At 45.4% G+C, this 71611-nt stretch overlaps 6 protein-coding genes across 6 annotated transcripts; 1 reads left to right on the top strand and 5 right to left on the bottom strand.

The window, feature by feature from the left end:
* Positions 1-386: 386 nt before the first annotated feature.
* PtA15_18A76 (uncharacterized protein) lies at positions 387-3370 on the bottom strand (the record flags this gene model as incomplete). The annotated part of the gene is made up of 2 exons (XM_053165033.1): positions 387-820; positions 889-3370. 2 exons carry the CDS (start codon positions 3368-3370, stop codon positions 387-389), a joined length of 2916 nt encoding a protein of 971 aa, XP_053028575.1.
* A 3035-nt stretch (positions 3371-6405) lies between these two features.
* On the bottom strand, positions 6406-7380 carry PtA15_18A75 (uncharacterized protein; the record flags this gene model as incomplete). Its single annotated transcript, XM_053165032.1, has 1 exon — positions 6406-7380. One exon carries the CDS (start codon positions 7378-7380, stop codon positions 6406-6408), a length of 975 nt encoding a protein of 324 aa, XP_053028574.1.
* Positions 7381-16031: 8651 nt separating this feature from the next.
* PtA15_18A74 (uncharacterized protein) lies at positions 16032-16804 on the bottom strand (the record flags this gene model as incomplete). The annotated part of the gene is made up of 2 exons (XM_053165031.1): positions 16032-16401; positions 16503-16804. The coding sequence occupies 2 exons, from the start codon at positions 16802-16804 to the stop codon at positions 16032-16034; spliced, it is 672 nt and encodes a 223-aa protein (XP_053028573.1).
* Positions 16805-21700: 4896 nt separating this feature from the next.
* Positions 21701-44594, top strand: PtA15_18A73 (uncharacterized protein; the record flags this gene model as incomplete). Its single annotated transcript, XM_053165030.1, has 2 exons — positions 21701-21861; positions 44240-44594. 2 exons carry the CDS (start codon positions 21701-21703, stop codon positions 44592-44594), a joined length of 516 nt encoding a protein of 171 aa, XP_053028572.1.
* Positions 44595-50692: 6098 nt separating this feature from the next.
* PtA15_18A72 (uncharacterized protein) lies at positions 50693-51136 on the bottom strand (the record flags this gene model as incomplete). Its single annotated transcript, XM_053165029.1, has 1 exon — positions 50693-51136. One exon carries the CDS (start codon positions 51134-51136, stop codon positions 50693-50695), a length of 444 nt encoding a protein of 147 aa, XP_053028571.1.
* Positions 51137-61005: 9869 nt separating this feature from the next.
* On the bottom strand, positions 61006-62103 carry PtA15_18A71 (uncharacterized protein; the record flags this gene model as incomplete). The annotated part of the gene is made up of 5 exons (XM_053165028.1): positions 61006-61207; positions 61303-61400; positions 61466-61569; positions 61652-62002; positions 62091-62103. 5 exons carry the CDS (start codon positions 62101-62103, stop codon positions 61006-61008), a joined length of 768 nt encoding a protein of 255 aa, XP_053028570.1.
* Positions 62104-71611: the final 9508 nt, after the last annotated feature.

Here is a 71611-nt window from a genome sequence, read left to right as displayed (position 1 = left end):
GATGAATAAGACAAAAAGAACCTAGAAATTGGAAAAAATCTAGTAAAATGAATAGAAAGAGAACAAGAAATATCCCTCACGTCCCTCTCTTGCCCCCCCCCCCTTCGTCTTCCAATCGTCCCCAAGAAAGAACAAGCATAAGAAATGAATGTTTGCTTTCAAGAGTAAACAGGCAGCAGTAAAGCTCAGTTAACACGACAAAAGCGTTTGTGATGCGGGACAGCAAAGGTTTTCGGTGTCTAAAAGTAGAAACGGGATGGGAGGTGGAAGGAGGGAGAAAATGGAACACACAGAATGCAGCTGAGAGAAGAAAGAAAGAACGAAATGAAAACAATAATCCAAAAAAAAAAGTTGAATGATAGTCGGGGGAAGGCAGGGGGAGACGGTTAGTATCCATAGGAAGATGCGATAGTTCCACATGAGGTGTGGTGGGTTTGGGCCATAGGGGCATTAGAAGGAGCAAGAGTGCCAGCGACATGGGTTGAGGGAAGAATAGAGTTCTGGGCTTGGGGAAGACGGAGGGCAGCACGGGGGCCGTTTTGCTGTTGCTGTTGCTGAGCAAGGATGGCAGCGGCACTGGCAGCGACCAGGCCAGGCTCACGGCCGACGAGCTCGCCAATCGTCGTCGACGCCCCTCGGCCACCGCCAACGGTGATCGGACAATCCTTGTGCGAAACGAGGATGCTCCGGAACGAGTCGATCTCTTCTCGCAGCTGGTTGATCGTCAGTTGGAGACTCTCGTTCTCCGTGCTCAGGTATTCTACCTTGGTCTGTAGGTTGGCAAGCCACGCTTTCTTCCTTTGTCGACATTTCAAAGCGGCTATAAATAAATAAATAAAAACACGTCAATTGACTATAACGTATAATCATGCAAGATGTTCAACTAACCCTGTCGGTTCCGTTCCAAAAAGTTTTTCCGCTTCTCCTCCTCAGTCTCGGGCTTTCCACTTGCGGAGGATTGGCCTGCTGCAGGTGGATGGTCGGGGTCATAGTTCGAGGGCATTTGTGCATGACCAGAGTAGCCCCCGAATTCACCATCCTCTGCGCCTTGCTGCTTCATGTATGTTTTATCTTCCTCCGTTCCCCAGTAGCCGTCCCGGGAGTCGGAATCATCCCCACTCATGTCATCCATCTTGGCCTTCTTGGATTTTTTGGCCTTCTGGTTCGGTCGTCCGGTTCGAGGAACTTTACTGGAACCGCGTGGGACGGACGAGTCCCCTATTGAGGGCGATGATTGCAGCTCGCCCTTCTGAGAATCTTCGAAAGCAGCTTCTTTTCGCTTCTTGCCCTTCTTCTTGCTAGCTGACATTCCGAGAGGCGAAAAGGATTGCTGGTTGGGATTACTGTTAGGGATATTCATGGTAACAATCGGACCTAGGCTGTGGTTTGAATAGCTTGGTTGGAATTGCATGTGTGAGGCAGAACCAGCTCCTGAGGAGCCTGCTTGGGGTAGTAAGCCATTAAGATTGTGCACGCCTGCTGCTTCGGTTGCAAAAGGGCCGTCATGATGAGCCGATAGTAGATTGACCGCATTATCTGGACAAAGGATCACACCGGGAGGGAGCGAAGATGAGTCGGACAATGTGCTGAGTCGTTGGGAGGATAACCTGGGACTTGTGGCGGATGATCCGACCTCGGCATGCTTCAAGATTGCCGATTGAGTATGATGAATGTTGTTAATCAGATGTGAATTGATGGTTCCGTTCTGATTGATAGCAGGACCAGGTGAGGAGTACCTACTGCCACCGCTGCTTCCGAGGCCTGTGAGTGCGGCGGCAGCGGTAGCCGTGGCGTCATCCATAGAGTCGTGATGGTGAGAGTCTCGAGGATTGGACAGTTGCGACATTCGTGAGGAAGCTTCATGAGCAACGGTCAGTAGATAAAGCGGATTCGTGTTGTACTGGTCATTGATGCGGTCAACCGATCCTGACGGAAGTGAATTCATTGGGTTTCTGGAGGTCGAGCTGGGGGATAGGGGTGTGACGATTTCTGCTGATTGAAGGGGTGGAGCTGGGGGTATAGTGAGAGGCATCGGAGGCTGAGGGAAGGGTGACCTTGAATTTGCGACAGGGCAGGGATATGAACCGATGGAAGAATTCGAGGATTGCGTCAAACCGAGAGAAGATACAGAATGGAGGCCTGTCACACCCGCACGGCCGACGGATGTAGCCATGAACGATTGAATGCAAGAACTTGAAGGTGCCTCTCTTTGGGGATGAGCAGAACTTGAGGGAGGCGAGGTGCTTGAGTCATTGACTGGAGCCACTGAAACGGGGGCCAATCTGGAACAAGCTGGTACTTGGACAATTTGGTTTTGATCCTGCGTTTTGGGGGAGGATGAAGACGGCGAATGGTTGATCGACGTCGATGATTGGCAATCATCTTGCAGGGTCGATGATGATGCTTTAGAAGTTGAATCGACCGAACTAAATGTGGGACCTGCCGACCTGTGGCTAGCGGAGCCAAGCGACTGGCGATTAGACGAAGACTTGATGGTTGAGGTGGATCGATTGGATGGATCTAGGTTAATGGGGTGGTTGAGCTGAGTGAGAGAACTAGGATCTGTAGGATTGGTAGGGCCAACTTCGATGGAGGACAAGGACGGTTGACCAACCGCATTTCGGATATCATTTGTGTTTTGGTCGTTACCGGATAGTATGGCAATCAATGCCTGAGTACCAGGGGTGATGGTTCCATTACCATTGCTGTTGTTATTATTATTATTATTATTATTATCGATATCCATCAAAGGGGCAAGGCCGGTGTGAGAGACCGAGTGATCAGCTCGTACATGAGCAGGGCCATTGAGCAGCGCAGGCGAAAGCGGACCAGTCCTCAAGGAGTCGCCCAATCCGCCAAAGTTCCAGCTGTAGGGCGGCATCGAAGCTAGGGAGGATTGAGCGGGTTGGGAGGCGGAGAGACTTGGTGGGCTGAGAGACTTGGGAGTGCTCGTGCCGGTATGATGGACAAGGATGGCGGGCGAGGCAATGGAGTTGATACCTGGAAGAGATACTTTGACGGTACTGCCACCTGGAGTGTGGCGGATGACGGGGGGGCTGAGCCTGTTTTCGGACGAAAAGTGGGGTGGGGAGGTTGAGCGTGATTTGCGGGATCGGGATCCGTTGAGAAGATGGTCTAGCGAAGGTGAGTTGGTATTGGGCTGATGAGGGTTTTGATCAGGGTCAGTAGGGTTGTCCTTGAAGGACTGTTCAAACGGATTGGGCTCGAGGTCGAACTTGGACTGGATCTGGGGCAGACTGGTCCGGGTATTGGACAAGGGTGGTCCACCGCGGATGGACATCATGGAGCGGGTTTCTGATTGGATGGCAGCGAAGGCAAAAGGACCGATAGGAAGTTGGTCAGTAATCATCCACGGAAGGATATGTCAGACGAGAGGTAGATAAGGACTGGGCAGGATGACTGGGCGAAGATGTTGGGGATGGGTAGAAGCAGGCAGGAGAAGAAACACGGAGGGAGGGGGATCGGAGGATGGTGAGGATGGTTGACCAACTATGCAAGGATTCAAGTGAGCTTAGCGGTGTCAGAGGATGGTCGGATTGAGCAGCAGACTCCAAATGAAGAACCAAGCAGATCAAGTGCTCGGAGGTCGAGGCTGGCCTTCTCAGCGAGCCGTGCTGGTCTGGGGGATATTGTAGTGTTAAGCTGGTTCTGCTGTTGGCGGTGTCGGGCAGCGAAGAAGAGCGAGTCAGGGTGCGGGTGACGTCATGTGCTGAGTGCATGCGCGACTGGGAGGCAGCCTCAGTCAACGGCGGGAGGAGTGGGAGGATGGAGACTGTCAGGATTAGGGTGTGCGGTCTCGGGCCCAGCCCTATGTAAGGCTACACTGTTTACATAAACAGTATCACACTCCAGGCTGTAGCGAGGGTTTGGAAGACATATTGAAGGTGCTTTGAACTGGGCCTCGACGGATTCGTCGGATTAAACTGGAGATGTATCGGACTTGGATACAGTTTCCACTCATCATACATACAGCCAACCAGCAGGCTGGCAGGCCATCCCAGCTCTGCCAATCAAGGACGACAGCAGTCACCACGGCCATGGCGGCTGGGCACCCAACTGGGATGATCCCGAACAGCTCGCGAGAGACTCGGTGGAAGATGGATGGAGCAGAGATCGACGGACAGGCTCAAGCAGAGCAACGTGGCCACCACGGCTCGAGTGCACTCCACCAGGATGGGGCCCTGAGTGCTCAGCTGGCAAGGATACGCCCTGTAGGGAGCAGAGGGTTTGATGGATGAGCCGCGGAGGATCCCGCCAGTCTGTTGGCTGTATGGAGTCGATCAAGTCCACAGATTCGCTGTGGGGATGGTGATCTGATCAGGGAGGATATATGCGCCGACTGGACCTCCATCTCCACATACACATTCTGGTTGATGTATGCACCAGATAATTAAGGATCCAATCCCCGTCGGGACATGGTTTCCACCGCAGGGACTAACTCGATCGGTAGGGGGCAGTGACAGAGAGTGAGATGGATGCATAGAGCGACTAACCCTTATTATTTTGATGGTTGACTGGGTGATAGTGGTGGCCATCGGGGATCGATTTCCTATAGACAGCGACCGAGTGATCGGTCATCGTTGAGGGAGGATAGCTTCGAACTTGACTCATACGCCCTTCGTGATTTTTGGTTGATACTGTTTTTTTTTCACACAAAAAGGGGAAGAGGGTCTGCTAGAGTTGTATGGCCGATTGCTTTTCCTAATGGTAGTTTCAAGTCGTTACTGTTCAGAGCTACTATTGGCGATCGAGGGTGGACTGTCGAATTGGCGAGCCGAGTCAAGGAGAGTTGGGGCGAGGAGCAGTCGAAGGTAGCTCGGGGAGGACTTGCGATGGTTTTTGAAGGCACCCACTATCGCCCGCTGGATGAATCCGATGAGATCGGATCTATCGCCGTCGCCACAGGCCGCTGATCTGACCAAAAACTGTTTATTTTTTATTTCCAAAAAACCAGAAACGAACTAGAGCAGCAGGGGAAAGAAAGATCAGCATCATCATCAACAACAACAACAAGAACAGATTCATCAGCCTTGGGGATTGTCCACTGCCACTTGAGTTTACTTGACCTGGCAACGATCGTAGATAGCCCCAGAAAAAAAAAGAGGGAGGAGACACCCGAATTCATTACCTTATATGGGAAGTCGATGACGATGGTACATGAATCGACAACCACGACAACGCAGGTTGAGTGTGTGGTCCAGGGCTGATGACGATTTTAATCAAGCTGAATAAATTGTGTCGAGGTACTCCCGATCTAGTATCGATACACAAAGAAACTACAACAAGGCTGTTTATATTTGAAAAAATAAATAGGATGAAGAGTTCGGTCGTATAAGAACCGGCGGGCGAGCACTTTTCAAGTGTTTGTTTTCTTTCGGTCGGGTTCCGTTCAACTTTCTTTCTTCTTGGCAAACTTTCAATTGACATGCATTCGGAGTCGGTATCGCAGTCCATACACCGCTCTATGTATGATAAAGAAGTCCAGGACATGTCACAAGTCCGTTGACTTCAGCAACGGCCTCTAAGCACAAACTTCAGAGTGGGCCAAACCCTGCACAACATATTCTTTTTTGCAGACAAAAAAAACTGTGGATGTATTTAGATTTACCGGCCTTTTTGAGAGGCTGTTTATAAATCCAGCTGTCAAGATCCATACATGCACCGAAGAACCAAGCTGTCCGGCTAGTAGATGCCCATCAATCAACCCAAGCACATCAAAGTTCTTGATACCCAATAAACAAAACCTGTTCTTGGCATTGTGGCAAGCCCTGATGATGGAAGAGAAAGAAGGCTTAGGCACTCTTCTGCAGCCAGGTACACATCCCCAACAACACTGCTCATGAGCTCCACCATTCATTCACCCCAACCAAGCCTTGAAGGTGTGTGGGGATACCCAAATCCTCAAGACTCAAATTGACTGGGCACCAAATCAGGCACCTTACTTGTGAATAAGACCATACAATTGCAAACAAGGAAGTACCACTGTATCTCTGTTTGAAGATATTCCAAAGCAAGTATCCTCAGATGGATGGCCAGGCATAGAAATCATTTTGGCATATGAAGCCTTGACAGGAGGATAAAGCCTAACATTGTAGAATTGGTAATGATAGTTTTGATGGGTCCCAGTCAATCAATTAGTTTGAAGGTCCGTGTTGGGGAATCAGTATACCAATAGATTGTGAACAATTCTTTGGAATTGATCAAAGCATGATACAACATGGAAAACCAAAGAATTGCATCACTGAATGAAATAGAAAATAAAATATTAAGTGTTGACCATTGGAAATGTGCTTGATCTTCCGATGTTGCTGATGACGCGATCGATAACGAATTCTAATGGGAACCCCTTCGGTCCGGTTTAAGATGATATTGTCCACGAAAATTTCATTCTATTAGGGAAAGTTCAGGGATGTCCTCATTCTCTGAAGTGAGAGAACTAGCGAGAGCTGGGTTAGTAGATTGAGAAGCTAGAGATGCTTCCCGAGCGGCCAACCCCTCCGATCTCATCCGTTCACGTCTATCTTCGGCTGACTCCCATTGGCTGACTGATTTCAAGGATGGAGGATGAAATGAGGTCGTTAAGGCCTCCAATAGCCTCCGTAACTTTGCCTCATTCTGTTTCATCAGGCGATGACCTTCAAGGAGCAGTTTGGATAGATAATCGACCGAGACCAATAACTGCAGTGTGCTCTTGACTTCTGGGGCTTGATCAGTGGGATGAGGTGCAGGCTTCTTGATGGCAATCGGAACATCCAAACCACCAGTACTTGCACGGATCGCGAGGATGACTCGTCCACGATGTCCGACAGTAATTCCAGAGTTTCGGTAACCAGCTCCAATGGCTGCTGTTAAAATCGGGACCGCAACCGCAACGGATCTGGCCAGTAGATGGAATACTGGTGGTTGATAGACGAAATGAACGACCACCGATGAGCTATCACAAGCCCAGCTATCGGGATTAGGTGAGGATTCGACTCGATAGATGTCGCCGAAGAGGGTCCCGATCGGATCCGCCAGTTGATCTGTCTCCAGAGTTGAATGGGACACAAAGAGCCAAGCTCCGCCACCTTTTCCATTGACCGCCGAACGAACGGGTTGGGAAGATGGTTGAGAGGGATCGGATCGATCGGATGAAGTCGCCTCGGCCGACACGCCGGGAAGGTAGCTCGCCAATCTTCCGCTACAGGTGCTTGTGGAGATCCAATCGGGCTGGGCGTTGATCAGGTCTAGAAAAGGCCGGATGGGTTCGTCGATTGTTCCTTTCGTCGACTTGTCCTTCAAATCGGCCAAGTTCTGTGCAATCTGTTCACGTTCCACATCGAAGTTCTTGTATTCTGCGACTGTCTCCTCTTCCACCATCTCCGTTCGTTGGTTGGTTTAACTTTTAAACACCGCCAACCCGACCCCGCCCACCCGAGCCGGATCGAACGGCTGCGCCCGCAGCCCAAGACTACATGCTTGAACAAAGCCTCGCGAGCGCTTGCTCTAACTTAACCCAAGTCCCCCACCTCAGAGGGCCCTGGTACAGCCTGGGCTGGCGCAAAGCGCTACCTCCAAAGGAGGGCCTTGGGACTACATAATTGCCACATTTTGGCCTGAGATATTGCCATCTTCCAATGAGGTTTGGCCGGTGGGTTTTTGGCTTTCCAATTTTGACCCGGTTCCCAAAGGGCCCTGCACATGCCCCTTAGACCATGAGAATTGTTTCATCCTTCCCTATCTTTTCCCACTACACACGTTCCTGGAATTCAAACTGTTGTTGCTTGATGACCCTTTTAATTTATGGATTTTTGTAGTTCCTTGAGCTGTATGACCTGTGTGTATTGAACTGACCACGGAAAACAGTATGGGTTTTCAATTCAATTACACAGGAACCATGTCAGTGGGCTGCTAGTCCAGACGGCACAGCAACTGACAAACCCGCTCCAGAGAGTGGTTCCTTGAGACTCTCCTCGAAGGAGCGCGCTGGCGAGTTGCTTCATTGCCACAAAAGCAGGATGAATGGAAACTCTGGGCAAAGAGGCTGGGATACACTGGGTGTGGGGTAATCAGGGGTTGTGGAATCCAATGGAACATTGTTTATGAAAGTCAACAACAGGCCTATGAGGGCAGGAGAGTAGGTGGATTCAATTTCATTCGCTCAGTTGCTGCATTGTTTATTTTTTCTTCTCATTGGTGTACTGTCTGTAACACACAGGTGATTGCACAACTCCTCAGTAACAATTCTGATAAGTATGCAGGAGCATGCGCTAAAGATCATTTCTTCAAGCAACATGAGCTGGTTGCAGAAAAATGGGAGGACATTAATAGCTTGAAAATTATCTTAAAAGTCAGTATATCTTCACCACTAAATGATACCTGGATTGATCAAACTGACAGATCATAAAACATGATTTTCTTGAAATGACAAAGAGGATGGAAGGCGATTGGCCAGTATTACCAATGGTATTGTATGAGTATGTGCGGCTGATTGAGTCTCTTGAGAAGAAGAAGGAGGCCAGTGTTTAAAATGGGCTTGGACCAATGTCTGATCCAATGATTAAGATCACTCAAAAGTACCTCAACCACAACATCAAATGTGATACCGTTGTCTTAGCAACATTCCTCCACCCAGCCTGGCGGATGATGCTTTTCAAGAAACAATTTGAAAGCCACTTGCCCCACATCAAACTGCTGATTGAGACAAAATTTGAAAGCCAAGCAGCCTTAATCAAAATTCTTGAGCCAATTAATCCTCCCAAGGACAGCCAATCTGAACCCTCTGGAAATCCCAACAGAAGCAATTCTGATGAGCGTGAATTCAACTTCTATCCATAACAAATCAAAGCCAAGGAGAAAATCACAGAACTCCATCACTACAATCAGGGGAATTTCCCCATGAACAGAAAGGGGAAAGTTTTGGATTGGTGGAAAGTAAGCAGCTCTCCTAACTTTGAACTACTAATTGGCTTGCAATGACCACACAACCTTCACCATGTAGGTCCATTGTAAGGCTTTCCTATCATGGCTTCTTTGTCTTCTTGCTTGTCCAGAAAGCTCAGTCACAGTGGAACGGATCTTCTCAGCTGCGGCTGATTTTTGTGCAACCGGGACATCCAAATGATTGAATGGTGTATCAGTAGCCACATGTGGCTACACAACCGGGTTAAGTTGGGAGGAATGTTTGCTGATTGTCAAGCGGTCATTGACCTTGCCAGAGAGAATCCAAAGTTCATGCAAAAACATAAGCAAAAGAAAGCAAAAGCCACCACCTCGAAGTAATTTCATGGTAAAATTCTTGCATAATTTTCTGTTTCCTTGTCTAACCCACCCTCCCCCCTCCCAATATATGCTTGTTTCACCTTTTTTATGTTTCCTTTCATATCACCCCCCACCACCCCCTAAACTATGCCCAAATATCATTTTTTACTAGTTTTTTATCTATATTTTATTTCCCCCCCCTGCCCGCAATTCATGTCTGCTGTTCTCCGCTTTTTCAGCGGCCACCCTTGATCAAGAAGCGGGAAAATTCCAGTTTTCTGCTTTGCTGCCCGCTTTTGCAGCGGGATCCCGCTTCACTTTGCTTAAAAAAAGCGGAAACACGCTTCTCAGCCGCTACTAGCAGGCGCTTTTTGTGTTTAAAAAAAATTCCTCCCTTCAAAAAGCGGCAGCGGCAGCGGAAACCCGCTGTGAAAAAGCGCAGCAAAGCTTGCTCAATTCCGCTGCATTTTTTGCTGCGCTGCCGCTACCTGCAGCAAAGCAGTTTCACCCTTGATGCCAGTAATTCAATCCTTTCATAATAATTTCTGAAAGAAACATTGAGAATAGAACCAAGATAAATACATAGACCACATTGAATAAAGGATATGAAACAGACAGAGAAAGTAAGGTAGGTGGAAAAAAGGCCACCTCCACATCCCCCCAACCCCAAGATGAACAAGATTCCAGAAACATGAGATGATATCTGTGTTTCAAAATTTGATAAAATCAAACCTGACAGGATATTGAATTCAATCATCCAAACATAAATCCATGAGAACAAATTTTAATTCCTATCTAGTAAATCTTTCATAGTAATTGCTCAATTCAACCAATTTTGATTTCAAATGTTTAATCCTCTCATTGATTATTTGATTTTGACAGTATTTGTAAAGGGTATTTTTGCAGAGAAAATTTGGAGTTTGATGAGAATGCTCTTCTACAATGATCATGAGATAATTTGCTAACATCTCCAGGTAATTCATCATTTCAATTGCTATATCTTTATTCTTATCTGTATTTCCAAAAGTTAAAGGTTTCCATTCAAGTGTCTTGAATTCTTTTCCCAGATAAATTTGCAATTTTTCTAACTTTGCAAGAAACTGACTGCTCAAGGACATCAAATCATAGCATTCTTGAAAGCCTTTGTTCCCTTTTTCATTTGCTTCAGTTTCTATTGGGTAGTATTCTTTCCAATATTCTAAGAGCTGGAATAAGAGGGCCAATGCCAAAGCAGAGTTTTTCTCTCCACCAAAATGGTGAATGTTGGTGAAATCAGACATCAATTTTTCATAATTTCCAAATTTTGGATTCCACCAGACTTTTCCAAGCTCTGGATAATGTGGTTTTGCTTTCTTTGTGCTTGAAGTATCCCCAAATGCTAACTCTGCAATTTCTGACATTTTGATTGTTAATATTGGATTAGATCTACTTTCTTCAGAATTTTCATAGTCTCCAAATGAAAGTCTGGTGTATTCATGTGAAAAGATGTTCTTGTATTCACCTCCAAGGTCTATGAGGTTTTTTCATGAAATTGAAGAGAATTTTAGTAATGATTGAATTCTCCACACGGAGCATAGCACCTAGCTCACCTTCCAACATGTTCCAAAAAGGGGAGATGTAATACCATTTGTTGAGAGCATTCTTGCTACTTTGGGGGAAGCTGTTCTCTGCAAGGCTTTGGTCATATTTGCAAGAATCAAATACATGTTTTGAAAGATCCAATATGGTATTGTGTTTGTTAAATAGATTACTAAAAAGCTCTGGTTGGGTGATCTTATGCTTATGGAAGTAGTACATTGTTTCAAAAAAAGTCCTTTGGAGCTTTAAGGACCTCAAGCAATGAAATCTAGTTTCAAAACCAGAACTCATTCAAAATAAATAACCAAGGATTTTATCATCTAACTGAGACAATCTAGACATCCTCACGTAAATTCTGTGTCAAAGTTATTTTTAGGCAAGAATTGGTTAGTTGAAACATTTCAAACTTAAGCCTCTCATTTTAACAATAGACCTGTGACATACATCTTTTTGAAATCATCCAAGCACAACAACCTCTTCATAGTTTCATGTATGCCTTCCAAATTATTCATATTATCATTCAGAATTTCATATATATCCATTGTATTCTCAGTTGGAAAGTCTCTAATACGTGCAGAAAAGCTGTCAATCTCATGAATAGATTTTTTCAGTGAATTGAATTCCTCTTGAAGTACTTCCATCAGATATAAATAATAAACATGTACTGATAAGTCAAGGCTTTTGTGATATAATATGTTGTGTAAAACAAACCAGAAAACATACTTTGATTGCTATAATAATGTACTGAGGTTTTGGAACCTAAAACTATCAGGAAGGGTGAAAATGAATATGAATTAATTTGCTTCAGCTGTTTCATGAAATCATCAGAAAATCTTTCTTATTTCTTTACTAACCTATTTGATTCCTAAGCTGTGGGATTCCATCAATTTGTTGCTTGACAATATCTTGTTTGCTTGAGCTTAGAGTGTACCCTTGGCTTTGAAGTATGTGGGATACTTACAACTTGCTAGACACATCTTCTATTGAATCAGTGAGAAATATGGGTTTTGCTGAAGAATTGATATCTTCTGCTTTCATCACATCTGTTAGATTTTCATTCAATCATTTTGGATGTGTAATAGAGCATAAGTCTTCAGGCAAAAGCATACTTGTCAAGATGATGAGAAAAGGGAAATTCTGAATACTTTTTTGGATTACAGGCTGGGCTGAATCTTCTGATCTGCTTGCAATGCTCCCAAATATTGATTTTTCATATCTTCCTCAAGCTGCTTTTAAGCAGCACACAGCACCAGGAAAAAAAAATAGTCCCTTGATGACAAGTGACATCATGCCAGTTCCAGCAGGCTACCCACCATCTACCCACCATCTACCCACCATCTACCCATCATCTAACCACCATCTACCCACCATCTAACCACTTTCAGAATTTCCACAGGAGATCCTCAGTTTTCACTGGGCACCACTGATCCCCATTTCTGGTCAGCTGATACTCAGCTTTAGCTTCAAGCTTATGCTCAGCTTTGTTGCCCAGATCAGAACCAGTCCTGGCCCAGCTGCGTTTCAGCTTTATTCCACTCATGGCTCATCTTAGACTCATACTAGGACTATCATTGGCCCACCCAATGCTCAGCTTTGGACCAGTATTGGCTCAGCTGATTTTCAGCTTTGGATAAATCTTGCCCCAGCCAATGCTCAGATTCTGAGTCTGACCACTCCTGTAACAGCTTATGCTCATCTGTGGACCAGCCTTGGCTCAGCTGATGCTGAGCTGTGGACCAACCTTGGCTAAGCCAATGCTCAGCTGTGGACCAGCCTTGGCTCAGCTGATGCTCAGCTGTGGACCAGCCTTGGCTCAGCTGATGCTGAGCTGTGGACCAACCTTGGCTAAGCCAATGCTCAGCTGTGGACCAGCCTTGGCTCAGCTGATGCTCAGCTGTGGACCAGCCTTGGCTCAGCTGATGCTCAGCTGTGGACCAGCCTTGGCTCAGCTGATGCTCAGCTGTGGACCAGCCTTGGCTCAGCTGATGCTCAGCTGTGGACCAGCCTTGGCTCAGCTGATGCTCAGCTGTGGACCAGCCTTGGCTCAGCTGATGCTCAGCTGTGGAACAGCCTTGGCTCAGGTGATATTAATCTTTTTAATTGTCTCAAAACATCTGATACTCAGCTTTAGAGCAGCCTTGGCTCAGCCAATGCTCAGCTTTGTACCAGCATTGGCTCAGCTGATGCTCAGCTTTGCAATATTTTTGGGCCAGCTGGTGTAAATCTTTGGAACAGTATTGTCCCAGCTGATCCTAAGCTCTGCACAAGCCTTTTCCAAGATGATGCTCAGCTTTGGACCATTGTTGGCTAAGCTGATGCTCAGATTTGGAATATTCTTGGTCCAGCTGACACTTGGATTTGTTTCAAGCTTGGAATATCCAATGCTCAGCTGTGGCCCAGGATCAGCCAATTCTCAGCTTTGGCCCAGGCTCAGTCAATGCCTACTGCTTAGCTTATGATGAGCATCAGCTGTTCCTGGGAAAAAATTAGGATCAGCTGACTGTGCCACATTGAGTGCTCTGGTGCAGTCCTGCAAGCTCTGCAAGTGCTGGTGGAGCAGAATTGGAGCAGCGCTGGAGTAGCTCTGGAGCAGAAACCAAAGCTGCATCATGTCACTTGCCATCAAGTGACTATTTTTTTTCCTGGTGCAGCCACCAAAAAAGCTGGAAAATTGAAGTACTTTGGAAAAACTCCCATCATGAGTGGTAAACTAGTTGAAAAAGGTGGATTGATAAGATTCCCTGCGGCCAATTTTGTGAAAGTGTGATATGTCTTTATAGTGGATTTTGCCGCCAGGAATACATATACTCTTTCAAACCAAATCCTGCATTCATTTGTTGAAACTTCCTGAACATAATTGAGAGTGTGTCCAAACTACAGATGATGAAACTGTTGAGCTATTGGTTCTGTAATAAGCCCAATTGCACATAATCACACTTGATTTAGCCTGAAACACACAGAAAAAATAAGACATTACAAATAATTAGGAGCACAGCTTACTTACCTTGTAACACACCACATCAGAGAGTACTTTGACAATTGAAACATTCCACATTTTCTTGCTGCATACTGAGAGGCTGTGATGTTGTTACAATTACAACTCAATCTGAGACATGCAGTGAGGCAGAGATGAGATGAGCTTTGAGGCTTTGAGAGATGAGGGGAGTGAGGATGAGTCTCTCACCAGTTGCAGCTCAGTTGGGGTGCAAAAAAAGATGGAAGAGAAGAATTTGTTAATTGCTTAGGTCTAGGCTATGTAATATATAGACTAGATACAATGAATCAACTTGTGGTTTTTGAACCAATATGAATATGAATCAAAATGAATATAAAATAAAAGAAGCTCATAGAAAATAAATCAAAAGTCATTCAATCTACCAGTAAAATTGACAGAAAGCAAACCCATCAGAGGATAAGAGGTATTCAAAGGCATACTATCTAAACTAACCAGTGCTCAAAGGCTACAAGGTGCATAAATGACCACTCATAACATACAGATAGGATGTAGAGAAACCAAGTGAGACCAGATTGGGTCTGAAGAAATCTTGGGTTGAGGTGAGCAAGGTAATGAGGCAGAAGACAAGAAAGGAAAGTGGACAGAGGCCAAGCTTCAATAGATGTCCCCCACATCTTGCTGTTTTCACAAAAACATACATTTCAGATTACATGATTGTCACTCTTATCAACAATCCTTTGTCACCATTGATCATTCCCATATTCATTTTTTTCTTTCTTTCTTTTGCTCTATCATCATGCAGTTGTACCTGAATAATTTTGTGGTTTTATCGCCAGTTCTGTGAGAAAAGGGTGCCTGGCTCTGGGTTTCTGTATATTCTTTACAGTTAAGATTACAAGTTATGGATCAGAGTTGGGTATTCATATCCTCTCACTCTATAGTGGGGTGGCTGTGACCTGCATGTGACAAAGTAAATACATACACATGAAACCTGCCAAGAAGAGAGCTTTCAGGCTGATCTCTCTCTACCAGTGTTACTGCAACACTCCAACAAATACAATACATGAAGCATAAGGGAAACATATTTCATTGAAGATGCATACCTACATGTCCATTTTTTTTGTTTCTAGCTAACATCATACAGGTAATGGCTAGCCACAAAAAATTGGACATGTAGGTATGCATCTTCAATGAAAAACAAATACCCTATATATTTCATGTCATGTATTTGCTTCAGTCTTGAATTGGCAGATAGATGCAATGAAGCAAGTTGACTGATGGACAGATGTGGATATGTTTTTGAGGTGTTCAAAGTTGAAATCATAAAATTTTCAATACATAAAATCATAAAATCATAAAACTTTCAAGTGATGATTTGATATGTACCATTCTAGAAATATTGCTCTATTTTGAGTGCTTGGGTGGAACATATTTTTTTCAGCTTAGAATTTTATGATTTTGTGGTGTTATGATTTTATGCAAGACAACTTTGAACACCCTATTTGTTTACCACCAACTTCAAGGTTTAAACTACACAAGCCAAGCCAAGCAAACCTCAAATCTGGATCTTCAATCAATCAACTGTCATATTCCACCTCCCCCATACATTCAACCCTTGAGCTTCCCAGTGATCTCTGCATCTTTGATTCTCATCTCTCATGGTGCAGAAGCAGATCTAGTGCAGCCTCTGGGACTACATATGGCTCAATTCCCCCCAAAAATCTGGCTCATAGGTTCTTGTAACCAACATCTACAAGTGCTACAGGAGACCCTGTATTCTCTTGGCATTGTTAATTTGATTTGCATTTGATTCATCTTCAAACTGGCTCTTGTGTAAGAGCTGGAAGCTCTTCACTGGGCTAGGCGCTGGCACTCAGGAGAGACAACAGTTTTGAGGGTTTCTGATGCCAACATGGGGTCTTTATTGCATCTAGCTCAGGAGAGAGAGAGGTCAGGGTCAAGTCTCTGCTACGTACAACTGGGGAAAGGAGGAGATAAGGAAAAGGAGGGAGAAAGAGAAAGGAGGAACATACCTAGCTCAGGAGAGAGAGAGGTCGGGGTCAAGTCTCTGCTGAGCTAGGAAAGAAGAATGGAGGAACTAAGTAGACTGGATTTGAGTCTTGTGACATGTTTGTGAAGTGCGCGTGTGGGCGGGCTTTACATCTTGTTCCTTCCAGACAATTGTAGTACTTGAGATTGACTGCCTTCCAAAGGTTGATCTTCGGTATAAGTTGACTCAGGCGGAGCTCGGTTTTTTCTTTTTGCGGTTTCTGCGGCGTTTTGATGGTGGGTTTTGAGCCTCGTGGAGAGAGGAGGAAGGATTCAAGGAGGCGGCGAGTTTGCAGGCTTTCTTGGGGGGCTGTTGGAGAAGGGAGAACGACGAAGAAGGGTTGTTCGATGGAGGAGCGGGGCGTTTCTTGCTCAAGGTCGACGTCCGACTGTCTTCCTCTTCGTCGCTAACCTCCTTGTGGTTGATTGCGGAGCTCTGTCCTACCGGCTTACCAGCCTCGCCCTCGTTCTTCGCCTTCTTCGTCAGCTGACTATAGAGTTTGGAAGTCGTTAATCGTGAGGGGGGTTGTTTCGGTGCGCTGGATCCTAGACCCAATCTAAGCTAAGTGGAATGACCATGATGAGTTACAAGACAGCATATCGGCAACTATTTTTTTCTGGTTTTAGCAATGAAAAATATACATAGGGTTGAGCTTACTTGGAGTTCCTAGGCCTCGAAAAATTGAGATCGAGAGGAGCAGCAGATTCCGAAGGCAGGGCACTCTTAGTTTGCAGTTCCTTGGGCAGCCAAGAGTCGACCATAGCCTGGATGTTTCCGATAGATGTTTCCAATCTCGCCTGAAAATCTTGCAGGTCCAGTGCTTCTCCGTCTTGGGTTTGAGTGGCAGACGACTCGAGATCATTGGTGAAGGAATCGTTGGCCATCGTTGTTTCCAAATCCAAGAGCATAGGTTCGTTTGTTGGTAGATTCTTGGAGTTGTGTGTATGAAGAACAGTCATGTTGGGTCGTTGGGTGCCGCAGTCGGTAGTCCAGATGGTCCACGGGGTGCAACAAAAATAGCATTGCTCAAAGACACTCCCCGCGGGGCTCGAACCCGCAGTCTTTGGATCGCGGAGCCAGAAGGTGCTAGAAGTCCAACGCGTTACCATTACGCCAGGGGAGCATGTATGGCTGACCACAACTGCAAACATATACCACTCACTTTTGCTTGAAACAATTTACTGAAGCAACATTTCTGTGGCAACTTCTCATGTCCATTCTCATTCAATGCCCCTCATGAATATAAGGGCTACAGCTGCATGTACTAAAAACAATATTAGTCACAGGCTAATTACTCGTTGGGGGCATCTGATCCAAAATACTTTGTGAAAAAAGACATGTAAAAAAGTACATAAAATTGTAATTGGATTAAATCAATGGAGATGAGAAACTAAAACTTGTAAAATGTTTTCAAACATATTTTTTTTTCAAAGCCCGGTCACCTTTGATAGGCAATGGCAGTTGGTGATTGATTGCTGAACCAGAAAAAATAACCAATGAATGTTTGTTTGTGCATTCCTTGAGCAGCCAAGGAAGAGAGAATTGAAGCCAGATATAATCAAACTCCTTACATACACCAGTCTTGTACTTGGTGCAATTTTTGGGCAGCAGTTCCACCTCTATTGGGTTCACTGGCACAGCCCAAAATTGAAGCAAGTGCAGGCCTGGTGAATTTAAGCAACAAAGGGTAGTTACATTACGTTGCGTTATCCGCGCAATTTTGGTAACATAACTACCCCTGTTACTTTACAGCTAGTAACAGGGTCATTTTAGGCCCCGCACATAACGTAACGGGCCTCATTTTTGAGGCCCATTATCGCGTTATCCCCCGGATAACGCGATAACAGACCATTTAAGGCTTTTTTAGCCTCATTTTTTGCCCGTTCTCAGGGGCTCCGCGCGCCCGGATAACGCAATGAGCATAATAAAACGGCTTAATGTGGTGTGATAATTTAATTGCACCGCCGTTACACGTAACGCGTAGATAACAACAAAAATTCTGTTACATTACCGTTATCTACGCGTTACACGTAGCGTAACTACCCTTTGTTGATTTAAGAAGTTTGATGCTGACACAGGTAGGATGATAATTAGGCCCAGCCATCAACACCTCCCCACATGGTATATTGTCACAATGGCTCATAATGCTCCTCCTTTTATATTCTTCATGTCTTTTGTTCTCAGGAACCACCACCGCTTTTGTGTTTGGGCACCCACCACTGAGCAAATGCCTGTAACTTGTGACCCAACCTCTGCCTTCTTTGCTCCTGTTTACTTTTCATAATTACTTTTCCTGGCCAAAAATGTGGCCCTTGTTGCTTGTGTGTACATTTCATAAATTACTCTGCCCAGCGGACAGTCTGACTGTCTAGCAATCTTCAAATGTGTTCCTGCTTAATGCTCCAAAAAGCGGTAAGCTGTGAAGCCCTTGGCTTCCGGTTAAGGCAATAGCCTTGGGTCATCCTGTATAGGTAAAAGCTCTGGCTATCTGGTGTACATACTCCTCTGACAGACCCGTTTGTCCATTGCCCCGCCCAGCCTTGCTCAGCCTTGCGTTCCTCCTTCCGGCCAAGTTCACACTCTCCCTTTTCTTGCTCTCTTAAAACCGGGAAACATTCTTGCCTTGCTCAGCCCAAGCTTCCCCGCCATCTGCTCAGTCAGACATACCAACCCCTCCGTCCTCTTCCTGCTCACCACCATCCCCTCCTGCTTTGTCAACTTTGCCAGCAAATTCTTTCCTGATGAATTTAGGGGTGCACAAAATTGTCTCCACTGACTTGAAGCTGAATGTTCAGCATTCAAACGTAAAACAGAAGTTGGGAACAGGATTTCCCCCATATTGATAGAATTATGTAGAGTCATGTTGTGTTTGGCTATTTAAATATGTAATAATGATACAGGAGTTGAGGGTGAGTCAGGGAACACAAGTAAAACAAAAGAGGAAGGCTGGATGGTCTGCAGTATTGTATACCACATTCAACTCAAGGAGAGTGCAAAGGGCAGTAATACACCCCCAGGGGCAAGGTTGGGCCCCCTGCCTCATTGACATAAAGAATGAAGGAATGTGTCTACTTTTGGGCTGTACTGTGCTTGTTCACGGGTGTCAGCTGGCCGCTAGTGCAGACCGTGCCGCAACTGACACGCCCGCACAGGAGAGCGGGCTATGAGGCTGCGCCTCTGAGAAATAGCGTAGCCGCAGCTGAATATGACAGACGAATGACATGTTTCAAGTAAGCTAGTCACAGATCGACATGGTATAAGTACAGGAATTCCCCCGGCCCAGAGGAATTCCGCAGTTCAGATTTTACCAAGCCCGCCTACCTTGTAGCATTCAACTTCATCAAATACTACGACCGGGGATTTTCTGGATTCCTTTCTTTCTATCTATCACCTTCACCTCCTCGCTTGACCTCGCCGATACCGGTTAAGTTCAGGCTCTCATCCTTTCTTCATCAAGAACTTTCCTCGTAGGAGTCTATAGACTTCGGTTGCTGTGTACAACCTGCCCCTCTGGAATAGAGGCGTGGTATATATCCTCTAGTTGTATCAGCAGAGTAGATTAGAGCTCCGCTCCGACTATCCTGTTGTATCTACCGGCTTTAGCCGTGATTCTCATTCAGAGCGCAGTCACCGAAGAGACGCGCCCTGACAACGGGGCAATCTGATCAGGAATACATATGAATCTTAGGAGAAGATTGAAGAAATCCATGCTCCTAGATGGAAGCCAATTCATCACTGTCAAGGGGAAGGAGGAGAAACAAAGTAAGCTAGCATTTTTATTGAATCTCTCCTAACCTTGGACCAGTCAGTGTCTTCCTGCAGAAAGGGGGATTGGTCAAATCTGGGCAAGATTAAAGCGCAGTAGCCTCTTTGCCCTGGAAACCACAAGTCTTGCCCCAAGGCGCATCTTCTAACAATTTACCTTGGGTAATACAAGCTTTTCCAAACTGATGAAGAAATTGTTGCATTTGGACCTTCAAACCCCCTATTGCATACAAAATATGCATTTAACTAGTTTGAAAAAGGGACTGGAACAGAGCCGCCAGCCACAGCAAACCTCACACCAGCTGGAATGGTGTTAATTTATTGAAACCACAGACTGTTTTTTGCTTCTTTAAATTGTATACAATGATATCAACAATGGCAAAGAGCTATAAGCTCTTTTTCCTTTGACTCTCTACTCTTGGCCATATCTCTATGTAAGCGTTGTTTGCGGTCATTACATGATGTGTGCTCCAGAACTCCTGTTCATGATCTTGAGTTCCAAACTGCGGCCCCGCTGCGGCTTTTCCCTAGTACCAGGACCCTGGAAACCCCCTATAAATTATGGTTTTCAAAGTTGGAATTCATGCATGCATAAATGTGTAAATCATAAATTCATAAAAATTCTTTGGCTGGGAAAGCCAACGATTACTTAAGAAGATTGGTGAGATCCCCTGCAAACAAAGTTTTATGAATTTATGATTTATGCATTTATACATGCATGAACTTCAACTTTGAAGAACACTAGAGGACAAAGCGGCTACGCCGCTGCAAGGTCTAAGCAGGTTTAAGCTCCCTGGTCCCTGAATGCCCCTTTCTTGCTGAATGGCCTCACCTCCCCCAGATAACCAGTCCAACTCATCAAAATATTTTAAATCTATTGATTTCAGGCAGGTTCATCAATCTTGGAGTTTGCTGCTTACAAAGTTAGGACTCCATAATTGATTATTCTCTCCAGTTCTTTTGGAGAATCAAGCATCCCATCCCCACTTGTAGTGTTTTTATACCAAAAAAAAAAAAAGGGAAGAAGAATGAAAAAGATATCAGCTCTGTGATCCGTCAGGCGCAGGGAAAGTATGATGAAATGAGGCCACCTCAAGAACAAATAATTTTAAACATCTTCATTGGATTCTGACCAGTTCAAGGTTGGAGATACTTTGATCATGCTCTTCAAATCTGGATCATTCATAATGGTTTGAGGCTACATGTCTAACCAACTAATTGTTTTAGTCCCAAAAATGTTTACATTTATTCAAAATTTTGGCTCCTGTTCAGCAATATTCTTTTTTCTAATGTGTGGAGAGGTAGATAGTCAAGACAGACCACCAATTGCTCATTGAACATTATAAACATTGTGATCACCCGCGGCCAGAGGCAAGAAGTCCACACTCCAAACAGCCTAACAAAGAATTTCGCGAAGAGCAAAGAGCTAGTTAAACTGGGCTCACAATGGTGTAGTTGATGGTAGGAAAGTAGGGCTTGGAGCGAGAGGGATGTAGAATCATTGGTTGGGAGGGCGAGCGGGGTTGGATGGATCATGGAGGTCTGGGAGGGGGGCTGCAGAGCCAGTCGGTGATCTATCTGAGCGTGATCGCAAGGGTCGTGGTCGCTGGAGTTGAGTTGAAGGTGTGAGGGGCAAGCCGGAGTGGGCACAGGTCAGCAAGCCGAGCGCGGTCTGGGTCCGGCACAAGCACAAGCCATTTGGTCTCCTTGTCTCCAGCCTGGCGTTCTTGTCGTTCCTGAGAGAGCGGCGTTTGTGGACGTGATAGGAGGATCAGCCGCCTATGACGATGAGGAGACAAGGATGGTGATCCTCTCCTGCCAACTGTTGTCTCCGGTTTTTGTTCTCCTCCGCCGACGATTCAAGCCGCCGGGATGGAGGTTGTTAGGCTATAGGAGGAAGGAAGAGCAGAGAAGAAAGTCAGACAGCCCGGGCCCAGGATACTCCGGTGCCGCTCAATCTCATACAGCCAGACCAGCCAGTGAATCATGACTAGATCAAGCTTGCGCACAAGAACGCCCGCGTATAGTTGCGTCTCTCCCATCCCCCCTTCATCTTGCATGCTGTAATTGCTGACAGGCGGGGCTGCAGCATGGCCTCCCGCAGCCGCGCCAAAGTCAAAGAGGCCAACCTGAAGATCGAGGCTGAACTCGCCTCAGCAGCTGCTAGTGGGGCCACGCCGTTGTTCGTCGATTTCCTCGAGTTTGACCTCGCCAAGATGGCCGCGGGGAAGAGGCCCTGGCGAATTGTTGAGTAAGGCGGTGCGGGGCGTCGTCAGGCTCGCAAGTGGCAGGGTTCGCCGGGGCGCCTAGGGCGTGGATGTGGCAATGGGGTGCCTCGTCCTATTGAGGCGTGGAGATTGTAGTGAAGGACGGCTGGATGGCGGACAGCCATGGCTGCGGATTGGAAATAGTGGGCCGGTGGCCGGTGGCGACGGCGTGGCATGGAGTGATGGCCAGAGGGGTGTTACGACTGGTGCGGTGTATCATTGAGGCTGGATACGGGTATAAATAGAGCGGAAAGAAGAGGGGAGAAACCCCAGGGGCATCGGTTTCGTCCTAACCCCTCCCTGGAGCGCCCTAATCACTTGATTAGGCCCTCCTTGCAAAACAAAACCAACCGGCCCCTATTTGCTTGTTGCTGCGGCACGGCTGGAGGGTCGTCCATAGGACTCCAGAAGTCTTTGGGGACATTTCAACAGACTGCGGGTGTATTTAGTGTATGTAGGGGCCTCTGAAAAAAAATTGTAATAGAAATACACCAAAACTTAGATCTAAGTTTCCACAATTGTGTGGATTTAGGAAACTTGGATATATTTGTCTGCAAATAACCCTGTTTTGATGAGGTTCATTTTGAGTTTTTATCTTGATGTGTTTTGTTTTTTAAAATGATAAAGACAAAGTTGATGATAATATTCAACTAATTCAAAATCCAAGTCACATAAAACAACAATTGCGAGTTAGTTCAAGAGCTTAGCGATTCTCTCAATCTCATCTATAGACTTTCCAGCATCTAAAAACTTGGCAAACAACTCCATCTTCTTTGACTTATTCTCTTGAGAACCTTGGCAATCAATATTTTCCAATTCAAACTTTTGATCTTTGTCCCTCTCCTCCTTCTCCAAGGTCAACTTCTTCTCCTCCAACTTGATTTCGGGATCCCACTTTTTTACCTCGATTTCCTTTGTATGATTGAATTTCTTTTTCTCCAAATTGATTCCTTTACTATCCTTTTCAATCAATAGATGATACTTCATCTTCTCAAAGTTTAGATTCTCTTGAGCAACCTCAGACTTCCCTAAAAACACATCCAAAAAAATTGCATCAATTACAATTCCAAACAAAAATTCAATAGGAGGATGGACCAGCTTCCCTCTTCAATGCATAATCTTCATAGGCAACAAAAGAACTAGGAACACTGCTTCGGCAAGACTGGCTTTTAGGGTTGATGTTTTTGGAGTTTGAAGCTTGGTGTTTCCCTTTATTTGGACTAGGCCTCGGATTTTCAGAAGATGTGTTGTCATTTGTTGAATTGTCCAAGGCAAGCTCAGTGTCAGCCTTAGAGTCATCACAGCTGACCTAAAAGCTGCCTGTTCTACCTTTGTTACATATAAATTACTTTATATCTTTTTCATCTTAAGAGATAACCTTGTTTTGACTTCAGATTCTGTTTCCTCATGCAATTTTGACCCTAGTTACAACTTATCAATTCATTGTAACTATACTCCTTCCCTGAGTTACTGAGTTGTGGCGCGCTTGCGCAGTTGTGACGTGTCAGCACTACCTGGCGCGCCAAACCACATGTACATATGTAAATTACATAAGCAAACTGTGAAAATTTTCGTAGTCTGAATCCCCCTTGCCTGAGGCGGATCCACAGACTTCAGCACACCAGAACCACCACCCAGATAACCCCAGGATCACCACCAAAGAGCCTACTCTACTCCCAGTATACCTACCGTCACAGGCGCCTAGGATATTGACAGTAAGTAACCTCTTTCACTGAACCTTGATTATCTCAGAGGTACAACTCTGTGTCTTGTTTGATCTGCCTTTTCTTCTTGCTTTGCCTCCTCCTTGATCACAGGGCTGTCCCTTCAATTCTACAGGCCTTTGCCTCTATCTTGATCACAGGGCTGTCCCTTATAATCACTTGGCCTTTGCCTCAAAATCTAGGTTGCAGGGCTGTCCCTCAGGTTTCCCATTAAGAACCTTGACTGTCCAGAGAGAAGTCTAAAAAAACTGTGGCTGGATTAAACTTATCTAATCCAGATACCCTCCTGAGAGGAAGCTGTAGCACTTCTAGCACAGATTAGCAGCACTCTTCTGAAGAGTAGCATTGCCAGTGGACGTGCATTCCCACTAGAATAACCTAGTACTTCTCTTCTATCTTATCCTGCTTGGTTTCTTTCTCTCTCTTTCTCTTTTTTCTCTTACAGTTGTATTTTCTTTATCCCAAGAAATCAAACTGTTGTCCCCCATTTCTTGTGTCCTGCTGTCACTATAGAGACTCAGGCTCACAATTGGGGGCCTCATCGGGAAATTTACTCACCTTTTCATAATTCTAGACTGCTATAAAGCCAAAGGACTGATCCTCCTGACTAAATCAAACAAAAAAACTCTTAAAAATTCGAAAAAATCACTTAAAAAAATTTTTCTACATATCCTACTAACGCTGAAAATCTTCTAAAATTATCCCAAATTGCTCTTATATTGATAAAATTCCTAACTGAACCCTTGAAAAAAATTTTTTACGTCCTGTGTACTCGTGAAAGTGCAGAATTGCGACTCCTCCGCGCCGCTATTCATCCCTTCGTCGGACTTATCCTCCCCAGAACCCTCCATATCTTCGAATCAAGAGGAGATAGCGAAAAACGGAGTACGCTCAAAAGATTCTCCTGCTTCTTATCTACAATTACCGCAGTTGACCGTAAAAAAATTCTTAACGGCGCAGACTAGCGCAGAAGACGAAAACTACGACGATAGAATAGTGACAAACCCGCGCAACGGCAATCTTATCAGTAGCTCGTCGTGGACCCCTATTGCTACTGCAAGAGCACAAAAAACTCGTCGAAAGAAGACTGTTGCTCCCGTCAATATAGCCGAGTGGAACTCTAATTCCTCAGCGAAGTCAAGCGCAAAGGAAAATAAGAAAAAAACCTCTTCTACTACGCGGAAAAGCAAGAGAATTTCTGCTAAAGCTAAATCCTCAGGTACTTAACCTTTAAAAAATCCTTATTCTTCTTTTCCTACTCGACTACCAACTTTCCTACACGTGCTCACCATGCCTCCTCACCTTAGAAATGGCAGAGACCTCTCAGCAGAACAGCGCCTCCGCTACCGCCTCAGTCCAGCCGCCGAGGAAAGGCTTCGAAGAGCTAGAGTCAGCATTGCCGCCGCTCCAAGAGGATTTCCTCAAGTTCCCGGAGGAGGAGCCGCTTCCCCCAGACACAGGGATCCCTCCGGCGCTATACCAGGCGAGAGAGACATCAATAGCTCTAGCCTCGAACAGGTCCACGCCGGTACCGCGCCCAGTAGACAGGGAACAAATGATCCCTACGGCGAATTATCCTCAGAAGGATCAACCGCCCTCCCAGCCTACCAACCCCGAGGGTATGAGGCCGAATGCCTCCCCCAGTTTAGCCCTCCTTCCGCCCATTCAGAACCCACGACGGGAAGAGTCTTCCGGCCCGATGGATCTGATCCCAGAAGAAATGGAGCTGACAGGCCTCATCAACCTCTTCAACGATCAATTCGACATGTTTGTCCGAGCGAGAGAGGCACAGAACACGGCCTCGATGAAGAGACTCCTCTCCCAAGCTTCGATGACGCAAGAAATGATTATAGAGCTGGTTGGGAGAGCAGACGCTATCCGTCTATGCCAAGAATGGATCCCCAACGAGGAGCTCCATCAATTGAATCAATCTCTAGCGCAACAGAACCCGGCAGATCAAACAATCCGCCACCATTCGCAGCTAGCCGTAGCGCCACACGCCAACTATCAACCAATGATAGCCACGCCGACTCCGGAGCCTACGGGCTTACAGTACCGAGTACCAACGCAGGAGTTCCAGGGTCCTACCCCTTCCAACCGTCAGGAACTTCCACAACCGCGTCCAGAAGGTCAGATTTACCACGGCCCTCAAATACCGCAGCAACCACCGCCGCCGCCGCCGCCGCAAGCGCTCCAAGTGAGGCCAATACCAGCTTCTATACCGCGAGAGGTGGTTCAATTGTTCCGCCCCAGCCCTCATTATCAACCTGGCGGGGTCAATCCACCCCATTATCCTCACACGCAGCAAGGATACGCAGACCACAACCCCCCTCATCCTCAAGACAATTGGAGAGGATCAGGGAGGAACTGGAGACGCCCCCAGGACGACACTCAGAGAGTACTAGAGATAGGAGAATACCTGATGAGAGCCACACGAGGAGTGAGGAGAATCTATGGACGCGGGAGAGCCAGAGGGAGAGGCCCTTACTAGATGAATCTTTACCCAAAAGTTCCTTAAGTAGTGATTCACCACTAGGCCTCAGTTTAGATATTGATAATCTCTCTGATCCTTCAAATAGAGAATTTTTTCTCAATAACCTTAACTCTGAAATGTCTAGAAATGGTCCCTTGTTCCTAGAAGAAAAATTACAAGTCTTGTTCTCTAAATTTCTCTCTGAATTATCTGGTACTGTTGAAACCATTCCTGGTACTCTTCTTGAATCTTGTGTCAGCAATTTTAAAGATGTCCTGAATCATTCAATTCTTGATCTGTTTAAAGATGAATTCATTCCCTTTTTGCTTGATCAAATCCTGAATAACATAGGTGAAAGTGCCAGAGAGAAGTCCACAGTGAATAACAATGTGTTAGAACAACTGAAGAAACACATAGATGATAAGTTTGAGACAGTTCAAGATTTGATTCTGGTAAATGAATCACAATGTCATTCTAACATGGATACAATTGGCCAAAATCTGAAAGATTTTGAAGAGAAAGTGAGCAACAATCTTACTTCCATTGGTAATCAGATCAATGACCTTCATGCCAATGAGCACAACAGGTTTGAACAATCTAAGAGAAGATTCAGTGACATATCTTCTGTAGTAAACACTGTGAGCTCAAAGCTGGATTCCGTGTTAATACCAGATGACAGAGACCAACCCCCTCATCTCTTATACAATAATCCCTTCCAGAATGTCCACCATGAGCAACAACAGGAACACAGACCTCCTCCTCCTGTTCCTACTCCTGAACCCCAGAGACCACCAAGAGATAACTTTCCTAAGCCTGCTATCAATACTCCTGAGGCTAAGACCCAAGAGGAATTCCCCTACATTGATCATGGAGCAATAGACTTTGAAATGAGGAAGGAACTGTGGAAAGGTATCCCCAAAAATGGAGACTGGGAGAAATTCTCTGGAGAATTACCTTACAATCATGAGCTTTGGATTAAAAACACTGATATCCTGGTCAGAGACTACTTGATGCTGGATAACATGATAATCAGTAGATTAACAATCTTGTTAACTGACACTGCAAGGAATTGGTACCTAGGCATCAGAGACCAGTATGGAAACAAATCTTGGGCTTGGTGGAAGAATGCCATCAGAAACAAGTTTGGCACTGAGAACTGGAAATGGAAAATGCAACAAGAGTTTGAGAATGATCACTTTGCCTATGATGGGAGGAAAATCCATAAATGGTTTGGTAATCAGAGAGAAAGACTGAAAGCTTATCAACCTGAACTCAGTCAGTATCTTATTTGTGAGAAAATCTTAAAGCAATGCCCTCCAAACCTTGAGCATGCTATTAAAAGCAGATACAAAAGAGATGCCACTGAAATGAGTTTTGAGGATATGGTTATAATTGCTGAAGAGGTCATAGACAGAGTCATGAAAAGGAACAAGCCTGTGACAAACAATTATAACACTCCAAACAGATCCCACTGGAGAAGCAATCCTGCCCCTGAGAAAACTGATAAGCCAACTGACTCCTCTGCCAAAAAGAATCCTGTCTCTGCCCCTGAGAAAGAAAAACTTATATGCCATTTCTGTAAACAAACTGGTCACTTCTCCAGGGAATGCCCTAAGAAGAAGAACAGGATCAATAATGTAGGAATGGATGAGGATGATGATCCCAAGAGTGACAATGGAGAAGATCAAGGTGAACCACACAAGTCTGAATCAGAACTAGATGAAGAAGAAGAGAATCATAGAACCAATCATATGATTCTTGCCATGGACAATGGGAATGGTGCCAATTATGACCCCTTGGTTGATTTTGATTTTGGAACACATGCTGTAGAGTGTGAGATAAACCAAGACTTCTCCATTGCTGAAATTCAAGCTGAAACTCATCAACCCCAGACATGGGACAAATCCTGCCATTCTTCCCACATAGAGGATGCTAGACTGATGAAATGTAAACCTGATAAAGGAAAAGCTCATCTTACTGGAAAAGCAAATCTTACCACTGTCCTTATTGAATCCAGAGAACAATCATGTCTTCTTGATAGTGGAGCTTCTTGCTCAATCATCAGCAACAAATTGCTAGACTCTATATTACCAGAATGGGAAAACAAGCTCATGCCAATTAACCATGCAAAATTTCACAGCTGTAGTGACCAATTACAACCAATGGGCATAATAGAAACAGCTTTGATTTTTCCTCACACTAAAGGCTCTATCAGAATTCTAGCAGAATTTGTAGTCATGAAAAATGCAAGAATTGACTATCTTATCCTTGGAAATGATTACATGTCTCTTTATGGCTTTGACATCACAAACAGCAAAGAGAGATTCTTTACCATTGGAAATGAGAACAAGAGGAAGAAATTCAGTTTTAAGTCTCATCATCTGGAGAAAATGAGCCCTTCCAAGGAAATTTCTGCTGTAAAGAAGTCCAATCCTCAACTGCAGAAATTTATTACAGAAGAACTCTGTGAAGCCAAGTTCAGTGATAAGTTGACTATTGAGCAAAAGGAGAAGCTGTTTGAAGTCCTCCACAATAACAACCTTGCCTTCTCCAATACCAACCAGCCCCTTGGTGCCATTAAAGGTCATGAAGTTCATATCAAATTGACAACTGAGAGACCCTATCCTCCTCTCCTCAGAAGACCTCCTTATCCTGCCAGCCCCAAAAGCAGAGAAGCTCTTGAACAACACATTGAGGAACTAGTAAACCTGAATGTTCTAAGGAAAGTTGGTCATAATGAAGTAGTTGAGATCACTACTCCTGTAATCATTGCCTGGCACAATGGAAAGTCCAGAATGGTAGGAGACTTCAGAGCTTTGAATTCATACACTGCTTCAGACAGGTATCCCATTCCCAAGATCAGTGAGACTCTGAACAACCTGGCCAAAGCTAAGTATCTGACTAGCATGGATGTACTCAAAGGTTTTCACCAGAATGTCATTGCAGAAGATTCCAGACATCTACTCAGGATTATTATGCACAAAGGAATCTATGAGTACCTTAGAATGCCCTTTGGGATCAAGAATGCCCCCTCTCATTTCCAGAGAATGATGGACATTGAATTCAGAAAGGAAATTGATGAGAAGTGGGTCATTATCTACATTGATGATATCATCATTATGTCCAACACTTGGGAGGAACACCTCAATAGGACAGACAGAATCCTGAAAGTTGTCATTAACATGAACATGAAAATCTCCTTGAAGAAGTGTAACTTTGGATTTGATCAGATCAAAGCTCTAGGCCATCTTGTGTCTGGTATTGCCATAGGAATAGACCAGAATAAAGTAGCTGCTGTCCTCCAAAAACCTGTGCCTAGTAGTAGGAAAGAAATGCAATCATTTCTTGGTTTTGCTGGGTACTACAGACAACACATTGAGAAGTTTGCAGAGATAGCCAAACCTCTGACTGAGCTGACAAGGATTGATGTCATATATGAGATGACTCATCATAGAATAGTAGCCTACAACTTGTTAAAAGAGAAACTGACCACAGCTCCATTGCTATTGTTTCCTGACTGGGCCCATCCTTTCACACTATATGTAGATGCTAGTATGACTGGTCTAGGTGCTGCTTTACATCAAGTCCAAGTCATTGATGGAGTGAGAAAAGAAGGACCCATTGTTTTCATATCCAGACAACTGAAGGACAGTGAAACAAGATATGGTGCTAGTCAACTTGAATGCTTATGTCTGGTTTGGGCCCTGGAAAAACTCCATTACTACTTGGATGGCAGTGTATTTCATGTTGTAACAGACTGCACAGCTTTGAGATCACTATTGAACATGAAGACTCCCAACAGACATATGCTCAGGTGGCAGATTGCTATTCAAGAATACAGAGGCAATATGACCATAATCCACAGAGATGGGAATATTCACAAGAATGCTGATGGACTGAGCAGATGGGCTTTGCCAAATGATCCCAGTAACCCTGCTTATGACCCAGAAGACAAGGATGATGATAGATTCCCCATCATGGGCATACATGTCTCTACTTTCAAGAATGAGTTCTTTGACTCAGTGAGAGAAGGCTACAAGCAAGACAAGAACACTACCATATTGTCTGAACTTTTGTTGAAAGATGCTAAAGATGCCCAGTTAAAAAATTCCTTACAAGATCCTTGGAGAAAGCTATATGATGAAGGAAGATTCTCCATATTTGATGGCCTCATCTACTTCAGAGAGAAACACAACTCTGTCCTAGTCCTAGCTGACAAAGAAAGTATCAACACCATCTTGCATGAATGCCATGACAGTGTCTACTCTGGTCATCTTTCTGAAGATAGGACTTTAGAAAAAGTAGCTGATACTGCTTGGTGGGCTAACTGGAAACAAGACACTGGTGAATACTGCTCCTCCTGTGATAGATGCCAGAAAGCAAATAAAGCCACAGGCAAAAGATTTGGACTGCTTATGAAAATTGAGGAACCTTCAAAACCATGGGATGTTATTAACATGGATTGGGTAACTTCCTTGTCCCCTGGAGGAGCTGCTAGTTTCAATGCTTGTCTGGTAATAGTGGACAGATACTCTAAGACCCCTATATTTGTACCCTGCTTCAAGGATGACTCTGCCATGGACACGGCCATACTGTTTTGGAACAGAGTAATGCCTAGGACTGGAATCCCCAGAATCATCATCTCTGATAGAGACCCTAAGTTCACATCTGAATTCTGGACTGGTTTGCATAGTATGCTAGGAACAAAACTCTCCTTCTCCACTGCTTACCACCCCCAGACTGATGGATTAGCTGAAAGGATGATTCAAACACTTGAAGATATGATCAGAAGATTTTGTGCATATGGTCTAGAATTCAAAGACAATGATGGTTACACTCATGATTGGGTTTCACTTCTACCAATCCTTGAGCTAGCATATTGCACCAGCATACATTCAACCACTGGAAAACCCCCTGCCATCCTAGAAAAAGGCTGGATCCCAAACCTTCCCAGGAATTTCTTGAAGCAAGACTCTGTAGACATTCATCCTACTGCTCTTGCCTATGGAAAGATCTTTGAGAAAGCCAGAAAACATGCTGAGCACTGCATAACAGAAGCTACATCTTACAACAAAGAGAGATGGGACAAGAGTCACAAAGAACCATCTTTTAAAGTTGGTGATAAAGTCCTAATATCCACAGCAAACTTCAACAACCTGTCTGGCCCTAAGAAGATGAGAGACTCCTTCACAGGACCATTCCTTGTGAAAGCTTTACATGGGAAAAATGCTGTAGAAGTGATACTGACTGAAGAGTTTAGCAGGAAACATCCCACATTTCCTGTCAGCTTGGTGAAACCATACAAAGACCCCAATCCAGACAAGTTCCCCTTGAGACAGAAAGTCAAAGTTGTCATCCCCCCCATGGATAAGACCCCTCAGAGTAAAGTCATACAAAAGATTCTCAGAGACAAGAGATTGAGAGTGGAAAACAGAGATGTTATGATGTACTTAGCTAGATACAAAGGTATGAGTGCTGATCATGATGAATGGCTCCTTGAGAAAGACATCCCAGACTCTGCTATCCTTCTCAGGAAATTCAGAAGTGAGAAGAGGTCTAACCCTGTGGTTTAATTTCTTACAGAAATCCAACCCTTTTGGTGGTAGGGAATGTCAGCCTTAGAGTCATCACAGCTGACCTAAAAGCTGCCTGTTCTACCTTTGTTACATATAAATTACTTTATATCTTTTTCATCTTAAGAGATAACCTTGTTTTGACTTCAGATTCTGTTTCCTCATCCAATTTTGACCCTAGTTACAACTTATCAATTCATTGTAACTATACTCCTTCCCTGAGTTACTGAGTTGTGGCGCGCTTGCGCAGTTGTGACGTGTCAGCACTACCTGGCGCGCCAAACCACATGTACATATGTAAATTACATAAGCAAACTGTGAAAATTTTCGTAGTCTGAATCCCCCTTGCCTGAGGCGGATCCACAGACTTCAGCACACCAGAACCACCACCCAGATAACCCCAGGATCACCACCAAAGAGCCTACTCTACTCCCAGTATACCTACCGTCACAGGCGCCTAGGATATTGACAGTAAGTAACCTCTTTCACTGAACCTTGATTATCTCAGAGGTACAACTCTGTGTCTTGTTTGATCTGCCTTTTCTTCTTGCTTTGCCTCCTCCTTGATCACAGGGCTGTCCCTTCAATTCTACAGGCCTTTGCCTCTATCTTGATCACAGGGCTGTCCCTTATAATCACTTGGCCTTTGCCTCAAAATCTAGGTTGCAGGGCTGTCCCTCAGGTTTCCCATTAAGAACCTTGACTGTCCAGAGAGAAGTCTAAAAAAACTGTGGCTGGATTAAACTTATCTAATCCAGATACCCTCCTGAGAGGAAGCTGTAGCACTTCTAGCACAGATTAGCAGCACTCTTCTGAAGAGTAGCATTGCCAGTGGACGTGCATTCCCACTAGAATAACCTAGTACTTCTCTTCTATCTTATCCTGCTTGGTTTCTTTCTCTCTCTTTCTCTTTTTTCTCTTACAGTTGTATTTTCTTTATCCCAAGAAATCAAACTGTTGTCCCCCATTTCTTGTGTCCTGCTGTCACTATAGAGACTCAGGCTCACACTCAGCAGCTGTCAAACCAGTTGTAAGAGTCTCTGTTAGACTCTTCACTCCAGTTCAGTGAAGGTGATCCTAAAAGCATCCAGTGAGGATTTGGGGCTAGACAAGAATTATAGTCTTGGAGAGAATTTTCTAGAACCCAACAGTATGTATTGCAAATCTAGCTCAGTAGATAGAAGTCAGCTTTTCTCTCTACATACAATGGTTTGAGGATTTGAAGAGAAAGGAAAGGGATGGAGGGAACGTACCTAGCTCAGTAGATAGAAGTCAGCTTTTCTCTACTGAGCTAGGAGGGCGCGGGAGAGTCGAGTCTAAATAGTCGCGGTGGTGGTTGCTGAGGTGATCATTGGGGATTGTTATGTGAAACCCGTACTTGAGGCTTGAGGGCGCGCTTCACACCAGTGGATGAAGATTTGTGCTTCTTCTTTCTTGAAACTGGTTTCTTAGGTTGACTGGAGTCTTCATCAGTTGTATCGTGTACTGCAACCTTGGCAGCTGAGAACAATGTGGACTTCTTCTTCTTTGCTGCAGTTTTCTTTGTTGGGCTTTCTGCTTCACTTTGACCGGAATTGTCCTTTTGAGAAGGTTTGGTGAAAGCTGTTGAAGTTGATTTATAAAGTTCCTTGCGCTTCCTCTTTGATCCCATTTCCTTTGATGGAGAGTCGTTCAAATCATTGTTATCTTGCAGTCCAATATCTTGTGAAGTGTTGTTGAGATTGATTTGAGAGGCCAGATTGATTGTTTTAGAATTTCTTCCGGTGTTGATAACATTGTTTCCTGATGAAAGGCTATCACATTGTTGAACAAATGATTTCTTGGAAAGCTGGACAGGAGCATGTATCAGTAAACATTATTTCAATGAATTTGATTTCAATTAAAAACGTACATCTAATCTTGCCACAGCTTTTGGATCTCCTCGATTTTCATTTCAATGATCTGAATGTTTGCTCTAAGAATTTCAATTTGTCTTCAGTTTAGTTATGAAACAAAACAATTTGTATGAATGATTTAGGTGTGCTTACACTCACTCAATTCTCCTCAACATACTCAATTGAGCTATTATCATCAGAGGTTGGTTTGGGTCCATTTTTTTGATGCTTCTTTGGAATTCTCAACAAAGGATGGATTGCGGAGGATTTTGATTGCTTCTCCTCATTGGAGCCGTCGGAGCCGTCTTGGTTTTTGTCATCTGAATGATCCTCAGAAGAATGACTTGAATCCTCTGCATCTTTCTGACACCAAGGATTCACATCTGGACAATCACAGAATAAGTTGTCCATTTCAGCATAAAGGGCACACATGCTGTCAAGCTTCTCAGCAATTGTCCTGATTCCAGCTTGTTGATTGTTGGGGGTTAGACCAAATCCAGTAGAAAGTGATTGTGTATGAGCCTTCTTGTATTTTTTCCGGTAAGACATGAATTGATCTTTCATTTGTCAAGGTGTGAGATCAATTTTTGAGGGAGACTGATTGCAAAGGTTGATAGCCATTAACTCGTAACCATTGATCTTCCCTTTAACTGGTCGTTCAACTTTAGGGGCCTTGTTGTCTCCAAAACAAGCAATGTAGTTTTTCCTGTCTCTGAGCCATTTGATTATGATAAGGTAATCTTCTCGCTTCAGATGACCTTGGGTAGTAGCAATTTTGTCCACATCTCCTGAATTTTTCTTTGGGAATCGGTTCTTAAGGAAGGACCTTGATTCCTTCCGTGTTGGTTTCTTCGCTGCCAAAAATTTGTTTCGGGCCATTCTGTTGGTATGATGAAGAAGGATGAGAAAGAGATCAATGGGATCAAAGGTATAAGTATACTTTGAATCAACGTGGAGGTAAGACTTACCTTGAAAAAACAGATTCGAATGAAGTCGGGGTGGTTGAGTTTGGTGTGTGGTTGATATTTTGGCTGGGATGATTTGATTTGTACTGCAAAGTCAGATGTATTTGGTTGAGAACAGGTATTTTTTTGTCTTATATTTGACAGGCCCTGGCCAAAAAAGAACCTTTTTTTGCTTTTGCAATTGAGGATTGTGTGAGACCCGTTGATTAGGTAATGGTGGGTTTGGTCATATTTGATACCCCCTAATGGAATAAAATTTCTAGTTCTTCCAAATCTCTCAAATATTACTGAATTTGGGGGAAATTGTGTATCAATCCCCAAAAAATTGCAGCCTCTCCTCATTGCAACAGGGGGGTTCATGGTTGAAATTTACAAAACGTTAGGACAAATTTTGATATAATCCTGCTCATAAGGGCCTTCAATTTAACTCAAATGTTTTTTCAAATTCAATTGTGAACCCCCCTAATGTCTCAAGCGCCATTCTTACATCAGTGGCAAGAGGTATTTTTGTGTATCAAACCTCTTTTGAAGAAAGCAAAGTTTCAGTTTTACTTAAGTCTATCACACAATAATTTCATAGTTCTTCATTTTTGTGGGTTTTATTTTTCTTTTGGGTATGCCCCAGTGCCGCTGAATCCATCAAAAGTGACTAGCTTCACAAAAAATTAGGCTTTCTGCCTTCCAAGGGAAACAATGTTAGGGATAAAAAATGTATGAAAAATTTGGAAATTCTCTGAGCATAGGCATGAAATGTGTATGAATGGACTTCAAAAATGTATGAATTTAGCCAAAATTCTGGATTTTACATTACCCACATTTATCCAAGTTTCCTAAATCCACACAATTGTGGAAACTTAGATCTAAGTTTTGGCATATTTCTATTACAATTTGTTTTCAGCCCCTACATACACTAAATACACCCGCAGTCTGTTGAAATGTCCCCAAAGACTTCTGGAGTCCTATGGACGACCCTCCAGCCGTGCCGCAGCAACAAGCAAATAGGGGCCGGTTGGTTTTGTTTTGCAAGGAGGGCCTAATCAAGTGATTAGGGCGCTCCAGGGAGGGGTTAGGACGAAACCGATGCCCCTGGGGTTTCTCCCCTCTTCTTTCCGCTCTATTTATACCCGTATCCAGCCTCAATGATACACCGCACCAGTCGTAACACCCCTCTGGCCATCACTCCATGCCACGCCGTCGCCACCGGCCACCGTCCCACTATTTCCAATCCGCAGCCATGGCTGTCCGCCATCCAGCCGTCCTTCACTACAATCTCCACGCCTCAATAGGACGAGGCACCCCATTGCCACATCCACGCCCTAGGCGCCCCGGCGAACCCTGCCACTTGCGAGCCTGACGACGCCCCGCACCGCCTTACTCAACAATTCGCCAGGGCCTCTTCCCCGCGGCCATCTTGGCGAGGTCAAACTCGAGGAAATCGACGAACAACGGCGTGGCCCCACTAGCAGCTGCTGAGGCGAGTTCAGCCTCGATCTTCAGGTTGGCCTCTTTGACTTTGGCGCGGCTGCGGGAGGCCATGCTGCAGCCCCGCCTGTCAGCAATTACAGCATGCAAGATGAAGGGGGGATGGGAGAGACGCAACTATACGCGGGCGTTCTTGTGCGCAAGCTTGATCTAGTCATGATTCACTGGCTGGTCTGGCTGTATGAGATTGAGCGGCACCGGAGTATCCTGGGCCCGGGCTGTCTGACTTTCTTCTCTGCTCTTCCTTCCTCCTATAGCCTAACAACCTCCATCCCGGCGGCTTGAATCGTCGGCGGAGGAGAACAAAAACCGGAGACAACAGTTGGCAGGAGAGGATCACCATCCTTGTCTCCTCATCGTCATAGGCGGCTGATCCTCCTATCACGTCCACAAACGCCGCTCTCTCAGGAACGACAAGAACGCCAGGCTGGAGACAAGGAGACCAAATGGCTTGTGCTTGTGCCGGACCCAGACCGCGCTCGGCTTGCTGACCTGTGCCCACTCCGGCTTGCCCCTCACACCTTCAACTCAACTCCAGCGACCACGACCCTTGCGATCACGCTCAGATAGATCACCGACTGGCTCTGCAGCCCCCCTCCCAGACCTCCATGATCCATCCAACCCCGCTCGCCCTCCCAACCAATGATTCTACATCCCTCTCGCTCCAAGCCCTACTTTCCTACCATCAACTACACCATTGTGAGCCCAGTTTAACTAGCTCTTTGCTCTTCGCGAAATTCTTTGTTAGGCTGTTTGGAGTGTGGACTTCTTGCCTCTGGCCGCGGGTGATCACAATGTTTATAATGTTCGATGAGCAATTGGTGGTCTGTCTTGACTATCTACCTCTCCACACATTAGAAAAAAGAATATTGCTGAACAGGAGCCAAAATTTTGAATAAATGTAAACATTTTTGGGACTAAAACAATTAGTTGGTTAGACATGTAGCCTCAAACCATTATGAATGATCCAGATTTGAAGAGCATGATCAAAGTATCTCCAACCTTGAACTGGTCAGAATCCAATGAAGATGTTTAAAATTATTTGTTCTTGAGGTGGCCTCATTTCATCATACTTTCCCTGCGCCTGACGGATCACAGAGCTGATATCTTTTTCATTCTTCTTCCCTTTTTTTTTTTTTTGGTATAAAAACACTACAAGTGGGGATGGGATGCTTGATTCTCCAAAAGAACTGGAGAGAATAATCAATTATGGAGTCCTAACTTTGTAAGCAGCAAACTCCAAGATTGATGAACCTGCCTGAAATCAATAGATTTAAAATATTTTGATGAGTTGGACTGGTTATCTGGGGGAGGTGAGGCCATTCAGCAAGAAAGGGGCATTCAGGGACCAGGGAGCTTAAACCTGCTTAGATCTTGCAGCGGCGTGGCCACTTTGGCCTCTAGTGAGCTCTAAATTACAATTTTTTTTTTTTTTTTTTTTTTTTTTGGCTTGACAAGTGAATCTTCAACATTTTTTCTCTTCCATTTTTAGGATATGCAAGTGAATCATGAAGTAGTTTAGCTTTATCACAAGGAACCCAGTCTTTTTTGTCTGTACTTTTTTTGTAGTACTCATCTTTGATCAGTTGCAAAGCTCTTTGGGTTTTGGCCGGCAGCTGGACGGAGTAACCAAGTCGAGTATGTGAAGATGAAATGGGACTAGTGGAAGGGAGAGTCAGATGAGCATAGTGTGTAGCTTTCCATGCACACTCAACAACACCTTGAAAACCTGAAAAATAAAGACCAAATCCATTTTTAGGGAAGACAAATTTGCCACCGTGCCCATCTAACTTTCCTTTGATTAAGTCACCAGTGGATTTGTCGATTGGGAACTATGTGACAAATGTGTAGGGGGATGAGTCTTGATTGGTGTGGCAGTTGTTTGCAAAATTGTTGAGGGTATAGGATAAGTGACAAGTAAAAGCTTCAGGATCCGTGACAAAATCTGGAGACAAGCCTGGAGCATTCAATGGCTGAAAATTTTCTTTGACTTCATCAAACAGAGGTTTAGAAAGGGCCTTGGATTGTTTGCCAATAAATTGATTGACTTCAGGCAGACCAGTTTGAAGTTCTTCCCACCCATCACGATCACGAGCTACCCTCTCCGCAATACCCGTTATTCCAATCGTAGTCTTTGCTTTGTACGCTTTCCGCCAAACTAAACTAAACAGATTGCCATTTTATGCTGGAACATTTGAGGTGTTGGGATTCTGGAATTTGGATTGCTGGATTCGATGGCGGCTGAGATTTTGAAATCGGGCTTTCAATGAGCTGTCCTTGGTGGCAAACGGGTTGGATTTGACTACACAAACAATGTGTTTGCGGCTGCTGTCGGCGTAGGCGATGAAGCTCTTGCAAAACATCCGAATTCCCGCATTGTGGTCCTTCCTGCAAAAATGTGCCGTAATTTGTTCTTTGCCAGAGTATTTGAGGTTGGCCTTCTGCCTGTCTTGAAGTTGTTTTGCTGCTTTGAACTCTCAATGTCGTAGCTGCTTTTTGGAAAGGAATTGTAAGGCAGGTGGAGCACATGGAGCATGACGGTTTGAAGTTGGTGGCCCAATGCAAAAAGGCAGCCCTGATACATCAGGTAATCTAGGGCATCAATTCTGGATGTTTCTGACACACTCAAGAGGATTGTGGGACTCTCCAGGACAGGTTTGCAAACAGGGGTTTCAAGGGTGTTTGGGGGTGGATTGAAGTACTTCTTGGTTGATGCTTTGCTGAGCCGGATTAAGCGCCTTGGGGTTTGCAAAGCTGCATGTGAAATCCGGTTTGGAGAAAGCCGCTTGTTCAACTGATGAAAAAGAGAATGCATAAGTCAGAAACATAGGAATTCCCCCATTAACCTGAACCATAGCCCATCTGCAGATCCCATCCATGAGGGAGGCCCTGACTCTTGGGGTGATGCAGGGCATCTCAAACGGATGGTTCTTACACACTCCAGAGGAGGCCTCCTGAGGATGGGATCTGCAGATGAGTATTCCACCTTCCCATATACCAGTGGCCATGAATATCCTTATAGGAGGCTTTGCCTCTGGAAGTACAAAGGGCATCTCAAACGGATTGGTTCTGATGTACACCAGAGGAGTGTCCTGAGGATATTCATGTCAATGGTAATTAGGGGAGGTGGTGTTTTACATCTCAAGGCTTGGGCTGGCTTTCATAATTTGGATGGTGAAAGGACTTGCCTGTGAGCTCATGATGATTGGTGAATGCGTGTGATAACAGTCCAGGTGAACACAAATCCTAAACGGAAAAAGAAAATGGCCTCAATCATTCAATTGAGGCCTTTTATTTATTATCATGACCGACTCACCTGGAGGCAAGGGCGGGGCTCAGAGGCCTTGTGAGGTTGTCCGCGAGCTGACAGAACAAAGGGAGGCCTGGACAGTCAGCCAGGCCTCAAATATCAATAAAAAACTTGGCCTCAATTGATCAATTGAGGCCCAGGACCGTTGAAGGAAAAACCAACTCACCTTAGTTTGTTGGGGGGGGGAGCGGGGGGGGGGGGGGGGGGATCACGATCGCATGGCGGGTCCGGGGAGAGGGGAGGTGTGAGGTCGTTTTTGGAGGCCTTCCGAGGTCATCCGCGAGCTGTCAGAACAATGGGAGGCCTGGACAGTGAGCCAGGCCTCAAATATCAAAAAAACAAGGCCTCAATTGATCAATCAAGGCCCAGGACCATTGAAGGGAACACCAGACTCACCTGGGTTCGGTGGGGGGGGGGGGGGATTGCGTCACCACAGCAGGTCTGGGGCAACTTGAGGTGTGAGGTTGAGGTCCCGCGAGCTGACAGAACACTGCAAGGCCTGGACAGTCATCCAGGCCTCAGAGATAAAAAAAACATGGCCTTGATCCATTGATCAAGGCCCAGGACAGTTGAACAGCCAAAATGTTCACCTGGGTTTGTTGGTGGGGGATTGTGGCACAAGGGCAGGGTCCAGGGCAAGTTGAGGTGCAAGGACAAGGTCAGAGGCCTTCTGAGGTTGTCTGCCAACTGATAGAACAGAGAGAGGCCTTGACAGTCAGACAGGCCTCAAAGATTAAAAAAACCCTGGCCTTGATATCACCCACCGGTATTTGTTGGCTGGGTTTCCGTGGCAGTGACTATGAGATTGAGAGTTGAGGGGTTTTATGCACTTGGGAAGTCTTTTGATGAAGAGTTGAAGCTTGGCTTGGTCGAAGGGAAGAGGATGAAAGGGCAAACATGAATCCACCCACTCAAGTGGAAGAGTTTGACTGGGAACGGAGGAAAAAAAATCAAAGGTGAAACATGAATATGATATTGGTGACACTGTATTAATTGAAAGGCAACCAAAAACACCGTGGCATGAACATGGTTCCAGACCACTTCAAACGGTTTGGAAGACCGGATCTAGGTGAATAGAAATCAATTTCATTCAAACAAAAATCATCCCCCCCAAATGATCCACTTGCCTTATTCAAAGTGGGCCAGTGTGATGGGACGCAAGATATGTCTCAGATCATACAAAGCTTTGTCAGTGTGGGGTGCTATTTCAGGGGGTGGTTCAGGAATTTCATCTTCATAGAGCTTGTTCCATTGATCTTTGAGGTCTGCCAGCAGATTATTTAGAATGATGCATGTAACAATCCATTTGATGGCTTCCTTCATCTCTTCCTGCCTGCATAATTGACTTCAAATCTCACGTAGGCTAGCAAATTGACCTTTGAGAATCCCAATGGCATGTTCAATTCTGACTTGAGATTGGGCAAGGCGGTAGTTGAAATTGACGTTTCGCTGGTCAGATAATTCTCTGGGCCCTTTGTATGCAGGGACAACATATCCATCATTGGTGTAGGCTGAGTCTGCGAGTAGGAATTGGTTTTGATCAAAATATTGTTCTGGTTCCTGGGCAACCTTCATGTGTGAAAAAACATAAGCATCATGACAGGAGCCAGGGAATCCCGCCAGGTACAATATGAAATTCTTGTTGACATCACATATGAGAGTAACTGAGATTGAGTATCTGAGGGGCAGGCCAAATAAAAAATCAGTCAACATGTTAGAAGATTGCTTTATAGAAGATAGTATCAAAAATATGACCTCTTCTTTTGATTGAAGTAGTGATTCCCATCTACTGGGGGCTTCTGACTCAAGGGAATTAACGTTCCATCAACAAATCCGACACAGCCAGGAAATCCTTCCTCTTGCATGACCTGTGATGATTTGATTCATTCAGATTTGGTTGGCCATGAGATTAGAGAAGTTCGTAATTTGTAAATAGCATTGATGAATCTTCTAGTATACAGGTCAATTGTTCCAAAGCCAACTTGGAAAAGATTTTTCAGCCTTAAGACAGCTGACCCGTTGCCATTTGATCCAAGATGGCACAGAGCAACAGCAATTTGAATAGGTGGTTCTGAGAGTTGTTGTAGAAGATGGGGTTTTGTTCAATAAGCTGGAGGAGGTTGAGGAAACATGGAAATGTCATATGAAACAGTTTTAAAAAGCTTGAGGCTGATAGGTCTTGAAGTTCACACACGTCATAGCGAGGATTTAAGCGAGTGGTGGAATTGCGGTCTTCTAGGTATCGTCTCTGAAGCTGATGCATCGAAAAAGCGTAAAAATCTTCAAGGTCTGAGTCATAATCATAATCAAAATCAAGCATCAAGCCAAGGGCAGCAACATTGGCCCCTTCAACTATCTTTTTTCTTCGAGATACTTTTGGCATGATTGCTTTTGAGCTCTCAAAGGTTCCAGGAAGTGAATTTGATCGAGGTATCAGTTCGTTAGAAGGCTCCAGGAAGTAAAATTGATTGGGGGTTCAGTTGGGTAGAAGGCTCCAGGAAGTGATTTGGATCGGGTGTCAGTTGGGCCAAAGGTTCCAGGAAGTGTATTTGATCAGGGTTTCAGTTGGCTTGAACGTTTGAGGAAGTGAATTTGATTTGGGCATCAGTTGGATTGAATGCTTGGTGAACTGAATTGGGGCTCAGGTTGCTCAAGTGGGGTGAGTTAAAAAACTATGATAATTTGAATTGACTGATTTGAGTGAAAAAAGTGTGATTTAGCTATTTCAAAATCCACCTTGGTTGGGTTGGTGGGTTTCAAAAACCCGTCAATTAGGAATTGTGGATTTGGAAATTTCTAATTGACTGGTTTGTAATGGTGGATTTCTCATATTTGATACCCCCTAATTGTACTTGTTTCAGCGTTGATTAAATCCAAACCTCTAAACAATAGATCTTTTTTGTCATCATCACCCAGGGTGTCGCTAGAAGAGTTCTAGCTCTTGGCATCACCAAGGCTGACAAAATTGCTGAGGGGGGGTGGGTCAGGTGTGAGGGATCAATTGACCCAGTCTGCTTCCCAGGCATATTGATCCAAGTATATTAAAGCCAGTGAATCATGGAAAAAAAATCAAGGGTTCCCCCTAAAAATTACCAAAAAAACAGGAAAAAAGTCAAGGGTTTCCCCCACACAAAAAATCAGAAGTCAAGGGTTTCCCCCACACAAAAAATCAGAAAAAAAAAGTCAAGGGTTCCCCCCACAAAATAAAAAACCACAAAAGCACAATGAAAAGACAATAAACAAATCCAAAAGCCTGCAAACTGCCACCCAACATCAGAAAGCTGATGTACCGTGGCCCACTGTACATCCCTTTCTAGCAGGGTCAAAAAACAAATGAGAGGATGACCCCCAGCGGTTAAGCACAAGGAGGGCCAACGAGTATTCCCCCGTCAAACTGCACAAGTGTAACAGCAGACGGGGGTGAGACAACTCCCCGGCTGGAAACCAGCACCAAGGAGTCGCCTGAGGGAACAAGGCTTCCTCAAGGTTCCCTATTTATAGACTCCCAGCCTCACCATGCTCTCGCATTATCATCTTGACAACAACCAACAACAGGGCCACGGCCATATCAACTGAATCACACCACCCTGGCAACTGCCACAGACATTCCTGCGGGGATGAAAAATTTTACATATGTATTGGACCCGCTTGAACATCTACCAAGCCTTGTCAAAGGCCTTGCTGCAAGCAGAAAATCCAGAGGACCTACGCGACCACCACCTGACGGCTCTTCAACATTTTTGTAATAGTCCTCCAAAAGGACTCTTCACTGGGCAGACATGGAAGCTGGCACAAGGCCAAGGTGGCTCAGAATTTCTAGGAACCACTTATGTTTTGTATTTCTAACCCAGGAGAGAAGATCAGCTTCTCTCTCCTAACTGCATACAATCTGATAATGAGGAATAGAAGAAGGTGCTCACCTAACCCAGGAGAGAAGATCAGCTTCTCTCTGCTGAGTTAGGTGGGACGCAGGGAGGGTCGAGTTAAGTGTAATTTTTAGAAGAACGCGAAGTGACCTGAGATGATGATGATTTAACCTAAGTAAGTGACGACTCTCGACAACACAGCTTAATGCTCCAGCAACACACCTGAGATGATGATGATTTAACCTAAGTAAGTGACGACTCTCGACAACACAGCTTAATGCTCCAGCAACACACCTGCGGCGACGCAGGGATTGTTTTGATTTGGTTTTGATGATGTTTGAGGGACGCGCACAAGAGAGATGAATATTAGTCTCTTCCTCACGAGTATAATGATGTAAACGCGTGATTTTTATTATGAAGACATAAGAAATAAGAAAAACAATTTTAATATAAAATAGCGAACCTGAGATGATGATGATTTAACCTAAGTAAGTGACGACTCTCGACAACACAGCTTAATGCTCCAGCAACACACCTAAATGAGAAAAACAACATAAAGAGAGAACGAAAGATTAAAGAAATAAGTTATTAGGTTATGAGTAAATACATAGATGATAGAAAAGTTATATGTGCATACCTGCGGCGACGCAGGGATTGTTTTGATTTGGTTTTGATGATGTTTGAGGGACGCGCACAAGAGAGATGAATATCTGATTTATAGGAAGGTGTGAAAAAGAGAAAAGGGGAAGTAGGGATGAGGAAAGTTTTGTTAGTTTGAATATTCTTGGTTTTTGAGGATTGAGGTGATGTCGATGTGCTTACTAGTCTCTTCCTCACGAGTATAATGATGTAAACGCGTGAGGAAAAGACCAGTAAGGTGTGCGAGCTTGATTCGCTTTTGATGAACGGTTGAAAATGGGGTTAGGGTTTCAATTGGTATTTTCCGGATGCTGGTGAGAATTGAAAGTACTTGCTGCGTATTCATAATGAGATGAGTAAATATTCATAATCTAACATTAAGTACTCCCAGGTTGCTGATGTAATCTGTCCGTGATCTTCATGTGAAGCCTCTGGGTCTTCACAATTTTCTTCAAGCTTCTTCATCAATCTCAAGCGGCTCGACCATTTCAAGGCCATCAAATACTACCTGTTACTTGGGCGGGGCGACTTCATCAGTCTACTCATTGAGACCCTCGGCCTCAGTCTCAATGAGCCCGCCAACACCTTGTATCTTCACAACCTCACCTCCACACTCGTGTCAGCCATCCGCGCCACCAGCAACAAACAATTGTTGCCCAACAGACTTGTTATGCGCAAGCTCAATTTCAGTCCCCACGTGTCCCGCTGGGACTTTTTCATGCTCAAGTTCAAGACCGAATGCCTCATTGGTATCGTCCTCTCCGCAGCCGCTATGGAGAATTACATGCGCATGTTGAGGGTGCTCTGGTAGATGAAGCGGCTCAAATAATTGCTTGACCCCGCCTGGAAAGTGGCCATCCTTGGCGTCAACTTTTCCCTCAAACCCCGCCACTGTCCTTCTTGACTGACTACCTCATCCAACTAAACACTACTCTCACTGAATCACAGGACAACCTGTATGCTGACGGGTTCACAAAATCTGTGTTGCTCTAACAATTGAGAAATCAGCAGCAAGGTGCAAAGGCCTTGGGGACCAAAGTGAGTCCGCGCACGACCGCTTCCGGCTCCACAGGTGATCTGACGGGCCCTGCTTGCTTGCCCCCTGCGTATGTTTGTGTGTGTGATTATGGGAGGGTGGAGGACTCAGAAAAGGACGAGGGCGCCGGGTACAGGGCCCAGGCGGAGGGCACCGGCTTGGACGGCTCAGCAGCCGACGCAAGCAACATTATGCAGCTGGGATCGATCCTGATCACCATTGCCAACCATTAGCGCCAGTTCACTGAGCTTGGACTCAACATCATCTCCGCGCTCTCCACCCAACAAGACTTTAAACCTCCCCCCCCCCACCCCTGTACTTCCCTCCATCACACTGTCCACAATTCTCATCTCTTGCTTTTTTTTTGTTTTGCTCGGACAGCTGACATGAAGTTTCTTGCCGTCAAACTCAACTTCTCCCTCTTCTGCATTCACAAAATCAAGACCTCCTCCAATTTGCCGCGCCCATCTGCTGCGGTTGTCCCCCCACCAGCCTTGCAGGCACCGGGTGCCTTGAGCAATCATCTGCTCTTGTCCCATCTCCATTGACCACTCAACTCATAATCAAAGAAATCTTCCCATTGATCCTCCCCTACATCCCCCCCCCCCCTTATTCTTCCAGCCTCCTTTTGTCCCAGGAGGCTGTCTGGTTGCCTGTTTGTGTTGGAATTTCACTTGATTCTGCTCTCTATCTCTTCTTTTTCCTTGTCACAACCATGTCATTCTCTTGATCATGCAGGTAGATTTTTCTTATTCATTGTGTTTCTTCAAACTTGCGCACACATGTTGAACACCTTGTACTTAGTCCTCTTAAGCCCTGAGACTCCCAAGTAAATGATAATCAGTTCAGACCAACTGTTCCTGTGTGCACACATTAGCCCGTCCACTTTCTTATCTGTGAAGCCGCATTAGCCCCTTCAAGTATTTTACATTGGTCCTCTTCAGACATTGTCTGCTATTGGTTTTTTGTCTGCTCTGCTCACCTCCATGTTTAATTTCAACTGTTTTTCCTGTCAACTCACACCAGGTATTAAATTAACTCCTTGGGATGGCACCCCATATGTGGGTAGAATGAATATGATTTGCCTGGTGCAGGGCATTCCAGAATTAAAAAAGAAAGATTGTGAGGAAATAAGTGAAGGCCCCTTGTGGTATCCAAAGATAAAGCAGCAGCAGCATCTTACTTAGGACCTCAGCCAACACACTGCCCTTTATTTCACTATAGTTGAATTAGGGGGTTTCACAATAAGGTACCCATGAAACAGTCTGAGTGGTTGCAAGTATTGCTAAGAGGTTGCTTGGGTTCCTTCTTGGCTTGTATTTCAGGCCAAAATTTAAGCAAGTATGTCACCTGCGAGTAACCAAATTTGGTGCCCCAGAAATTTTAATCAAAGCAAATTCAATTGAAATTCAAATGTACCTTGGAGAATACTCAATGTTCCAAATGAAACTAGAGGCTAAGGCGGCTTTGCCACTGCAATCCCAAGTCACAGGCCGGGCTTCCCAGAAGATTTTGAAATGTTGATGATAGGGGTTTCATGATAAGAATTCCCATTTCCTGGTATCCCAAAGTCAACATTTGATTATAAGTCAAACTCAGCGGAGTTCAAATTATATTCAAAGGTTATTCAATTATTATTTGAAGATACTTCAAGTTGTATTTGAAGTCTCCACCCAAACAATATTTCATGTCACGGGCACTTTGAATTATATCCAAAGGGCCTTTGAAAGGACTTTGAAACCTCAGTTCAAACTCAATTGGTCAAATAGTTTGACAAAGTTGGCAACATCCCCTCTTGCTGGCGGGGAGCTCAAACATCTTTTGATTGAACTTTGGAAGGCTTTCAATCTTTTGCGTCCATGGTGTACATGTTCCTGCTTGTCTGATTTGAAATACAGCATCAAGTCAGAGCCTTTTATCCCTTGAACCACATCTTCTGCTCCTTGGTCCAATCCAAGCCGCTCTGTGACTGCTCCCCCTCTCTGTTGCATTTTTTTCTCCAGGTGAAATCTCAACACAAGCCAGCAATGTTTTGCTGAGACTTGCCCATCAATCACCAGAATTTTTCCAATGCAAATTTTCTGAAACAAAAAATAAACCTTCAGGTCCCTGGTGAGTTCTTGCAAGATGAACAGGGGCCAAGTGTTGAGGAGTGAGGGGGTACCAAAAAAATCTGTGTTGGTATCCTCAAGACTTTCATACATATCTAGTTACTAAGCCCCCTTCCACGGTAAAATTTCTATACATCTGAGATTAGTATGCTTGGTGCTTGCAGCCAAAAAGGCCATTCATACCATTTTTCATGCCTAGTCCTATCATTTTGGGTTTTTGGCCAAAAATTCATACATTTACATTACACACATCTATAGGGGGTTTCCAAGCTAACTTATCTAAGTCCCTCTATTGGAGGGGGGACACCATCCCACAGGGACCCTCCAAAGGAGGGCCTTATGCGCTATGTTGACCCCGTGGCAGAAGAGAATTAGAAAAACAATGTTTTTCAATCCTCTCTGGATGTGCCATTTTTCCCCAGGTAATAAAATTTGGGTGAGCCTTTATGCACGCCAAAAAAAAACCCTGCGCACGCCAACAAAATGGCGTGAGTAATCTAGCAAGCCAATATCCGTGGCGTGCCCTTTCATTCACGCCAACCTCCATGGTGTGTCAGAACACTCACACCCTAAAGTTGGCGTCTCCAATGTGACACGCCAGCAAGCCATGTAAAGTTGGTGTTTGAATGTCTTCACGCCAGAAAAAGGGACGTGTATGCCCGCCGGACGCCACGATCAGACATTGGCTACATCAATCCTGGCGTGCATAGACCACCTTTGGCGTGAATGAAACTCCACACCACTTAGATTTTGGCGTGCATGAATGGCTTGCACATTTTCTTGAGCTTGTCATTGATTCAAAAGGAAAAAACAGAAAAAGTGAAACAAGAATGAAACAAAAAAAAGAAACAAGAGGAATAAAAAAGGAAATACAACTCATATCACATATAATGCTTTTTGTAGAGTTCGCGCCCATCCAGAATGTTAGTTAGCCAATTTTGAGCGGCCACAGAGGTGAGTCGGGTGGCCACGATGGGAGGAGGAATTGGATGTACACCATCCTTCATGTTGACCAGAACCCAGTGGTTCTCGTTCACATGAAGGATGTATATTGGTTCGGTATCTGGAGAGTCTTCTGGTCCAAGTCGTAGGGGCAGGTAGGTGTCGCAAGATCAAAGTGAAATGAAAACAACCGGTCATACAAACGTGTTTGAAATGATCTGACCGTGAGCCAGCTTGTCAAGCCATTTGGTGCGACCAGCCTTGGTTTTGAGGCTCTTCACTTCGAGTCCAGCGATAATCTTCTTGACTAATTTTTCTTCGCCCTGAAGCTTTAAGTACTGCTCTTTGTTTCCAACAACCTCTTGAATCATTTGCTTTCTAACTTGAAACCACCCGTCGTTGTTGTATCCAACAGCCTTGGCAACACAGCAAAAACCGCAATTTCCATCAGATTCTGGATCAAAAATCTCCTTGATAAACGGAAGGAAAAGGTCGGGTATCTGAGATTGGTACGGCTGATTGGTCAAAATATCGGACTTTTTGATCTTGGGTTTTGAATTGTCTTTGTCGGATGTTTTGACGTTGGGAATGTCATTTGGATCTTCAGAAGCAGAAACGTCTGGAGAGTTCTCAGAATCTACCTCGTCTGAATTGTTTTCGGAATCGGAGTTGGCCAAAGATACTTCTGGTGACTCAGTAGTGTCGCCCGCACTTTTTTTCAATCTCTTAGACTTTTGTTTTGGATCCCGCAGGGTCCTTTTCTTTTTTCCCATATTCAACTCGGCTTCAACTATTTCAAACGCTGACGGGTCTTGTTTAGTCGATCGAACACCTCGTTTCTTCAGGGACGGCCTCCCCTTAGTTTGTTTCTTGACGTTTGGGGCTTGAATAGCGATTGTTGTATGCGTCCCGTCAAGGATTTTTTTGATATGCTCAAGTGTATTTCCGAGGTTGTTGCTTGATTCGTTTTTGAGAGCTATCGCCAAGTTCTTAATCTCCTGATCCAGATCGATTTTGGTCTCTTCAACTTCCTGCAAAAGACACCCGCAAACGATCAAAATGATCAGCTCAGGACTTGAATTTCAGAAGAAACACTAAAGAAAAAGCTCAGATCCTCAACATACCGTGATCTCAGGATTGTACCTCAAATGCCACTGTAGGTGGAAATCTTCTGGTGTCAAAGAATCACTGGTTTCCAATACCTCTCTGATTCGATGTGCACAAGGGATTCCAATCCCAATCGTCACAGTTTTAGAACATGGTTCGGTTGGGTCAAGTGTGGCCAGCCGTTTGTATTGAGCGAGACATTCAATGATCGCAAAGTTCGAGATGTGGCCTAGGAGAGGAATAAAGCAGTTTGGGACGTTTTTCAGGGTCTTGACAACATCTCAACCAATGGATTCGTGAACATGATTTAATTGCGAGTCAACCGCGTGCGCCAATGACTTGAAAACCAATAACAAGTCACCCCAAGAGTTCTTCACAAATGTCTTGAGGTAGGCGTGGCCCGATTCAACCCTTGATGTGTTTAGGTTTCGGAGGTGAGGGTACTGACATGCCCATGCAACAACAAACAGATCTTTCACCGGAAGTATGTTTTTGTTGAGATATTCCATGACAGCCGGACGAGTCAACAGGAATTCCTTCAATGTAGTGATCCGCTCCTCGTAAATTGCAGCTGACTTTGACAATGTAACTTGCTGCCAGAGATTCATGAAAGTATCCCAGCTCTCCTGAGCTTTCTTTGAATCACTTGATTGAGCTGCTTTTGTCGACAAATTAGCCACTTTCTTTTTGCTTGAGTCGCTTGATTTATCCGGTTTTGTCAAAGGGAAATGCTTTTTGCAATGTGTGGTGATATTCTTGTTGATGTGCCACGTGCACAGGTTGGCTTGCAAGTCGGGGAAAAACTGATCCAAAGCGGTCCGTAAAGTTGTGTCACAATCGGTTACAAAGACCTTTGGCGTGCGTTGAGGGCGCCAAATATGTTTTTTGAGATTTTTGACCGCCCAGAGATAGTTTTCTGTATCTTCGAAGGTCATATAGCAGAATCCAATAGAAAACAATCAATTCGACGCCGCCTGACCGATGATGTGAAGCAATGGAATATCATATTTGTTTGTTTTGTATGTTGAGTCCAACAGGGCAACGTGATGGTTGATCCGAGCAAGGTGAATGGATCCCGGGTGAGCAAAAAACAGATTCAGGATACTATCGTTCGAGTCAACTTGAACATCCCACATCCAGTTGGATTCCTTTAGTACTTGCAAGAGGGCCTCAGTTGGCTCACGACCGTCTAGATCTTCACGACGGATCTTCTGGAGAGCATTGCTAATCGTCTTGTTTGTTGCAAACGTTTCGTTATTGGAAGTTCACAGCTGTAGCAGTATCTGGGATGGCTTGAGATTTGAATTTGAAAGTTTTCGAATCTCCTTGAGTTTGGCAGGGACCAGTTTTTTGTGTGCAGAATGGGAAGAAGGTCTGTCCGAAGGGTTGTGGTTGTGTTCGCCGTTCATCATCTCCAAGGTCCAGTTTTTTACCATGATTTTCTTGCTTGTGGGTACTGAACCTTTCAGCTTGAAGGGGCAGCTGGTCTTCGAAGAGCTTGTTTTACGTCCAGATTGATTCACGACTGAGCCACAAAACTGGCCCAAGCGATCACAGATAATGTATATGTTTTTGTTTTGATGAGAACTCCCTGTGGCGACTGCGTATTGATGGTGTTTAGCCCAGATTTGACAGAAAGAAAGCAAATCCTCCATCGATTTGAATTTAGCAGGTGGGGGAGGATCTAAAGGTTCTACGTAGTAAATCAAAACATCAAAAACATTGAGTTGAAATGTAAACACAGTCAATTAAAAAAGACAACTTACCACCGGAGAGAAAGTTGTAGTCATCAAAATTGGTTATCACAGGAAGTTCGGTAGAGGTAGAGACATTGAGGCCATTTCCTGCATCTTTTCCATGAGATGAACCAACGTTGTCCGCATCTGAGTCGGATATGGTGTTTTTTTCAGAACGGTCTTCTTTATTATTCAATTGAGGAGTCGGGGTTGGGTCAAGGGATGGAATCAGGGGATCAACAGGTGGAGCCGGAAAATCAATAGGAGTAGCCAGAGACTCGTTGGTTAGAGCTAGATGATCATTGGGAGCGGGTGGAGCCGGAGTATTGTTGGATGGAGTCCGAAGCTGAACGGTTGGAGAATTTGATTGAGCTGCCGCTGGAGGGGCCAGGGTCGGAAACATCTGGAGTAGCTGCTGCATTTGGGCCAATACCTCTGGGGGAACGGTCACGCCAGCGCTGTTTGTGTGGGATTGGTTGGAAATCGTGGGTGGTTGATGGTGGGTGGGTGGTTGATGATGGTGGGTTGGTTGCGTAGCGATGGGAGTGGTGATGGTTGGAAGTTATCCAGAGTTATGTGGCGTGCTGTGTACTACACCCCATCCTTGGTGAGCTAGGATTACTGGCAAGGACGTGCATTGGATGCGCACTGCACCATGAATGGCGTGAAAGGGGCTCTGACGCCACAGAATTAATTAAATCTAGTGGTTGGCAGGTTCACGCCAGTTACTTGGCGTGTTGGCCACTTCATGCCATTGATTCCTGGTGTGCAGGACCTTTTGGCGTGCGCAGGGGTTTTTTTTGGCGTGCATAAAGGCTGGCCCTGAAATTTTGGGGGAGCAAAATGTGCACAACATCATGGATTTTCTTTTTACATATTTTACAAATTTTTTGGGGCCTTGGGTGCCCCATGAAGTCCTTTTTTGTGACTGACAAGTGGAGGACTTCCCTTCGATTTACACAGCTGTGTAAAGTCAGATCTGGCCCTTGTAAAGCCAGATCTGACTCACCTTGTAATTTTTAGCTTTAGAAGCTTTTCCGCAGGCTTGAGATGCCAGAATACCTGCCAGATTTACAACCCTCTAGATACCCGGTATAGACCGGCCATCGAGAGGATTCAACCCTCTCGATGCCCTATAGACCGGCCATCGAGAGTACGCAACCCTCTAGATGCCCGGTCGAGGGCCGGTATAGACCGGTCATTGATCACTCGATGACCGGCCTGTCCCTTGAGAGGACACATCCCTCTTGATGGCCGGTACAGACCGGTCATCGAGAGTACAGACCCCTCTCGATGGCCGGTACAGATGTACCCCCTCGATGACCGGCACAGATCTGCCAGAGGGTGGTGCCCTCTCTCTTGATGGCCGGTCTGTACCGGCCATCGAGAGGGATGTGTCCTCTCGAGGTACAGGCCGGTCATCAAGTGGGCTATGTCCTTGCGATGACCGGTCTATACCGGCCATCGAGATGGTTGTGTACTCTTGATGGCCAGTCTTGACCGGGCATCTAGGGGGTTGCGTACTCTCAATGGCCGGTCTATACCGGGCATCAAGAGGGTTGAATCCTCTCGATGGCCGGTATAGACCGGGTATCGAGAGGGTTGAATCCCAAGCGTAACAAAGCCCACGGCACCGCGGAGCCGTAGGTGTAAGCGGGGCTTATGCCTAACAACGGGTTTCTTGTGTGAGAGAATCTCGAAATTAACCGTAGTGTTTCTTGCTTTTCAATTATAAAATATTCAATTCCCTTTGTGCTCTTCTCGACTTATCCCAGCTGAGAGCTGGTAGCTTGCCTTCAATCCTATGTATTCAGTTTCTCTGGTTTTTGTTTTGTTTTTTTTCTATCTTTTTTTGAAATGTACGACTTCTCAAAGTCTTCTCGGACCTTTACATTTTTCTTTCCTGCCTAATTAAATGTTGTATTAACCCCATACCTCTCAAATTAAATGCCAGACACGTGATACAACATTTTATTGCATGACAGAGCGAATAGAGATGCCATGCAAAAAAAGAGCGAGCAATCGTGAGATGAAAAAAAGAAAGAGATCAACAAGAAAACAAGCAGCACATACACTGCAAAAAAAACTGTTTCAACTGTGAGCAGTAACGCAGTTGACATGTGGTAACTCTGAGGAAGCTTGTGGTGTTACACCAGCCTTACCCAAGGTTTGACTCAACCAAAGCTTCAATGCACAGTCACTGTGCACCTTGCACAGTGACTGTGCCAACAAAGGCACTTGTGCATTCAGGTGGAGTTACAATGGTAGCTTGGCTTGAGTATCCTGCATGTCAACTGCAAGCAGTTGACCAATTTTTTTTTGCAGTGATAGGTATTAAATAAAAGGAAAGCACTCCGAACGCATACACCTCAACCCTTGATCATTATCCTTTGTACATCAAAACTCCAAAAACTCGCCGACACCTTGTTCCAAGCATCACATAGAGCACTCAGCTTGAAATCTGGTCGATATCCTGAGAATGCCGCCGACTAAAGGGAAGTCAGCAAAAGCTACGTTAGCAAAAAAATGGACCCGAATGGACAAGAGCGCCTTGCAACAAGCAATAGTTGACGACTGCTTGCCACGCTACCCTGAGAACGAGCCGCCGAAGCCAGTCCAAGTTGATGCGGTGGCAAACCTAGTCGCGGGACGGCACACGTTTGTCATGGCCGGGACGGGTTGCGGCAAATCCCGTATCTCGGAGATGTATTACAACCTTTTTGCTACAACAAGGAAGGCGGTCATTCTCGTACTGAATCCGCTCGATGCGTTGGGCAACAATCAGGTCGCAGAGAAAACGGCTGCGGGGTACACTGCTGTTAACCTGAAGAATCAGAACTTCACTCAGGAAGTTGCGGCCGATATCCAGAAAGGAAAATACAATTTTGTTTACCTCAGCCCAGAGGTTTTCTTAAATAACGCCATGTTCTCGCAAATCTATCACGACACGGCCTTCCAAGATCGCCTTGCGTTAATTGTGGTCGACGAGGCACATGTGATTTACACCTGGGGTCTTGTTGCCAACAAGGAAGCCAAGAAGTCGTCCGCGCACAAACGTCATCAAGATCGAGCCGTATTCCGCCCATTGTATGGAGAACTTGGCCGTCAGATCATGGCGACTGAGAAAACTCCAGTCCTGTTCCTCTCGGCAACTTGTCGACCGATTGCTGTCACCGAGATCCTCAAGAGCCTGAAGATTCCAGAGGATAACATTTCTTTCTCCCGAGCTGAGCTGACTCGGCCTGAGCTGCGTATACTTCCATTTCCAATGGATTGTTCGCTCAAGTCAGCAAAAGATCTGCTACAGATGTTTCCGGGCAAAGCAGAAGTCGGAACTAAGGATATGGTACCAACATTGATCTACTCCGGCACCAGAAATGCGACACTCCAAGTTATGAAAGTCGTATATGAGGCCCATGGTGCTGCTGGTGAAGAATATAATCCAGACAGTCTGTTGATTTGACGATATCATGCCAGCACCAGCGAGATGGACAAGTTGGACACGATCTCCGGTTACGAGCGGGGGGATTTCTCGTCTGTTTCATGTACAATGGCCTTGGGGATGGGCCAGAACTGGAAACGAGTTCGACGGGTCATCACTATGGGCCGCGGCGATCCCTCATGTATTAGTCAGATGATTGGTCGGTGCGGGCGTGATGGCAAGCCAGGACTAGCCATCCTATTTGTCGAGAAAAAACGCAAGTCCGGCTTGAACACCCCTGAAGCAGTCAAGAAAGCCAATAAACAGGCAAATGATACTCGCATGGATGCCCTGGCCATCACACCAGTCTGCATCCGCATTGCTTTGTCAATTGATAACCTGTCAGTTGATTGATTACTCTACATATGATCTGCTTCCAAGGGACTTACTTAGCATTGATTTGACTGTAGGCACGGATACATACCGATGGACCAAGATGATGTAAATTATATCCACGAAGAATCTCGCGAGAGAACGGCAAAATTTGATCCGTGTAAATGCTCAAATTGTGATCCCGAGGAGGCCCAGATGTTGAAGGCTCGAATGCAACAGATTAGTAATCAGAACTTTGATCCAATCTTAGAGAATCCAAAAGAAATACCAGGGCCACTTCCTGCTCAGAAAGAGAAAAAAAAACACTCACGCGGTACCAAACCAAAAGAACGAGACCTCTGACCAATTGAGCTGAAAGTTTATTACAAATTGCTGGAGTCCTTCAAGTTATTTTTTACTGAAACTTACGGGCGGCCGCGGGCTTTTTCCTTGGAGCAAATCTTTGGGCCAACTGAGGCGGATACCATTGCGAGAAATTTGGATCAAATTAAAACTTGGAATGACATTGCTAAGCATGTCGGTGGGGAACAGCTGGATGGCGAGTTAGAGATGTTACAAAAGAGGTTGGAAGAATTTTGATCTGGGCCTGACTATCAAGATTCAAAACTATTTGAAAGAGCAAGAGGAATACTCCAAATACATAGATAGTGAAATGGCAAGATTACAAAACTTAAAGATAAAGATTGTACCAATCAACTCGGCCCCGTCACAAAAATCGGCTAATTCAGCGCAGTAAGATCAGTTATAAAGCTTGCCACACTGCCAAGGTTGGACACAGTTACGCCCGGCAACGGAGAAGGGACGTCGTCGATTGTTGGAGCAAGAAAGCCCAGGGCCAGTGCGAGCCGAGTGCTGGAGAACAGGCAAATCCGGGCTGAAAACAAGACTAAAAAAGAGCAGGCCGAAGCCAAAAGAAAATTAGAAGCAAAGAAGAAATGGGAGGCGGAAAAGGTGGTACTAGAAGAGTTCAAAAAAGCTCACGCCGATAAGAGACAAAAGCTCAGGTAAATATTTAGTCTTCATCTTCTCCGCTTTCCAAATGATTGTCGTCACTGCTTCCAAAATTGTCCCTACCACTGCTTTCAAGATCGTTATCTGATCCACCCGGCTCTGAATCGCCCTCTGAGCTGATCTCTGATCCGTTATTATTTGATTCGTTTAGTTGATTCTCGACTTGGGGGCTCCATTTCGTTATCGGTGGCGGTCGGAGTTTGTTGAGGGGTTTTCCCTTCTGCATAAATTTGATTTTCATTTTCTTGATTCCTAAGGCGTATAAGTACTCAACCTCCTTGGGGATAAGTTCGTTGAGCTTTGTAGCAATCAAGCAAGCGTTGTTTTGTCAACACATACGCATACAGTTGTTGAGTGATAAGAGATCGATCCGGTTATGATGTGATTGCACAATCAGGTCCTTTTCGCAGTCAGATGTTAGTGTGCCTATTAAGTCTCAAAGCTACAAAGGATTCAAGTTAGAATCTTGATTCCCGTTGATAAAAGATGCAAACTACTTACCAAAGGCACATTTGGAGAGTAGACATCCTTGAGTCAATCAATATTGGAGCCCCGGCCGGTGTTGTTGAAGAAATGTTTTAACCAATAGTTTTGGTTTTCGAGGTAATGATCCTTCGCAACGAAATGCTTTTGTTTCCCATTTGGGGCTACAAACATGGAGTGTTTTATTATCTTACCCAGTCCTGGCGGTAGAATTTCGTTGAGAAGGATGATCATCCTCATGAGGAGTTGGATTGAGTAATTTGTCAATTTTTTTATTCCTTGGGCAATGACCGCCCACCGCTTCCAAACATTCATAATGCGCCCCATATCTCCGGCTTTCATTGCAGCGTTTCCTTCCACGATAGTGGCGAAATCAGACAGTCTTAAAATTAGATTCAAGAGCTTCGGCGAAGTCTGAAGCCTGGCACCTTGTCTAGCCTCAATTGAGAAGAATCGATTGTAAGTCTGATTGATGACTTCTTTGATCCTTGCGCTAGACATTTTCGGAAGGTCTTCGGTGAGATGCTTCTCCTCAGTGCCCATAACAACCCTGTGAATGGAATCAACGAGTCAAAAAACAGAGGAGCAAAACAAGATCAAAAAAGAGGAAAAAAAACCCGCTCACATGAGACAGTGAACTAAGCTGGCTCGATGAATCTTCTTGATGTTCTTAATCATTGTGGTGAAGTCTTTCTTTCCTGTCATGTTATTTGAGGGTATACCTAACGCATCAAGAAATCGCAATGCCCCTGAGTCGCGAGAGTCTGAGATATCTCCAACGTGCTTGGAGTAGATAGCCTGACTAATGTTCCACAGCGTGTGCGCTCCCCCCAAAACTGTCACAACATTGATCAGACTTTCTTCTTGGTGTCAGCTGGGCATCCGCTGAGTTCGTAAAGTTGTGACGTTTGTGCAGGTAGCCAAGTCGCCATCAATTACTTGAAGCCGAGATGCAAAGTCGGACATAGCTATATTTGTTGACTGATTGACAATGGCGTCAAACACTTCGCCAGCTCCTTGCGCCGAGTTGTCGGAGGCGATCATAAGCTTTAACATTGTTATATCAGGAGGCTCAGTCGATATCTGATCGATTACCGGAGGAGTGGTACTGAGCGATATGTAACAATCAGATGGGGTGACTAAGTGATCGAGCATAGCTGAAGTGATCTGGCTCTTGATTACACACTCCCAATTCACTTCTTCCTTTGGTGTTGGCAGCAACATTTGAGAGTGGACATCGAAGGTTTCCAATTTTGACATTGCCTGCAGATAGCGTTCAAGACTGAGCTCGCAGGAAGGAACTGAGGCAACTAGCTTCGGGTTGGGGTGGTGGATGTAACCCCAGGTTCCATGGAACATACGGTTAGACTGGCTGACGGACTTCGTTTGGATCCTCTGTTCGAAATCAAGGTTGTCGAAGCATAGGAAAGCTCCCAGAGTCGGGGCAACTTGCTTGGAAAGCTTGCTGGAAATTTGGAGGCGAGATCTTCGGCTTAGGGTGTTCAGTGCGTGATGAGCAGTTTTTCGAGATGAGGATAATCCAATATAGTTCAAAAAGAAATTGACCCAATCGGTGTAAAGCTCAAAAGTGTTCCTGAGAACCTTTTGCTGAGTGCGGAAAGGGATGAATGAGGTTACCTCTGCCTTTCCTGGGTCACTAGACACTAAAACAAGCCCCCCAATCTACGATTGGAAGGTTTATGTAGTGATAGTGGAGGTGTATCAAAAGATAGCCTACGTCGAACAAGTGGCTTAGGGGATATGGGTGATGTAACCGGTGCTGAGCGAGTTGTAAGTTGATATGGTCCGTGTGTTGCCGCAAAGAGGTTGTGGAACACCCTGACAGAGGGGTTGATGATGATTGAGCAATGTAATAGTGTTGTTGTATGTATGTAATTGTTATGTAATAAGGGTAAAACCACAATATAGTGGGGGCTAATACTGTAGAGTGAGCAAGTGTTGTACTGTTTATGGGGTAAGCTGAGTGCAAGTAGTTTGCTGAGAGAAATTACAACTGGGGGGAGGAGAGCCTCCTTAAATAGAAAAGGGTGAGGGATTTTAGCTCCAGGGGAACCAGGGAATGAGGGGTTTTAGCTGCCCTGAGCTGTCAAATGAGGGATTTTGGCTGGTGGTACAGCCTAGATGAGGGAATTTAGCCCGTTTGACAGGTCACACGATGTAATGATGAGGGAATTTAGCTGGTGAGAACGTGGAGGTGAGAGGTTTGAGTTTGGCCTATGATGTCATTGACATATGATGTCATTGGGTCATCTGATCATCTGTACTGCCCCTGTCTGTCAAATGATGTCATACGAGGGAATTTAGCTAGCCTGAGCTGTCAACTGATGTCATGTGTAAGCTGCATGAGGGGTTTTTGCTAGCTTGACACCTGCATGAACTGCAGCCCCTATTACACTAGTCTGCATGCACCTGCATGAGCCTGCACAAGACTGCATAAGCCTGCATAAGCCTGCATAAGCCTGCATAAGACTGCATAAGCCTGCATAAGCCTGCATAAGCCTGCATAAGCCTGCATCTAGTGTGCATGACACTGCATGACACTGCATGATACTGCATGATGCGTGCATAACACAATGTAGTGAGTGCAGCTGATGAGGTAAAGCATCTGTAAAGGGTAGACAAGTGTCAGAGCGGACCATGTAACGGATTACATGGTCCTGGGTAAGGGTGGTTCATGTAACGGATTACATGACCTGAGTATGGTGTTTGTGTGCGTGAAACCGGCTGATGGTGTCTTGAAGGGGTTGTATCTTCTGATCTAGAGGGGTGTAAGGTGTGTTGTCCATGTTGTCCTGTGTAGTTTTGGCCGTAGAATCCAATGGTGTTGCCGTATTGGTTGATTTGTGAGTGTACATATGAGAAAATGGAAAATTTTGAAATGGGCTAGATGGGTAACCATAAAGCATACCACATCGGTGACCCCGCATGCAAGGAAAGTTAGGGAGTTTGCAAGTTGATGGCCGTTATTTCTGCGGTTTTTGACAAACGCCACCATTGAGCAGATGGTCTTTGCGACCTGTTTTTAGAAAAGAGAAGAAAGATCAAAAGTCAGTCTCACAGGGGAAAAACATCAATACAAATAATGAGAAGCTGAAAGTCGTACCATGTAAGCTCGTTTATTGGGATCAAGGGGTAATTCAACATCTACCTCATCGTTCGGCTTGAGTCTGTTTCCATCCAAATCCGTTGGAGGGACAGCTTCTTTCTGGTTGGGACCGTCATCTTCGAGGTTGGGATCAATGGTGGTGCCCGGGTGACTCGCTAGCTTTTGGTAGATCAGTTCAAACAAGAAGGGCATGTGATCCGTCACAAGTTCGTGATCTGTTTTCACTTTTGATTTGGGAGTAAACATCTCTTCAGTTATTGATTTTGTGTTGTGGTATCCGCCCTTGGGGTAAGCTCCACTCGGCGGTTGTTGAAATGTTACGATTTTGGACGCCTGGTTTTTTTAAAAAAGCAAGTAAAGTAGTTAGCCAAAAAATCACCTAATAAATATCAACTTGCGGACAAAAAGAGTAATCTGAAAAGAATCTACCTCGTCAAGTATAAACCTCTCCCATTGCCCTTTGCCACTTTTATGTTTGGAAACAAACCCACAAATTGTCTCGAATAGTTTCAACATCGAGTCCCATCCCCTTTTGCTCCTCCAGTATCGGTGTTGAAAAGCAATTTCGTGGTTTTCAATAGTGAGGAAGGAAGAGAGGAATGTCTTTGGGGTCAGATTCATCTCTGTCATGCAAGAACATACCGCCTTGAGTTTTGAAAGTTTGGTTTGTTTCTTTTTCTTGTGGTTGAACTGGATGGTGTGCAGTACCATGATTTTGCTGTTGGGATGCTCGGAGAGATTGGTTTTGGATGGTCGGAGGGATTGCTTTTGAACAGTTGGAGGGATTGCTGTTGGGATGATTGGAGGGATTGGTTTCTGGATGATCGGAGGGATTGGAATCTTGTATACGAAGACTGTATGCGGTTGATTGAGAGGGAGAGAGTGATCAAGAGAGGTTGTTTGAAAAAAAGAAGAGTGATCGGGAGAAAAGTCAGAATGGTCTAAAAAAAGAGGAGGGCTCCGAAAAAAAGAGGAGCCCAAAAAGCCCATGGCTTTGCCGGTAAGCGGCCAAGAATCCAAAAGTTTGCGTATTTTTTTTGGGCATGGAGGGGAGGGATTGTGAGAATTTTGAATACACAGTTTGGTTAGGAAAATTACAGGCTTTGAGCCATGACGACAAAAAAAAAACTCGTCTAAAACTAAGTTGTGCAGGTGGTGGCGACATTGGCTGCCACCAAAGTTTGCAGATTCTCTCAGGCCAAAAAGCCTGATAATTCCTAAGTCCTCTCCCTGCGGGAGAGATCTCGATGCTATGCATCTCGACCAGGCCAATTGGGTGCCCCCCGGCCGCTGCGGGGACAAGGGGCTTAGTTAAGTTCGGTTGAATCCTCTCAATGACCGGTACAGACCAGCTATCAGGAGGGTTGTGTACTCTCGATGACCGGTCTGTACCAGCCATCGAGAGGGATGTTCTGGTTTGATCTAGCCGCTGAAAAGTGCGTGTAAAACCAGGGTGTAAAAATTTGGCTTTACAAGTGCCAAATCTGACTTTACACGGCCGTGTAAATCAAAGGGAAGTCCTCCAGTGTCCACTTCAATGTGCATTCCACATTTTGCACTGTACAGAATCTGAAATTGATAATGTTACAACTATGATTGCAGCTCAACCAGAGTTGAGGATGAGAAAAAATAGTAGAAAGAAGGGAGCAGCTTAAGCCATCCCAGAAATGTAAATCAGATAAAAAAAGGTTCAGAAACTCATGTGGGAGATTGGTTTTAAAAAAAGTCCCCACCAAAATGCCTAATTCTCTACTGCCGCGGGGTCAACATAGCGTGTAAGTCCCTCCTTCGGAGGTCGCTTCGCTCCCCCGAGGAGGGAATTAGCTAGGTTAGGTTTCCAGGGTCCTCTAGTACCTCAGAAAATCACGTCTTCATCTCGCTCGCCCAGCAGATCAGTTCCCCCGGCGGCATCATCGAACTCGTCGACCTGGCCAGCATGGATCCGCTCGCGCTTCTCGGCCTCGGCGATCGCCGTTCGTTCTTTCTTCTTCGCCTGGACTTTCTTTAATCGGAAGAAATCTTCCCGGTCGCCCTCGTCTAGTTCCGAGTTAATATATCTACCACAAGTTGGTTCGACAGTTTTCGGACATGTAAGTCATTTGGCTTTCAAATTTCAACTGGGCCATATGGGTGATGAGAGTAGAATACTGACTTTACAGTGTTCTCTAGTTTGGGTATGACCACATGCTCCAACGCATTAACACGACGATTAGTCATCCTGATAACCTCGTCAAGAATCACAAAAGCCGTCTGTTTTTGCCAAGAAACCGAATCAGCAGAGGGAATCAGAGTGGTTTCGAAGAGCGCAAGTCTACCTGAAGGGATGCCAGTTCGACAAGCGTCTCGGTTGCTTTGGCATAGATTTCCCTGGCCTTGGTTATTTGCTGGCCACCACGACCCAAGCCGGTCAAAGTAAGTTCTGATGAAACACAGTACCAATCAGCCGAGTTTTCGTTACTCTTTCTGATGCAATATGCCGTCGTACGGAAATCTCTACTCACCAGCTCCTCCCGGCTTAGTGCGATCGACTCCAAAGGTAGGTAGGATGACACCGGAGACGTTTTCCTGATGAGTAGAGACCTTGAAGGTGGCCTCCTTGACGGATTCCTGCAGCTGATAGCCGATATCGGCCCCGGAGGTGTAGGAAACCTCGGCGAGACTGAAAGCGGCGAGTTGCATGACCCGGCCCATCTCGCGCTTGGTGGAGTCTATCTTCTGGGTAATCGCCCGGAACCGCTTGGTGAGCGCATCGACCTTCTTCTTCAACAGCGAGTGCCCCGTCTGGGCCCCCTTGAGACGCTGCTTGACTATGTTCAGGTTCATCCGGGTCGGGAATACATTCTCGCGGGCGCCTGTTGAAGATTATTGCAGCCGTCGAGTCATTATGAAGAGTACAACGGCAAAGGGAGGATGAGTGTTGGTTGTTGGTGGCGGACTTACCAGTTCCAGACATGGTGGATAGCTCTGAGATTGTTTGAAATGACAGCGAGCCCTGATCGAGTCGGCTGGCTGCTGTGGTGATCACTCGAAGGATGGGCCGGGTCAGCCCTCGAGGGGCCCGAATCCAGGCTCGGGTCTTCAGCGGTGATCAGCAGTCCTCAGCAGTCTCACTCCAGGGCTGCTCAATCAACTGTGCACAACAAAAAAGATGAGGGGACTGGGTGTCACATGACCTGAAGCTAATTCCAGCCTTTATTCCAACCTTCCTCCCAGGAACAATTGTTGAAACCCCCTGATGATTACAAAGGGGCCACTCACCACCCAAAAAAAGAAGGCAATGAGTGCACATTGCTGTGCTGAAATATATATATAACAACAGCTGTAAAAAGAGCAAATAATGCTGAAACTTTTGTTGTATATGTTTCTTATATATTCTCAACTTTGAACCTAAAAAGATCATATGTGCTTCTTCCTACCTTCTACCTTGAAAAAACCCAAAGGTGTGCAGTTTATAATAAGATGTGTAATTATTTGTGGCCTTACATAAAAACTCACTAGAATTAGGATTCTGGCTCCCAGGAGGTTGCTTACACTTCCTTGGCGCATCTAAAATTTTGAATGTGGGTCTTGCAGCTTCTTGTGAGTCAGAACTCCACTCCCCCTCATGGAAGGGAATTTTGAATAGAGTTCTAAATCTCCTTTTCTCTTTTATTTTTCTTTTGGGTCATGCTAAGTGCACACCAAATTTTTACTACATTCATGCCAAAAAGGCAGACACAGGTGTGTATGCAATTGTTTTTTGGCGTGCAGGGAAAAGTACACCAAGAAACCCCAGCCAATTGCCCCCGGCGAGCTGTTCAAATTCCAGCTCGCCGGGAGAAATACATATCTCCAGGCAAAATGGATTTGTACCAGCTCGCCAGGAAGAATACATACCTCCTGGAGAGCTGAATTTGTAAACCAGATCGCCGAGGGTATTCTTCTGGGCGAGCTGGTCAAAGCCCAGCTCGCCAAGAGGGATGTATTCTCCTCGGCGAGCTGGTACAAATCCATCTTGCCAAGAGTTTTGTATTCCTCGCGGCGAGCTGTTCAAAGTCAATCTCTTTGAGAGGTATGTGTTCCTCTCGGCGAGCTGGTCAAAGTAAGTCTCGCCGAGAGGTATGTATTCCTCTCGGAGAGCTGGAATTTGGGGAATTGGTGTCCCCAGTCCTGTACGCCAATTATGCAGGCGTACGGGACCAAGGACCGGGTATCTGGGTGTATGTGTTCCTGCCCGCCAAAAAATAATGGTGTACACAACTGTCTACGCTTTTTGGCGTGCGCGTAGTCAAAACTTGGATGTGAATGCAGTGTCTGATGAAAGATGGTTGTACTTCCAACCAATGGGTGTACAACCTCCATTTGATGGGTGTACAACCTCCATTTGATGGAGATCCAAATGAAGGTCGTACCTCCTTTTGAATCAAAACAGAGTTTGTACTTCGTCAGGGAGGCCAAATCAAGGCCAGGTGAATTTGGACGATTGTCCAAAGTCGCTTTTAGGGTAGATGTGCACCTAGGCTGGAACTTGCGGGGTACCCGGCCGTTTTAGGGCTGTCCTGCGACCCGAACCCACCGGGAAGGGACAGGATATACCCGTTAAGCCCTGGTACATGTTGCAGGGTTACAGCGCGCCCGGAATTGTAGCCAAGGCGTCTGGCGACCCATACCCTCCTGGATGGGACAGGCTAATACCTACTGGGATTGGTTGCAGCGCTGCAACCTCCACCCAAAGGATTTTGAACTTCCACCATCTTTAATGTGACTGATGATTTTCCAAAGTCACCTGGCCTGTTTCAACCATTTTTTACACAAAAGTATTTATTTAATTTGAAAGAGAAAATGAACTTATCATAGAAAAACAACAACTAAGCAGTGAAACTGATTTGAGAAAACACATGATTAACAATTTTATGTTCAATACAAGGAAAATTGAAGAGTATTACACAGATATATATGAACTGTGTTCTCAAATCTTTTATTGTACCTCCATTTGGCTAAAATACAACAACTAAATGGAGATTTCAGAATGATAACCCCTGCAGATAGGTTCCTACATATGCGGCAATAATGCACTTTCAAATGAATTTAAACCAATGACAGGGTACTCCAGGGCATGAGTTTTAAACCACACCAAAAAATATTTTCAATGAAATTATCAGTTGAAATTTCTTCTTGAATTTTTTATTACATGGGTTTAAATTCTGTGACAACTGAATTAAACTCCTGTAAGAGGGTTAAACTTCTGTAAAAAACTTCTCGAACAACAAGGTTTATATTCTGTAATACCTAGGTTGGCCGTGTGATATACCTTGGTATCAACAATGTATTGAACATGGCAATGTGTGCACATTGCCTTCCTTTTGGGGGTGGTGACTGTTATTCAAGGGGTGTATTGTTGGAGTACCACTGGACTTTCAACACATGTTACTGCATGTCACCTGACACCTATTCACATCACTTTTTTCATGATGGTGCTTGTTGATAACTTGATCGGAAACCAGGTAGCCACAAGCACTGCAATTCTCTTTTACCATGAATTAAACTCCATATATGTAGAGGAGAACATGATATAGGATGGATTGAGTCATGCGGAAATCATGGCACCAAGAAGTCCCCCTTGGAACCTGAGCAGGTCCATTGCCAAGAATCACTGTTAGGGCCTTGTTTGGAGCCAATATAATTGGGCAATAGAGGTAATGTGGATTGTTGTGACTTCTGATCAAGTTTTGGTGGGTGCCGGCCGGGCCTCATCAGATCACATAAGATGTCCGGAAAAAAACTCATATATCACCTGGATTATATTTATGGTGCTCAAAGTTTTTCAACACCATAATTGGCTCCAAATGTGGCCTAAACTATCCAGACTGAATTGTCTAGATGTTTCAGTTCAGAGAAGCTGTGCACTATCCAAGTTTATTAAAACCACAGTTTCACAGAAACTGACTTCATGGGTTCATGCTGCATTTCATTGAAATTGCAGGCAAAAAAATAAAAGTTTGATATTTGTGTTTTTTAAGTTTAAAAAGTTCAAGTTTGGTTTTTGTTTGAGTTTAGAGTTGTTTTTTTAAGTGCAAATCTTTGGTTTTGTTTGAGTTTATTTTATTTTTTTGTGTGTTTTGATTGTGGTCATATTTTTTGTTTTGTGTGAGTTTGAAGTTTAAATTTTAAATTTTTGTTCAAGATTAGAATTTTTGTTTTTTCAAATCAAGAAGGGGCCTACTCAAGTGAAATAGGGGGCCTTCAGGGAGGGGGTGGGACGAAACCAGATCCCCTGGGGGGACAAACAGCTTCACCCCAGCCCTTTAAGTATCTCCCAGCTCGCATATGACACAAGGTGAAAAAAACCCTGGTCGCTGAAATCCTTTGCAACCACCTGAACACCACAACGTGTTGCGAGGGCCCTCCACCTGGGCAGACAGAAAGCTGGCCTGTACACACTCGTCCGAGTGTTTACAGGTCAGCTTGAGAGGTTTTTTTCCTCAGGGTGAATGGTCAGGGTCATCCAGACGTGTTCCGAATCCGAGGCAGTTGGCTTTGAGCAGAGAATGTGTCCACGCTTGCCGGGGTGGCTTTGACCTCCTTGGCGGTCTGCACATCTCTCGATGACCGGTCTATGCCGGCCATCGAGGGGACTGAAAACTCTCAATGACCGGTCTGACCGGCCATATAGGGAAATCAGATCTCCTCCCGCTGCCCGGTCTGTGCCAGTCATCGAGGGGACTCACTCCTCTCAATGAACGGTCTGACTGGCCATCAAGGGAACTCACACCCCTTGATGGCTGGTTGACCGGTCTGACAGGCCATGGAGGGGATTCGGATATCCTCCCGATGACCGGTCTGCACCGGTCATCGAGGGGACTCACTTCTCTCGATGACCGGTCTGACTGGCCTTTGAGGGAACTCACACCCCTCAATGGCTGGTTGACCGGTCTGACCGGCCATGGAGGGGATTCGGATATCATCCCGATGACCGGTCTGTGCCGGTCATCAGCCTGCTTAGCCAATCCCAAATCCTGCTTAGCCAATCCCAAAGCCTGCTTAGCCAATCCCAAAGCCTGCTTAGCCAATCCCAAAGCCTGCTTAGCCAATCCCAAAGCCTGCTTAGCCAATCCCAAAGCCTGCTTAGCCAATCCCAAAGCCTGCTTAGCCAATCCCAAAGCCTGCTTAGCCAATCCCAAAGCCCGCCTGACACACTCCCAACCCCCACTTGGCACATGGAAAAGCTTGCCGGGTTTGGGACAAAGCCCTGCTGGGCCGATTTCAAGTGAGGGTGCCACACCACCAAAAGATGTGCCTGCCATCAAGGAGAAACATTTCCCCTCCTCAAGGGTATGTTGTTGCTGCCTTTCAAGGCGGAGGCAAGGGCCAGATTCTGATCACTGGAATGTGCAGTGTGCATTCCAAGTCACATATTCCATTGGCCCAGAGATTGATCCTGACCAAGCAGGACTTGGCTGTGTGCAAAGTTCTGCCTCTCATCAATCCTGTCTGATCAAGCCCCCTGGGAACATACCAAACCCCCAGTGTTGCTTGGCCAAGGAGTTGGGCATGTGCCCAGACAGGCTTGCAAGACCATATGTATGTATATCCTCAGGAAGAGGCTTTCCATCAGCAGACTTAGGCTAGAATAAAATCATAAACCTTCAAGCCAAAAAAAAGATGTATCAATCAAACACTTAAAGGAGAGTGTTAATTCTCAAACAGTACATAAAAAATCAGCATTCAAAGACTTTGTGAATTAATGATTTTATGCTTACAACTTTATGATCTCAAATTTGAACACCATTATTGAATAGTAAATCCAGAGATCACTTCATGAGGATCACAATTATTTCGTACAGCTTAGATGCTGAGACGTGTGAGTGCAGCGGCGAAGCCGCCTTAGCCTCTAGTTGTACTCATAAATTTTGATGAACCAGATAAAAAGACAACCCAGGATAAATAAACAATATGAAAAAGATACATAGCAACATGAAAAAGACAAGAATATGTGCATGAGTATGTACTATAAACTAGAGGCCAAGCGGCTCCGCCGCTGCGGGGCAACACCGCACCCCACACCAAACCCCCGTTCCCCTCAAGCTTAGACCCCTCCCCCGCAAACAGTCAGCCTCGGGGTTGCCGCGTTGTGAGAACTCCTTTGGGATGGGTGGCAGTTCTGCAAGGGGGAAATACCAGTTATAATATTTCAAAGATGTAAGAAGCTATTACAACTGTTACGGGTGGTTTGAAAGACCTGCCCCTCTATGATACTACACAAGAGCTTTCACAACAAATTTATTTATTGTTGTGGCAAAACTAATGATAGAGAAAACTATGTGCAGCAGTCGCTTATCAGACCTAGATCAAACTTGAATTCAGCAGAAAGTGGATTTTGTATGGGGAATGGAGTTAGAGTGGTTTACAGCAGCCTTGAGTCAGATAATGGAAATGAGCCTAAACGTAAGATATGTTTTATATGGTTTTATATGTTTGTGATATGAAAGTGGAGATAAACTGATACAAAACTTCTGAGAGAACTGATGTTATATGTGAACTATTCAAAGTGTCTTTGCCCTCTTCCTTAACCTTCAGTTAAGAGCACAATGGGTTAAGATCACTCTGACTTGTTAAGAGCACAAGTGGGTGATGCTTGCTACTTGACTACTTAGAACTACTCTGAGGCATGAAAGATGTTGATGGGCAACTTGATTGAGATCACACTACTGGATTTTATGTGGATGTGACTAGTAACTCTGAGTGAGATGTGTGTTCTGGTTAGGATTGCCTGAGTGGCATGCTGAAACTGAGGAGGGGAAAGGTCCTCCTTTTATAGTAAAATGTGAGGGATTTTTGCTGGTGGGGATCCTTGTGAGGGATTTTTGCTGGTGTGACCACCATACAGGTGTCCATGTGGTTGTGGTGGTGGTGCCCATATGGTGTCCACGTGGTTGTGGTGGTGGTGTCCATGTGATGTCCACGTGGTGGTGTCCATGGCGCCTATACAATTATGGAGGTGTCCACAGGTGGAGCCATGCTGTGGTACGTGGGTGGAGCCAAACAACAACCCTGGAGGTGTCCACAGGTGGAACCATGCCGTGGTGCGTGGGTGGAGCCAAACAACAATCATGGAGTTGTCCACAGGTGGAACCATGCCATGGGCAGAGCCAAACCACGCCACTATATACACTATAAATATGTCCTTGAGTCTAATTCTATACTATGTACTATCAAAATATCTCTACAGTATGTAATTATGCTTATGAACACAGTATAATACTAGTAACTTTTGACTGAGTGCAGCTAGCCCAGTGGTTCCAGTGAGTGACTAGGGGTTAAATGACCTGTAGAATCCAATTATGCAATAATACATCTAGAAATATGTCTCCTTCTCAATAGTAAACTGTGACTTTGTGTGATTTGATACTTGAAACACATTTGGCACACCACAGCGTCACCGAATACCCCCGGCGGCCACTGCCGGCGAAACCATGACCACTTCCTACCCATACGCGCACCGAGGACCGGCCGATCAAATTCCCCATGAGCCTGCGCCATCACCACACAAATGACCAGACCATTCAGCCCAAGCCAGACGACCCTTGTACGCTGCGATACCCAGGCAAGTATTGCTATCTCAGCACCGGGAAAATTTTTGACTGACTACATGTCAAGTGACGTGAAGCAAACTCCAGAAGGGTCTCCATTGACTTTCACCTTTCAAAGACAATAGATTCTGAATTATGGATTTAGCTTGACCCCACTGAGCCCACCTCAATCGACCTCAGCCCTCCTGAAAAAAGGTTGAGCAAGAACACCCTGGTTGGGCCGCTCATCATTTTCTGAGGAAACACGTAAAGAAATTTGCGCATCCACAGCCTGGAACTGTCATCAGGCCCCTAAAGTGTAACCCAAGCACCGTGCTCCTTGGCCTTCCCCACTCCCAAGTCTAGCTCCGCTTTCCCTGGCCCTCCTCCCACAAGCTCTCAACCTCTGCGCCCCACGCACCACACAAGCCAGCCAGCAGTGAATTTCCCGCTCAACAACAACATTGACCTTACTGTCTCCAACTCCTCCAACAACAACACCCCTGCTCCCGACAAGCTCCCCTTCCACTGCAACTAAGAGCCTTATCCTCGCACACCAGTCCACTTGTGGCGGCTACAACGACATGGTTAACTCTGTTGGCCTGCGGATTAGCAGTCACAGTCAGTCCCCTTGCTCGCCGCCACCTTCCAACTGGAAATCTCAACCTAGCAGGGCCCGCTGCCAGCTCCCACTACTTCCCTCCGCACAAGCTTGACAACACCCCAGATACAAAAACCCTGCCCACGGCTGCCGACCAGAGAATGCTTGACCGTTTTGGCATGAAGACCAACGGGGCTACAGGAGCTCCAGCCAATTATTGTGCCCTCTTTGTCTGCTACCTCCAGGCGCTCCTTGCCAGCTGTTCACCCCCTCCCGCGACAAAATCCTCCGTGTGGTTCTTCCAGCTTCACCCCGTTGTTGAAAACGGCCAGATGGGAAGACCGTGTATGTACATCTGGACGTTGTCTATGTACAGCCATCTGCCCTTCCCTCGCCAGCCGACCACAGATGTTGTGCTTAACCCAATCATTATATCTTTTTTGCTCTACACTTTTCTGCCTCCTGTAATATGCTTCATTGTCTCAGTCTTTGAACTGATTCCACAGTCAAACTTTCATAAATATTCTAAAAAGCAATTGTACATGTGAAATTCCAATAAGATGTTGCCCAAATCATTCTGCTACATAATGATGCGGCCACCTTAAGCCCTTTGTTTTGAAAATTGTTGACCAAAGCGTTTTGCTTTTGTTTTTGCTGCACCTCTGTTGGTAATCTGAACGCTCACATTGGACACAAAATAACAAGGCATCAGTTCACATACTTTCACTGCGTGTCCCGTGTCCAGCCCAAACTATACAACCCAAAAAAACCCCTCTCCACTCAGTATCTCTGTGTTGCGCTAAAGAAAATTGGGGGGAGAAGAGACTGAACACCGCTTGGAAGTACATCCCGTTCGCACCCAGCGTCGCGTGGCGCGTCTTTGTGCACTCCACCCCCCGCATCCGGTCAATGTCCCGTCCAAAGTCCTGATAACTATCCAAAAACAGATGTCAGATGGCTTGAGAATGCACACGAGGCATGGAGGCGGGGGGCAGACTGACCCTTGCGAATGCAGGAAGTTCTGGAAGGCTGAGTTCTAGCTGTTGATTTCAGAGCCCTTGATGAGCGCACGAAACTCGGGTGTAGGGACTACAAAGAGATCGATGAATGAGCGGTGGGGGAGATAAAAGGAGAGAATACGGGAGAGAGAGAGGGGAGGTTTGCAATGCGTAGAGCTGGAAGAGGCCGGCGGCGGGCGTTGACACTGTTGGCGATGTTGGAGCGGGAATAGTACTTGGTGGGAGTGAAGAGGCCAAGATGGTCAAAGAAGGAGAGCAGGAAGCTCTGGTAGAACACCAAAAAGACCGCGATCTTGATTGACATGAACTTGCAGGTCGGCCGGTGGCCTTGTAGGTCCTCTACCGCGAGATGCTTTCTGATCAAGAGTCCGGAGTTGAAAAAAACAGCCCCCGTCGGTCCCCAGAGAGTGAGCTTGCGGTTTGGGGGACGTGCCCAGCCGATGTGGTGGGTATCCCCTCCAAGTTGGAGGCCCTGCACAGAACAAAGTGTAAGGACAGGCGGTTTAATAGTTGTGTTGTGTTGTGGTTGGTTTTGTTGAGCTGGTGGAAGAAGGAAGCCGTTCCGGTCAAGCTCTTCCTGGTTCTCTTTCGGACATTTGTAGCCGGCAACGGAAGATTGTGGGCGCAAACCTGAACCGTACATACCCAGGGGGCTTCAAGGGCGCGGTCTGTGTATGTACACAGCAGTGTATTGGAACCTTGGTTCCGAACTCGCATAATGACCCTCTCGAGATGCTGCAGGATGCTGCATACACGGCCTGAGAGGCAGGAAGCGTTCCTCAGACAAGCTGGGGATTGTTCAGCATTTGCACCTGCTCAGGGTGTTACTGGTTTGTTCAGCTGGGATCAGGGCAGCAGCTGAAGAGCTAGACACAAGTGCATAAAAACTCAACATCAACCACCAAAAACCGACCACCCTCAAAAATCATCCACCTTCAAATCCCAAAAAAAACTAAATAACCCCGACCAAAGTATCTTCCCTTTTATTCGTTCATCTTCTATCTTCATCCTTTCCCCTTCTTATCCCCCCTCCCCTTTCCCTCTTCTTTTCCGAATCGTTAAAGATTGAGTTTTCCGACCCCCCCAGAAAAAGCACAAGGTTTTTACCTTATTCGGCTCGCATAGCCAACAATATGCCGCCCAAGAACCTTCATGGTTCTAGGGTTGATCAGGATGGCTGGTCAAAAACCATAGAGATGGAGGATATTGTTGCCTCCGGTTCGCCTATGGACCAGTCGATTTCTCCTGACCGTTCTCAAACTCCGACTCAGTCGGATTTCTCACACAATCCTC

Source organism: Puccinia triticina, chromosome 18A (assembly GCF_026914185.1).
Source record: "Puccinia triticina chromosome 18A, complete sequence".
NCBI classification, from domain to species: Eukaryota; Fungi; Basidiomycota; class Pucciniomycetes; order Pucciniales; family Pucciniaceae; genus Puccinia; species Puccinia triticina.
The sequence above is the reverse complement of the archived record's forward strand: the minus strand, read 5'-3'. Positions and strand labels throughout refer to the sequence as shown.